This window comes from Panulirus ornatus, chromosome 5 (genome assembly GCF_036320965.1).
Source record: "Panulirus ornatus isolate Po-2019 chromosome 5, ASM3632096v1, whole genome shotgun sequence".
Classification (NCBI taxonomy): domain Eukaryota; kingdom Metazoa; phylum Arthropoda; class Malacostraca; order Decapoda; family Palinuridae; genus Panulirus; species Panulirus ornatus.
Window position 1 is genome coordinate 7,844,795 of NC_092228.1, and position 72,089 is coordinate 7,916,883.

The 72,089-nt window shown below is 39.9% G+C and overlaps 3 protein-coding genes across 4 annotated transcripts in view; 1 reads left to right on the plus strand and 2 right to left on the minus strand.

Annotated features, from left to right (window-relative positions):
* LOC139747954 (terminal nucleotidyltransferase 4B-like) overlaps nt 1-4,472 on the minus strand; it is a 44,106-nt gene extending 39,634 nt beyond the window's left edge. For both annotated transcript variants that reach the window (XR_011712487.1, XM_071660463.1), the window contains exon 1: nt 3,980-4,472. Coding sequence is in view for 1 of the 2 variants with exons in the window: in XM_071660463.1 (XP_071516564.1) it covers nt 3,980-4,317 (338 nt within the window). In the remaining variant the exon portion in view is untranslated. The remainder of the gene's footprint in view (nt 1-3,979) is intronic.
* Nucleotides 4,473-13,090: 8,618 nt separating this feature from the next.
* Nucleotides 13,091-48,962, minus strand: dmpd (F-box protein dmpd). Its single transcript, XM_071660476.1, has 8 exons — nt 48,682-48,962; nt 36,582-36,710; nt 32,806-33,123; nt 26,882-27,130; nt 25,843-26,038; nt 24,016-24,154; nt 23,133-23,289; nt 13,091-20,014 (listed from the first exon to the last, which is right to left on the minus strand). Exons 2-8 carry the CDS (start codon nt 36,696-36,698, stop codon nt 19,136-19,138), a joined length of 2,055 nt encoding a protein of 684 aa, XP_071516577.1. The 5' UTR covers nt 36,699-36,710; nt 48,682-48,962; the 3' UTR covers nt 13,091-19,135.
* Nucleotides 48,963-61,170: 12,208 nt separating this feature from the next.
* Nucleotides 61,171-72,089, plus strand: part of Vps13 (vacuolar protein sorting 13C) — a 162,948-nt gene continuing 152,029 nt past the window's right edge. The window contains exons 1-5 of the mRNA XM_071660546.1: nt 61,171-61,377; nt 68,226-68,312; nt 69,049-69,252; nt 69,938-70,031; nt 71,743-71,869. Coding sequence (XP_071516647.1) covers nt 61,281-61,377; nt 68,226-68,312; nt 69,049-69,252; nt 69,938-70,031; nt 71,743-71,869 — 609 coding nt within the window. The 5' untranslated portion in view covers nt 61,171-61,280. The remainder of the gene's footprint in view (nt 61,378-68,225; nt 68,313-69,048; nt 69,253-69,937; nt 70,032-71,742; nt 71,870-72,089) is intronic.

The window sequence follows — 72,089 nt, forward strand, 5'->3', positions numbered from 1 at the left end:
GTGTCTGGAGGGTGCAGGTTGGATTCATGTCTGTCTGGGGTGAAAGGGGTTATCAAAGACTTCTGTGGAGGTGAGGAGACTCTGTTCTAGCTGAGCCTCTGCTCCATCTGTACAATGTACCACTACACTTTACTGTTGCTACTCTGGTGTCAGGATGTTGTGATGTGACTGTAAGATTGTCTGTGGTGTGCTGGAGGAAAAGAGAGGTCCCAGACCATGTTTTCTGTGATCATTGAGATGTCATGTCAGCTAACTGGTGACCAGAGGGTAAACCACCAACATTCTGGAAAGGTTTCACACTAATTCGACGTAAGGAACTCCAGCAATATGTTTAAATCTAAAGCAGGTACTAACTCATGAAATCGACGTAAACCTTTCACCATTGCATACCTTGGGATCAAACTTGGGGTAACATGAATGATAACCAGTGCCTAGGATCATTACACTCCAACTGGCTTAAAAGTTGCCCATTCCAGACCCTGTTCTCTGTGATCAATGAGATGTCAGATAACCTGATAACAAGTGACCAAAGGGTAACCTGCAAACACTCTGGGATGAGAAGGATATTATGTTTGGAGAGAGGAACCTGTATCTAACATTATGTGAAAAAAAACTAAAGGAGCTGGGGAAGAATGGTTTGGGAATGTATTAGTTGGTAAAGTCTGGGGTTAGTTTGAGGGTGAGAGCTAAGGAAGCTGAAGCATTCCTGCTCAAGGAGGAACTGTGTAAAGGTGAGTGAGTGTAGGGAAATAAGCTCCCAAACAGATGTGAGTAAAAATGAAAGCAGAATACAAGAGGAGGGAATTTATCAGTAATTATGTACCTGAATGTAAGGGAAGGAGTAACAGAGGTGAGTGATTTGGGGAGATCAAAGTAATAATGTCAGCAATTCCACTGAGAGGAATCAGGTACTGAATGCAAGAGTGGATTATGTGGCAGTTGAGGGCATCCAGTGATGTGAATGAAAATGATGATCAGTCTAGTGGATTTATGTGCTGAAAAAGTACTTGTTACTGAGAATGCCTGGTTCAAAGAGAGGAACATAAATATGTGGGTGAGTAAAATAGATGGTAACTGAGCATTCATTACTAATGTATTAATTGACTGGCATACAATAGAAAGATTCTTGGATGTGAATGTACCGATAGGGGCAGTTGGAAGTGATGTCTGATCATTACTCGGTGGAGGAGACTGAAGGTTAGTAGAAGATTTAGGAAAAGAGGAAGTGGGTGGTGAAAGTTAGCATGCTTCAAAAAGGGGTTTGTGAGAACTGATACCAGGACATATTGAGTGTAGACTTAGTTGAATATGGCTAATCTAATCAAATCTTTCGTTATATAAAATCTGAATAACTTAAACTAGCTAGCTAGTTAAATTTCACATGCCCCATCAGTCATATTTCATAAATGGAAGCTTAAAATGGTTGCATACTGAACATGTTTTTTTTCATATTTAACAGAATAATTCTTCTAGTCATGGATAAAATACCAGTTTAGTTACATAACAACGCTAGCACTGGACATAAGGTGAGTTTATTTTACAATGGTAGTGTAATGTTTAGAAAACACAATAAAAGCTGCAGAGCATAAAATGGAGCACATCACATTTTATGGTTTTATTCTAAGTTGCCCAATGGAAAAAGCATTTGACACTTAAGCCAAGGACTGTAAGTCCTACAAGGGCTTTTGCTAATTTTATTGCTAGTGCTATACGATTGAGAATTTTACTGATGTTGGTATTTCGTGTGTCAAACGAGGCAACTAAGAAAAGGAGAAGCTGAAAACCTCCCCTCCTAAAACTATCACTTTTCAAAAACAGGAACAGATGAAAGAGCCAAGTGAGGATTCTTCCTCAAGGGATAAAGTTAGTTAATCTGTTCTTGATGCTTCCTCCTAATGCAGGAAGAGGCAAAATATGAAGAAAAAAAATATATATATATAATGATGGTAGTGAGGAATTCAGAAGCATGGGGTTAAGAGTACTGTAGGTTAAACACTCATAAAAATCAAAAGAACCTATGGAAACTTAGCCCGAACTGCCTAATGGCCAAAGTTGTGATTATGTAAGATACTTTAATAATGCTAACTTAGTACTGATTTCCTCAATCCATCCTATGATTATGAGGTGTGCTTTTCCTGTGCCATGTTAATCTCCACAGAAAACATAAAAATACAAGAAACACTAAAGAACATACAAAGGTGTTAGGGAATAAGAAAATAATGAGTTTCCACTGAAAAATTTGAGAAAGGGTAGTAGGAGTCCCATAAGTGGTCCTACTGGAAGATGGCTAGTGTCAGCATACATGCTTTACATTCATAATTTCCCTATTATCAACCATCTTTGGGTATGCTGAAGCAGAAGAGGGCTGAAGGGGAAGAATCTGACAGAATGGTTACACACCATTTTTTAAAATGAGTTTTCACACTAAACATACCAGTAAATACTTTTTTTATGATTTACATAAACCAATATTTTTTCACAATTTTCTTTTTTGTAAAGTAACTTCTGCAAGGAAAGACTTACTTGTGGGGTGGTTGGGTGGTAGTGTAAATGGTCACTTGGCATATTAGATGTTAGCACGCACCGTCATTGGTATGTCTGATATATTTGAACAAAAATACAGTAAATTTTGATAAATCTCGACTAAGAAAGTTGCATAAAATTTTAATCGGTTCTGGTCATCCTTTAAAAGCGTTACACCTACACTAACCCCATATTTTTCCTGATATTCAAGAACTCTCACAACTATCATCTAATCTATTATCATGAAATAAAAGCTCCAATTCACACTCCACAACTTTCACTCTATTCTTTTAGCAGAAAATACAATGCTAACATTGTAAAACAAAACTACTTAATACTCAAAACTGATTTTAATGCACAGCTGCACTACAAAATTACCATTCCAATATCATTTATTACAATATCTACACCATCAAGACCACTGCATACTTTTCCTTTATGGACTATCATTAGTGACGGAGTACCTTGAAGAGATTTATCACAGGATGATAAAATATTAAACTTACCAATTAATCACACAGGAACCACATACCTCACAGAATTTCAACTCAAGAAGTAACATCATTACGACCACCCCAGATGTTGTCACTTACACGTGTCCAATTAACTCTAGCAAGTGTCTGGTCACTAAACCACAAGCCCTATAGAAGTGGGTGTAATACCATATTAATGGTACAAGTGTTATGTCACTATCCACATGCTCCCCAAAATTAGCTGTGGCACTATCTAACTGTTATGTGTTCTGTCAATGCTGCAGGTGCCATGACCTGCAGAAGCCCTCCCTCAGTCACCACTCAAGGTACCATATCAGTTAAAGGTGTTAGGTGACTACCACAGGTGTCAAGTCACTGTACAAAGTCTCAAATTACCTTCACAGGTACTATATTACCGGTACGTGTTTGATTGCGAAAATGAGGTGGCTACAATTGTCATCACTAATGCAGGTGTCACATTAGCACCAAGACATCCACAGGTGTCATCACCAACACAAGTAACAAGCTAATACCACAAGCATCATGTCACTAACATTTACAAGATTACCATAGACCTTCTGATACTTCCATACGATCATAAAAGTACCATTTACCACAGGTTACCTACGGAAAAAAAAAAGAAAAAAACAACCAGGCTTCTTCCACAAACACCGAGACAATTCCACAGGTTTTTGAGGATCCAATCATGTCCACACTTGCCAGATCCCGAAAATAAACAAGTCGCCATTCCAAACACCATCATCAAATATGAAGGACCACCACTACGGGGCTCCTCGGCCATTACCTTATAAGTCAGATCACTACATCACGTCAGGTGAGTACGAGTCGTGTCAGGTGACGAGAGAAGTGGCAGAAAACTACCCACGGTGTCGGCCACTACAACTGCTGGCCTCTCGCTAGCACGGCCGTCGAGTCGTGATTAGTGGTACCTGGTCACATCTAAAAATCCCGAGGAGACTCACCCAACAACACCTAGGTCGTAAGAGGAGGTCACACGCCGCCAAGGACAACCTCCAAACTGTCCTATGAGGTTCTTATGGTTCTGATTGAGGCCGTAGGTGCTGGCCCGGTTCTCTCGTTTCCTCTTGGTTCTGTTGTAGTAACTGTTATTGGCGTTCACACTTGTATTTTTGTTAGTCCTGTCCGAGTCATCGACACTTAAGGGAATGAACTCGTGGTTCATGTTAGCATCGTTAAGATTCATGTTGTCAAGACCCTGTTGAGTTAGCCAAATTCTGGCCCACAAGTCTCTGGCGGGGCCTTGCTGTTCGGGCTGATACCAGCCTATATTGGGATCCATTCGCCTGAGGATACCGCCCTACACGCGGGAAACACCTCGCTACACCTCTGGCCACTGTGTTCACCGAGTGTAGGCATTAAACACGACATAAATCAATTGGTTCTGTACGTCCAAAACGAGACAGCAATGGTTACACATACGACAATCCCAACACTAAACTTTGGCGCACGCGCAACTATTGTCAAAAAGAAAATTCTAGCCATCTCGCATATAATCACTTTGAGTATAATTTCCAAAATAATACTTAAGAGATATATTTCTATTATTTATCAATATCGTGTTGTATTCAATCATTTTAATGATATGGGGATTAGGAGAAAATAATATAGTTTTTCGCTAGCCATTTATGAAGGGTTGCCAGATCGTCAAACGTGCACAGGGTGGGAGACGCGGCACCACTGTCAGGAAATGCGATCTCTGCATACAAGGCTGTGCTATGTACAAGTTTTGTACGTGTACAGAAGGCTATAGAATGTACATTTGTACAGGAAGCACAGTCTGTGAACGTTTAGGGGCACACCCCCGTGCGCGCATGTACATCACGTACACTGCTCGTACCTCACACTGTGTGCTTGTGGGAAGTCGTACATCACCACAGAGGTGGTGATTATGTGCAGAAATGAACTGTAACACACAGAGTGTCTGTACACCACATAGTACAAAACTTTTTCCAGTACAGCAACAGGTAGGTCGAATATATGAAGAAAAAAGAAAAATTTATATATATATATATATATAAATATATATAATAGAATAAAAAATGATATATATATATATATATATATATATATATATATATATATATATATATATATATATATTTTTCATTCATTAATCTATTTATCTGTAACGCTTTTATCGAACTCCACATGATAATGGTGTCACCATGAGCGAGATGTCACCTTCGACGAGGTTTGTAGCACCATTTGCGAAAGTGAACGAGAACACCTTCGTTGAGTCTCTCCTTGTTTCAATGGAGACGAACTTACCCTACTCCTGCGTGAAGATTAGCCTCGAATCTGCAGATGGCCCATCAAAGGAGTCCTAAGATTACGTAATGATGTATACAATCTGCGCATCTTCAGGTTTTAACCAGAGTTGATTATATATATATATATATATATATATATATATATATATATATATATATATATATATATATATATATATATATATATGTGTGTGTGTGTGTGTGTGTGTGTGTGTGTGTGTGTGTGTGACGATATAAAGCAATTCGAAGTCATTTTGAAGAGGTTGTATCACTTAATGGACAAAAATTGTACAATCTCGTAGAAATTCTCCCTTGGAAAGAGTCTATCATTTCCCTGCTACTGATTGTGGTGCAGTCATGGATCTGCAAGGACCCTGTAGAAGGAGTCCGAGGGTTACAAAATAATAGTATATATCAGATTTTATAGTGAGGGTGCCCGCTTATCACCAGCAATATTCATGCAAGAAGGGTTCATTCCTAGGGTTTTCATCACGTCGACTCTGAATTTAGGTAGACCCTAATTTACCTATGTTATAGTCGATGATAGTAAGGGTTGTAGAGAATTAGAAAACGGAACTGGGAAGTATAATTTCAGACCGAAAGCTTTAAAGAAAAAAACTTGTAAATCGCAAAGAACCAACTTCTCGCCAAGTAGGCTAACCCAACAAACCTCGCCAAACAAACCTTAGCAAACAAATCAGTCAGGAAGCCTTTCCTTCTTTCGTCTCATCAACACAATATTTGTAGGATCTCCCGAAAGCAACCTCTACCTAGAGCTTCGCCAGCCTCGAGAGAGTTACATCTTCAAACAGCGCGGGCGCAACTTGCAATTATTTCACAAGACGAAAAATAGAGAACAATGTACTTAAAATGGGTGAGTTGGAAACGTCATCATGAGACATTCGAGAAATAGTTGTTTTGTTTCTTTCTATGATTTTTCAGCATGGCGCCATTTGGATGTACCGTACCCACTGATTAATTTGCTGGAAGCCAGCGTGTTCATCTTGGATATGAGGTGTCACATACTTACAGAGCAAGAGTTCTAGACATTTACTATCAGGTTTTCTTCATAGAATTGAAATATAATATGTAATAGAAAAATGCGATATATATATATATATATATATATATATATATATATATATATATATATATATATATATATATATATATATCTTTTTTCTTTTATACTATTCGCCATTTCCCGCGTTAGCGAGGTAGCATTAAGAACAGAGGACTGGGCCTTTGAGGGAATACCCTCACCTGGCCCAATTCTCTGTTCCTTCTTTTGGAAAAAAAAAAAAAAAAAAAAAAACGAGAGGGGAGGATTTCCAGCCCCCCGCTCCCTCCCCTTTTAGTCGCCTTCTACGACACGCAGGGAATACGTGGGAAGTATTCTTAATCCCCTATCCCCAGGGATAATATATATATATATATATATATATATATATATATATATATATATATATATATATATATATATATATATATATATATATATATGTGTGTGTGTGTGTGTGTGATTACTACATGTGCGTTCTAGAGAGAGAATTCTTCACTCATGTTGCCTTGTCTTTTTTCCTTGTGTATAAGTATCATGTCTTAACTTATATGTGTGTATATAAGTTATATATGTGTATATAAGCACACATGCATCCAAATCTAAGCAATTCATCGACCAACCTCGACGGGAGAATGAACACCTGGGTCGTGTATAGGCCGATTGCCACGCCTGGGATTCGAACCCATGCTCGCCCCTACCACCAGGCGAGCCGTGGTGGCTTAACGTCAGAATCACTATTCACTTGACCACGGGGGATCGTGTTGTGTGTGTGTGTGTGCCTATCTGTACTGTACTTTACGGGGAGATAAATGTACATATGTGGGACGCCATCTGTTGACCATCTTTTCTTGTCATACAACACTACAAACCTCATAGCTCAGTTCACTCCATTCATCCATTACTCATACTTGGAGAGTACATCTTTACATCCTCTCTCACAAGTTTTATTATTCTCATGTTATGGCCTCTGGTGGGTCTATACCCGCATCATACGAAGATGTGATTACTATCTACCTTATCAAACTGGTTTGTACCAGATAAACCAGTCTTTTAAGATATATATATCATTCATTAAAACTGGCTGTGGTTATAGGTCTATATAGCTTTTTTAAAATACAATATACAGAAATGATACGAACAAAAGAATGCTAACTCTTCCTTATTAGCAACTTTGTCATGAGCCAGATGCACGGTGAAAGTGTATGTGGCCTTAGAATTATCTTGAACACCTAAAGAAGGTGTAAAAGATTTTCGGTTGGTGGATGTAGCTTACATTGACGGCCTTAATGACCCTGGCAGTTGATAGACCTAAAGCCCAACCAACCAACCAGCAGCTTGAGTAAAGCTTTTCACGTTCACACGAGCCAATGCTGTTTCAACCCGGGGGACCTTCGTTCAAAGCTGCTCACAGGGAAAGTTTAACATTCTTTTTTTAATATTTCTTTTTTTTTTTCATTTCAGAACAAATATGTATCGAAATGTAACCGTACACATTTTTATTGAATTTCATGAAATCAAAAGACTGACTAATCTGTTCAAAATTACATTCTGGAAACTGAAGAATGACGTTTTACTTTTCAAAGCTGAGCTTCCGATAAAATACATTAAAAATAAGACGTAATTTTTTTCATGCAGTAAGGAACCTGGTAACTAGATAAATGATCTTATCTAGTCATTTTTCGTTTATTCATGGAACGATCAGGGGAGCAGTGTTTTATTTTGAACCCGGAAAATAAGTGAATGAACTACGTGTATCAGACTGATGTGTTACAGAAAATATCAGTGATAAACCTTTGTATTAAAAAGTGGTAATTTGTTCTTTGGGCCTCTCTCAACTGCCGTGACCCAGTAAAGCCGTCAAACACCAATCTAAAAACCTTGATCACCTCCAAAATATTCAAGAGAATCCTCATGCCATACACGACCTCAAGATACACATGATCCTTATCATATCTGATGGTTGTTTGGGCTTTAGACCTATCTATCAACTGCTTAAGGTCATTAGGGCTATCAAAGTCAATCTATATAACCACCGATCGAAATGTCTTTATAGACGTTAGGCAAGTTATCTTTTCAGTCAACAGTTACGAGTATTTGTCCCAGGGTACAATTTGGAAGGCAAGGAAAGCTTTTGAACGGAAGATCCTAAAATATCTGTAGATGAAGTACAGGGGAAGTAGATAGTGTGCGGGCTGTCCACCTTGCGGAGAAGTCAACTCGTTATAAAGCTACTTTAACTTTAGGAATTATATGAATAGACTGCAGTCTGTAAGAAAGACTAGTCATATTTTGAAAAAAAAGTATTTAAGTCTACATTTCAATTAAAAAATAGAAAGATGGGAAATATGAAGAGTAAATTGACATTTCAGTCAAAAATAATGAAATAAACCAGTCTATGATGAAGGTCAGATAAAATTCAGACTCGAAAGAAATTGGGAATCTCCCCTTAAATGTTTGTGGCGTGGAGAAAGTTTTCCACTCGGGTTGCCTCATCTCTTAACCCTGTATACGTTTAATGCTTTAACCTTATATACACACAAAGCCACACCTCCTAGCTTAACGCCAGGTACTCATTTATGTTTTCTTACATTCATATAGTATTGCTTTACAATCTCCCAAGAAAAACAATTTATTTGCCCACATTTCTTATCACACGCCTCTCGAGACAAGGATTCATAATGAGTCTGCAGATAACAAGTCGTTACATAAGAGACAGTAATGACATGTACAGAACAATATCTTGATTACGGTGTCAATTCTAGCATAAATACATATTCCTTCCCTTAATACAAGCATGAAACTCGTTCGTCGTAACGAATTCGTTTCTGGCCACCTAATGGATTAACAAGTACTTTTAAAGACAAATTAGATGAAATGAGATGACTGGTTGGTCAGAGAATAAATCAATTACTTCCACAGACTGTTTTAACCCATTGATTCAGCGACGAGTTGTCTCTCTCCTCTCCCACCGATTCAGCAACTAGATAGATGCTTTCTCTCTCTCTCTCTCTCTTCCTCAGTCACGGAACATGGACGTGTCTCACCAGGCGATGAATTACATAAAAGTATCATATAATTACTGTTTTCTTCCTGATAGGCGACCACATCACCTGCTGACAATATCAGGTCCTGGACGTGCAGCTCGGGGTCCCTTTGCCACTTTTGATTTTGGACCCTTGATTAGCCCCTCCAGTTATCCCTACCCTTCTCGCTTCCTCAATCTCCAATATTCTCCTCCCATCAAGATTTAGTCAATTGTCCCATGTTAACTCGACTGCTGTTTGAATGTTGCCCAGTTTCTGCAAAATATGTATTTGTAGAATTGCATATAACAAGTTCTTCTCCTCTCTCTCTATACATACACACACAATTGTTCGCTGTTTCCCATGTGAGTTGTATGCAAAGAATAGATGAAGAAAAGGCCGCATTTGCCCACGTCTACTCTCTACCTGTCATGTATAATGCACCGAAAGCAGTTCCCTTTCCACAACCAAACCCCAGACCTTTCTGTAGTTTACCTTGGCTGCTTCATATGTCATTGTTCAGTCCAATGGCAGCACGTTGTCCCCTGTATACCACATTGCTCCATTTCACTCTATCCTGTGCATACCTTTCACCGTCCTGCATGTTCAAGCCTGGAACACTCAAATCTTTTTACACTGCATCCTTCCATCTTATCCTCGTTTCCTCCACTTCTGACACATACTTATCAACCTTTCCTCACTCCTTCTCCCCATATGTCCAAACAATTTCAGCACACCCTCTTCAGCTATTTCAACCACACTCTATTACATCTCTCTTACCCTGTTATCAACTACTCAATCAAGTTCCTTTACACCACATACTGTATTTCAAACATTTCCAGCACATTCACCCTTCTCCATATATTCTCATCGCATCTATACAACATCGTTGGGATGATCATACCTTCACACATCCCCCAACCCCCGACATGTAGCGACCTCTCTTTCCTCACATTATTCAGCGCTCCTTAAACCTTCGCCCCATCATCCATCGCATGTCTCACCACCACTTTCATGTGCACCCACAGGTATCTAAAACATTCCTCTCCTTCCTGGTCCCGGAGAAATCATAAATAAAAATAAACATGCTCGTATGAACATATCCACCATTAGCTGTCTTGTATAATACATTGAAACCACAGCCTGGCCCTAAAGAATATTCCATGGTTTATCTTAAATGCTTCATGTGCCCTAGTTCATCCCAAAGATGGCATGTTAGCTTCCATATACAACATAAATGAAATTCATTCGATCACATGTATGCCCATCACCCTCCTGAATGTTTAGGCCTAAGTATCCACAAGGCTTCTTCATTCTATTTCCTTCTTGGTCTCCCCTAGCCCCTGTTCCTTTCAATTTTGACAAGTAGATCCTCTTGGCCATTTTTTTAAAAGCTGTATCTTCTCCAAATGTCAACCAGTTCAGCAAATCCTGATCAGGTCACTCAATCAGACTGTGCTTATTACCTTAATTCTATCTTGCATGGTCATTCTTAACACAATCAACCCACCTGACACCATATGTAACTTTATTTTTTGAATCATTCATTTCCTCCTGCATTCAATGCCCAAGACAATCAGAGATCATTTCTGCAAGGTTTTGGTTCAACTGGCCCAGTGATTTCTGTTAAGATTACAGTGTGAAATGTTCACAGACAGACAACAAATGACGACACAAATCAAGGTGTGCTAAGAACGACATATCAAACTTAATCGTAATCTAATAATCCAGAAATTGGAAAGAGAGCATTCATATCCATATTTACATTTTACATGACTTACTAACATGCAGCATGATGGTTCATGCAAAGCTTCCTTCATGCTCAACAAGGCACCCCTTTCCATTGCCTCTCTCTCTCTCTCTCTCTCTCTCTTTCCCATGCATCAGCAACTGACAAAAAACACCTACATACATATGTTGAAATGACCCAACAAGTGCTAAACAACCCCCTCCCAACTAAACTTTAAAACAAAACCCTACCAAACATCCATAAACCTGAAACCACACTACCCAAACAAATGCAAGTAACACTTTCTCATCTGTGCTTTGGATATCACCTATCCACCAATTAACACATCTCAGGACCACTCCTGCATACAAAGACCACAATGGTGATACTGAACACCTACTGTTCAGTTGCCTTGCACTCTTCCCATAGATTCATATTCAACTTATGGTTCTGTCTACAGAATGTGGCCAGCAACCAGAGCACTGCAAGAGTTCAATAAAGTTAGAAGAAACTTCAGGGAAGTAAACACACGTACACTGCCTCATTGTCTTGACGTTTATCTTAAATTGTTTTTCCTTCTTTAAGAAAGTAAAAGACAGTAGGACTTACAGCCCCCTACCCTTGTTAATGGCCTTCAGCTGTTCACTAGAAGTGAGTAGCATTCTTTTTTCCTTTACCTGTGCCTACCACTTATTTTTCATATACATTGCACTTGTTTCTCACAGGGAAATGGCAATTGGGTATGAAAGTTATTACTTTTGGTCTTTCCCTTGACTACTCCCAGTTACCTTACAGAAGACACTTTGATTCCTTATACATCCTATCTCTACAAATCTTAATACCTCACATTCACAGACCTTTTCCTTTTCACTGCAATCTTGCCATAATTTCTTCACTGCTGTTGATTATATTCTTTAAAATGATCTTATCTATGGTAAAAGTATTGAGCTGATCAATTTATTTATTTATTCATTTTGCTTTGTCGCTGTCTCCCGCGTTAGCGAGGTAGCGCAAGGAAACAGACGAAAGAATGGCCCAACCCACCCACATACACATGTATATACATACACATCCACACACGCAAATATACATACCTATACATCTCAACGTATACATATATATATATACACACATATACATATATACATATGTACATAATTCATAGTCTGCCTTTATTCATTCCCATCACCACCTCGCCACACATGAAATAACAACCCCCTCCCCCCTCTTGTGTGCGAGGTAGTGCTAGGAAAAGACAACAAAGGCCCCATTCATTCACACTCAGTCTCTAGCTGTCATGTAATAATGCACCGAAACCACAGCTCCCTTTCCACATCCAGGCCCCACAGAACTTTCCATGGTTTACCCCAGACGCTTCACATGCCCTGGTTCAATCCATTGGTAACAAAATCAAGATTCAATAGTTTACATAAGTGAGGCTGAACCACTCCTTCCAGCAACACTGTTTCACCTAGTGGCTGATATTCTCAATTTTTCCTTCTTAAAATCTCAATTCACTCTCTTTTTTAAACTGCTTTCATTCTGGCCTCCATTTATGCATCCATGCAGAAACTATTAACATTTAAACCATGTGACCTCAGTGTCCCGTCCACCACACCCTACTTCACAGTACAATGTGACTGCTTTCTCAAGAGGTAATTGCAGGTTATATATTCAGTCTATTCATCCCTTCTGACATTTGCAGTAAAAGTAGTTTCAGCTGATGCCAAGATGCCTGGAAGAAAAGAAGTCTCAAAAATATTTTCTTGATTTACATTTAACATCAAAATTATGGCACAAGACAAGGCATAAGGGTTGTGGGGCTGTTAATCTAAAGTAAAAGGCTTTTTTTAAGCCTTCAACTTCGGTTAAGCTGAAATCATTTCCTTTACAGTGTGAGCAAAAGCTTGTATTAAAAAACATTCCACCTGAATATCAAACAATTCAAATGAACAAACACAGTGAAGTTTCAGTAACATAGTTTTATTTTGAAGTCACATTACACTGTGGGGTCACCAGCATTTGGACACATTATTGTTCTACTTAAGAAAGATTGTACTCTATAAATCATATATAATATCTGACATTAAATATACAGCCATTTCAGGCATTCACGCACTCAGTAGGTCAATGTCATCATTCTATCACACTGCATCAAAACAAAAACTTTAATGTACACACAAAAATGACACACACAGCTATGTACAAGAGCAAACAATTATGCTCTGATTTAAGCAATACAAATTCACTATCAGCATCTCTTTAAAAGAGATTCCATATCAACAGGATTCAAAGTAAAATTCTAAAGAATGAGACTAACAAACACAATATTTGGGCTAAAGCTTAACAAGAACTTTAATTCTCATTTCAAATTATGACACAAAAAAACCATGGACTAGAACATCCAAAGAAAGTACTACAATTATAAAAAAAATTCCTAAAAATAATATAAACATCGTCAGATAGCAAATGATCCTTCACGATTAAGAAGTAGTGTGTGCTCATGGCTGTATCAGTTGGAAAGTTAACCCAAGGATAACAATGATGCAGATTTGCTTGCACCTAAAGCACTAATTCTGGGACTTAGGGGTAATGTAATATGAGGTTTTTCACCTCAATAGGAAAGCCCCTTAAGAGCAATAAGTATTACTCCCGGCACCTTTTTGATAAACCATGAGGAATCCTTGAATGTGAAAGACTGGGGGGTTACACTTAAAGTTTGTACTATACCTGTTTGCTAGTTCTTGTAACTTGAGTTTCCATTCTGAGATGCAAGGCAGGTTTTCTTAGTTTTAAGAAAATATCCAAATTACTGTACATGTTATCACTAGATAAGCTTCAAAATATGCAATCCCAGTGTTAATATTTAATAATCTGTTAAGGAAATAGAAATGTGTTGGCATAGTAAAATATGTGCTTATGTGTGGTACATGATCAAGTAACCTCAACATGTGGGCACTTAACAGTAATAGTGGATAGGCAAGGAATATGGTTTTGTGCATAAAAGCATGTGATAACTAGAATAGTACTTACGCAAATGCAACTTCACATCAAATTTTCACTTCTCTTTACGTAATAGTGCTTCATGCCTCTCAGTTGAGATAACTTGATGCCTCTTATACTAAACTATGCTATAAAATTTTCAAACACATTTCATCATGGTCAATGCATTAGATTTCCCATGAGCCAAGACCACTCTTAGCATTTCTATTATAGGTATGGATAATGTGCTTCCACACAAACCAATGCCAGTAGTGTTGCATTTCAAATTACTGGTAACAGAAATGGATCAAGAAAGCCTTTTACATTAACGCTACACTTGTTTGTGAGGCCATTTCCTACTGTACATCAGCATGTACTGTGTGTTCCAGCAGCACCTCAGCAGTGTGACAGCGCTTGCCCATCTCTTACTGAGATGACTATCAGACATGGGAGCAGCCCAGCTATTATTGCCAGGTGGAGTATCTAACTTTCCATCAACCTCTTACTTTGTGCTGAGATAAATTTCATGTACAGCATTAAGCTCCACCAAGGCACCATAAACAGCCTATACTATTGTCATCTGCTAGAATAAACATGCACTTTAAATATTCTGTTCTTTTGCTATGGAACTTAAAATAGTCACACTCATTTATTCAGACCACTACAATGCTTACTCTGCATTTCAAATCACTATAAAGACTGCTGTTTCTCCCACATAAATTCCTGTGTACAAATTACCCAAAACTATACCACATACCTTGGATTATCTAAATATCAGCAAATTCTGCTTGTTTAAGGCTGTTAGCTTCACAGAACTTAACTTGGGTGGACTTCCACAGAAGTACTGTACCTCAATCTACAACTTTCAACCATGACAAAGTTGCAATGCACAGAACTCATATGAATTACTGCACCTTACCAGCATTAGCACAGTACCACAGATCCCTTTCTTGTTCAATTAAAAGTCTCTGATGACAAAAATCTGAGCAGCAGTAACACCACAACATGTTGTACACTCATACACTAACACATATCTGGAAAATCATGTAAAATGAGAGAACTATATATAATGTACTGATATAAAATAATAGCCTGTAAAAAAATGTAATACAATCAAATTAGTAATAAACTTCTAAGAAAAAGCTAACTTTTAAGTCAAAACCACTGCAAATTTTGAAGATGTTTTCTATTATATGTGGTAGCATGATCCTGTTCAAATTTCTTCAGCAGTACCAAAAGTACCAAACAGTTATATGCATGTACGCCAGAATGTGCTCTAGTGAATGAATTAATCACACATCTGATATATCTATGAATATTTGAGTTCTGCCAGTTAGAAGTATTTCTTGGAACAATCTTTCTACATTTACTCTTATCAAACATCTATACAATACTCTCATTTTCTGAGGATTTTGAAAAACAACTGTTTGAAGACAGAGAAATTACAATTGCTTCTATTGCCAATTAGTTCTAATATACTTTGGTTTGATTATTTAACTAGGAAGGTAACTGACAACTGATCCTTATAACTGCTTCCTTGCCAATGCGTCATATATATTTATTGATAAAACTATACCGATAAAAAACTGTGCCATGGTCTGTACCACCTAAAGTTTCTGGTCTTCCAGCAAAACTGCTGAATCTTCACATTTAGATGAGCGTGAAATCAATGCAAATTATGGAAGGATAACTGCAAAAATCTAACTTTGCCATTTACTATATGACACAGGTGTGGCTCTCTCTGATAGTTTGGGACTGCCTCGCATCCAAAAGTAACATGAATTCTGACTTTCCTGTTCTGGATTCTTATTACCTCTGACAGTTACTCATATACGACTGGCCAAGCACAACTCTCCTCTTGTAGGTTTTTGCTAATTCTCATATATCTATACAGTATATAGTTTCATATATTACATACACTATGTACAGGATCAATGCCTACAACTGATAAAACCTGGAGTTTTGGTTGCAGCACAAAATCACAACTACATCGGCCTCGTATCCCCACGTCTTTTTATAGTCTTTATATGAAAAATAACGAGGTAATGACCAACCTTGGGTCTCATGCATAACTGATATATGAAATACCTTGTGTTTTCCACACAAAACACACATCAGTTTTTTCTCGTCATTATCACAAATAATAACATTAATTCTTTGTGTATAATATGTGCTTATTTTACCCAATCTCGAATTTAACATAATGAGCTGTGCTTCACACAGTGAATAAGCTGAGGAGTTAATGAGAAGACATGCATCATTTAGTTTCTAAACTTTTACAACTTCAATGCTTTGTCTTCATTCAACCTAGTAACACTGTGTTGGTAGTGTAAAGTTTGTGTAGCTTGAAAGAAAGCATAATTGGTGTGGTAACACTTTGTACAATGTCAGTAACATGTGGTGCTGATAATGCTATTACAGTATGTAATGCAAACAACATTACCAGAGAAAGTGCTGTGAACAGCAGCGCTAGTGGGTAATGCTGAAAATACTGCCATACTGCTGACAGCATTATTAGTAGTTATAGTGCTTACAGCACTACCAGAATGTTGACAATACCATCCAATGGGTGTGATGTTATCAATACTAACCATGTACTGCTGCCAACATTATCTCTGTAATGTTAGAAACACTACAAGTGTGTTGCTGACAGCATTAGCAATGCAATATGCTATGTACCAAGTAATGCTGACAACACTATCCCAGTGTGTGATGCTGACAACAAAGCCCATGTAATGCTGACAAGACTACCTGTGGAATACTGACACCACTACCAGGTTGATTCTGGTATCACTAAAAGTGAAGCTCACAAAATACCTGTAAGACGCTGAAAACACTACCTATGTAATGCTGACAAAACTACTTGTATAATGCTGATATCAATACAAATGTTAAGCTTACAACATTACCAGAGTAAGATGCTGACAACATTAACAAGTGTATGATGCTGACATTAATAACATAGTGTGTCACTAACACCACCAAAGTACATGATCCTGACAATGTAATCTGTGTTGGTTACTGACAACAATACAAGTATATCATGCTGAGAACACTGATAGTGTGTTGTAATGATAGCATTACCACAATGTGGTACAGACAATACAACTATATCATGGGTATGATGCTAATGCCACTCATACAGTAAGCGATGTCAACAACTACCACATTTCGTGATACTGACACCACTAATACTGAGTATGGCATTATACCAACACTAATGCATTACACTGGGCTGACAACAGTGTTTGTGTGAGGTGCTAATGCTACAACCACAGTGGAAGGTGATGAGAAGTATCAGCATTACTTCACAATTTCAATCATCCCCTCATTAAATCATGATCTGCAATTTTAATGTTACACTGAAATTTATGTGATGCAACATTTATAGTCCTGTGTGTGTCATTATCCCATTATACACCTTTTCTGATGCCTGTAAGTCTTTGATTATGAAAAACCAATGTTATCTTAAGAAACCCATCTTTCTGCTGAAACCACATTAGCTACAGTTGCTAATCAAAATACAAAGTTGAAAAAAAAGTGGCAGTTCTATAGTTTTGTTAATGTAGTACTGTATATTGGGACCACACTGACATGATGGCTAGGATCAATCATCCTGAACTATGTTATCAGGAGCCATCTGGTTCAATGGCCACAAATAATAATTTTGGATGACTCTCAAGCCATAGTAGTGTAATGAACCAAATACACATCACAGAAAATTTCATGTTCTATATATCAATACTGGTATAAAAAACCTAGCAAAGTATTTCTTAGCAATCCTATCTTAGTCAGAAGTGATACAATAGTTATGTGCTGTCACTGTCAACCTTAAGGTCATAGTCAGGATGTATCCTCTTTTACCTGAATGACACAAGTGAAACGTCAAGACTGTCTTTCATGACTATGATTTCTCTTTTGTTATATAATGGCGATAACCTCATATCTTTGATGGAAGGTATGGGGAAAGCGATGCAAAATATTTATCATGTTAATGTAAGAGAGTTTTGAGTATGTAGACTGGCTACAAATAAGCTATAAATCAACTATATTGTGCCCAGTATGAGCCTTAACTGAGATGCTATAATATTTCCCAGGAAAAACCCTCTGCCTAGCAGACCAATTCTTCAAATCACACACCTACTCAGAGTCCAACCAAGATGCAACACAGGGTTTGAGAACTCATTTTACTTGGCATTTAGCAGATTCCTGAACCTCATCCTAAGTACTAACATAAGTTGGCCTTTGACACCCAGGTCCAGTCTACCACTAAAGGCTGTGTTATCACAAAGTCTTTAAACAAACAGCTGAGTAAATTTGTTATGTTTTTCATGCAGCTGTTACTTTTGATTAGGATATTTTTTCAGTATTAAGTCCATAGTTGAAAGAAAAGAAACATATGACTAACACAATATGAACTCAACAGATAAGAATAAAATTACAACAACATTTCTTCAATAACAATGAATTCCAAAACTACGGCAAAAACATAAAATCAATCTTATTCACTTAGTATCACTAACTAAATATTATCATGCAATGGCAGGCATAGTCATATCTCAAACGCCCTCCTGGTCATATCAATAAATTCATGCTGTCACTATGAAAAACGAAAAGGTTTGATAGTGCATACTTCCATACAAATTTTACTCAACAGACTAGCAGCCTTTCAGTCAGCCTTAAGAGGAACTTTCTAAATTTCACTAAATTGGGGATTGGGCCTCAAAGAATATAACCTCAATGACCCTATCTTGGTGACTAAAAGGGGTTCAGGCTGGACAAGAACCCAAACTTCATAAGACCAAACTCTCACTGCAGGTGCATTTAAAGTTGGGCACAAGCAGTGTGTCTGTATCTGCCTTCAACTGGTTTCTATGCACTTGTTCTACCCACTGTAGATAAAAAAAAAAAGACAGACGATGGTAACAGAGTAGGATACAATATTCTTAACTCCTTCAGAACTTCTACTGATAGTTTGTTTAACTATGTTAACCAAAATTCACATTACAGTATTATATAAAATTAGATCACTACAGAACGTCTAACTTAATTCTCTTCCTTTCCTTAACCCTGCGGCCAACAGTGTCATCACTGATATCACAGTTATCACTGTCCTCATCACTGGAACGACGTTTAAGACCACCACTTTCTGTAACTTCATCTAAGTAATGCTTATAAGAGGAGTACAACACGTCGGGATACCACCGAAGTTCTGAGTCCTGAGAAGCGACACACGCATGGAAGGCAGAGTAAGGTTGTGAAGCCGTGACAGGCGAAGATTGTTTGAGGGCAGGAGAAGCAGACAAGGTAACAGTGTCAGTTCGGGTACAAGGAACAGACAACACACATGGAGCAGTCACTGGTTGAGAAGTACTTAATGCAGGCTGAGATCCTGCTGCAGGCTGTGAGACAGACACTGAATGATTGACAACTGACGATTGATAAATAACTGGAGAGGATGTGGTCCCACTTTGGGAAGCAGCTACACTGCAAGAGGCAACTGTGGCTTGGGAAGAAGAGAGGTTTTGAGGAGGAAACTGGGATTGTGACACAGCAATTTGTGTTTTGTGGAAAGGCTCTGTTACTGGTCTAGTGTGGCTGGGAAGGTCTAAGTCAAAAACTCGCTCAAGATTCCGTACAGAACCCCCAACCGCATGCCATCTGTCACGCCCCTCATCTCGAGCAAGAAGTACACCTGGAGGACTACCCTTCTCCACACTCTCTGGGACAGCAGCTGCTGTTAGGGGAACATAAACCACAGCCTCATCTCCACCCTGCATCAAGACACCAGCCTGCAGTGGTTGGCCTGACCCTTCACCCACTGACTGGCCACAACTGTAGCACAAAAGGGGATGTGCTGGGGATTTGGATCTCCAGTATTGCAGCTCAGTTTTGCACTTGTTCAGTTCCTGAAAGTAAAGGTTAACTGTTAAAAAAAAAAACCCATAATGTTCATCATTATATGAGCAGGAAAATGAACAAATTCTTATCTGAAAGGGTACATAGAACATTTAACATCACACAAATGCCACACAATTCTGACTTTTTTCTAAACAGGAGATGACATGGTAAAGTCAAAAATATGTCCTTATCATGGCAATCTTGGATGAAAGGAAAAATAAGGAGTATGAAAAAAGAACATGGAAAACAATAACCCTTAAACAGCAGCTAACAGCAGTTGATTTATTTGAGAACAGCAGCCAACAACAATTATGTGTTAACTTTTCCCACCTCTGTTTCAATATCCAGCTGATTATACCAATAGTAGCCAACAGAGGTCTTTTCCATCAATAGGAAGGTGCGGGAAAAAATTCTGCTATCCTCAGAACCCCTACAACCAACATTTAAAGTGCATGGTCGTCCACCTGAAGGTCATGTGTACACGGTGACCCTGTGAAAAATACATAGACTACTGGATGACTTGTCGTCCACCTGAAGGTCATGTGTACACAGTGACCCTGTGGAAAATACATAGACTAGTGATTGACTTTAGTTATTATGAGAAACAACTAGGATATGTATCAGCTGACATGGAAAGTGAAGATGAATAACATGAGAAATAAGAAGAAACATGTATCTTGTAGTCATTTTAGAAAGGATTATGTAAGTAGGAAGGCAGCCTGCAAGGGAAGCATTCCCAGTGAACTCGCATTTGTGAAAGAAATTACGAAATGATTGCTACTAATTTACTCTTTTTGTAATCTAAGGGTAATGCGGGACTCTAATAAGGCATGATAAGTAATGAGCAATATTATTTCTAATGAAAACATTATCCAATATCCTCCCTGTACTAACTGCCACTTGAACTCACACTTAGCTGTAGCATGAAAGGTTCATTCTACTTAAATCCATCATGTTCATCTCCAACACTGTCCCTGAGTATGAAATCAGAGTAGTGTGTTCAGTATAATGAATATGAAAAATCCTTCAACAGCTTCCCTACACTTGTCAACCAATCTCCTTCACCCTAGTTATTAGTGAAAGGTGTATTATTTCTAAATATATTCAAGTCATTTACCTGCACCTGTGTCTGAAATTACAGTAAAGTTGGAAAAAGCTTCATCAGAAACAGAGAATCATCATGAAGTCTTCTGGTAGTAGCACGAGCAGTCAAACATATTATTCACAACCTCTGCATATACTCATTAATCATCAGAGAAAGCAAACATCAAGGTACTATTATACCTTTCTGTGTAATTTCTGTTAGTTTTGAATGTTCATTTTCCTCTTCACAGAGTAATTCCTTTTTTCATTTCCATCTTGCAGACTGTATGATGAAGTTTTTGGACCATGCCTGTCATTCAAGGGTTTATTTGAGTTCCTCAGATGTATATAGATCTGACTCTAATAGAGGAAGGGTAAAGGAAGAGGTTAAACACACACAGTAAGAATAATAGCTCTGCTATTCAAGTAAAATTGTCATAATGATCAATCTTTGTGTTGTTGATCTTCATACAGAAACTATAGAAGCCATTTGCATGCCTCATGTTCAAGCCTTAGTGGCTCAGACTAATGCAGACAACTTATGAGAGCAAATGGCAGAAACAGTAACTGTAGAACAGAGTTGGTAGATATCATGGCTATATTTCCCATTCTATTTGTGCGGGGACCAGCCATATGGGGAGTGGCCATTAAGTCACCACCTTTCCTTAAATAATGAAGCAGCAGAATTCTCTTCCTTCTTTCATCTGTCCCTCTTCCATAACATACTAAAAAAATAAGTGACCTCTGATCTGAGTGGATCTAAAAAGGGAGAGAAAGAGTTAGAGTCAGCGAATATCACAACAAAGATGTGTACTGAGATATGCATTACCCATAGTGCCTGAATTAGGACCATCAAGAAGACCATTCTTTAGATGTATATATACTGTAACAAAATCAGAGCCTCCTATCCAAAATAAAGCACCAAAGACCATTCCATGGCTTCCATTGATGGCTTCACATGCCCTGGTTCAGCCCATTGACAGCACATCAACCCATGTACCACAATGCTCTGTGATTTGTTCTATCCTATCGCCGCCTCTTACCCTGCTAAATGTTCAGACCATGATAACTCACGAGCCTCTTTTGCTACATCCCTCCATTTCCTTCTTTGGTCTTCCATTTGCTCTCTCCACTTCTTGTATGAATACCCTCTTAGTCTCTCATTGCTCATCGTCACCAAATGTCCACATCATTTCAGCATATTCTGGTCATTTTCTCAATCATACTCCACTTACTACCACACCTTTCCCTTCCCGTCATTCCTTCTGCGATCAACCTGCATCACATTTCATTGAAGCAATTCATTTCCTACATGTCCACCCTCTTTTGCATTCAGGGCCCAAGATCAAAGTCTAAACAACTCTGACAGGACTACTGTACCTTCAAATATGCCCTTCTTATGCTAAAAGACATCTGGTCTTTCTTTCCACACACGCCTCTCCAAGCCTACGACTATCAATTTGCATAGTTTCATCTCCTGATCAGTCTACCCCATGGTATCTAAAGTATTCCACTTACTACAAATTCTGAATTACTCTCAAACCATCCTGTCTCATCTTATTCCTGCACCTCATCACCTTACTTTTGTTAAGATTCACTTTTAACTTTATCCTTTCGCACCCTCTCTCCAACTCCAATGCCTGCTTCCTAAGTTTCTCACCTGCAGACAGCAAATGATTCACTTCCCAGGTACTCCAACCCAAATATGCTGCAGAAGACTTGTCCCTCTCTCTGAAACCCTTGCTTTACCTCTTTCACCATCATGTCCATAAATAACATTAATTAACCATGATGACATCACACATCTATGATGCAGACACTCTTCACCAAGAACCACCTCTTCTCTTCCCTTCCTGCTCACACATATTCCTTGCTGTCCAGGTAAAACCTCCAAGCTATATCAAATCATGTATTTAATATAAACATTACAAGAAAAATTCCAAGACCAGAAACATGACTAACACTTTAGTTATGAAAATACACGAAATTTAAGACTTGAATGTTAGAGAATAGAACAGTAATGATGTAATGAAAAAAACTAACCTGAAGTACAGTGCTGAATTTGCGTGATGATTCCTCGAACTTCTTATCATACTCATCCATGCGTGATGCATATTCCAACATCTGTTTGTGTTGGTCAGCTAACTTGCTTTTACAACCCTTTAATTCACGCTTCAGAGCAACCAATTGTGTGTTATACCTGTAAAGAATAATGCCGACATGTCAGCTCAGATAAATCCCATACAGTACACATATACAATCTATTATCTTGGGAAAAAATAAAAAAAAACATATACTGTGGAGTTGTGATTCCCACCATCCCTTAAAAAGAAAAATCTATCATCCTTAAGGCAAATGGGTTAAATGAGACTAAAATCTCCATTCCATTACCTATCTGTCTGACATCACACACTACGATGGTTGGTCAGGTGAGAACCATCATCTTCATTGACACATTCAACACTTAAACTGTTTCCACTTCAACTGTTTCCATTTAATTCCTCTAACATCATCTGAAATAATCCTTACCCTAATCAATTCTTTCCTTGTTTCTACCTAATGCAGTCAACTTTTCTTCCTTGTACCTTCAAATCTATTATTTTTCTTGAACAACCCATTGTCTGCCATGCATTACTCTTCACCCTTACTATTCTGCAAAAAATTTCATCTATGTACCTTTCTAATGATTTTTCACACCTATCCTTTTCATATTTTCATCTTTATTTATTCTATCTATATCTACATTTCAAACCTCACAACTTCAAATGACAACATGTACACTAAATGGCAGTTTGGTGTGATGTAAACAGCCAGATAGCTAAAGATATTATGGGGGTATGATCTTAAACAGTGAAGGTCACTAGGTACAAATCATTAGTCACAACAACACTAGATAACATCATTATGCTTGATCCAAAATAATCACCTCCTCATTCCTTGACGGATGCGCCTGATCCTCTTACGTAAGACCATGTTTGATGGAGGAAGAGGGTCTCGCTCAGGTAATTCATCTTCTGGCTCAGACACCTGTCCACTACCACTGGTAGATCGTACACTGCATCCTTCTGCAACCCCAAAAATCAATAGGTGTTGAATATAAATGGGGAAAAGGAATTCCTGATGGACTTCAACAAGGAGAAATCTGAAAATATTTTACAAATTGATTAACAGTGTATCAGCACCTTTGTACAAAGGCTCAATAGGGGGGTTGTAAGCAAACAATATATCGAAGATTTTGGAATTACTGCAAATGTAAAACTTGAATTCAAGGAACATATTAAAAAAGTGCATTTAAGCCAATTAATAAGTAGTATGACAATAAGAAATTTTACAAGAAAAGGTGGATTATGAAACTGTTCTACATACATAACAAAAGAATAGTATATTACTGTATTGTGTTGTCAACAGTTACAAAAATGGAAATAAACAAATAAGAAAGAATATTGAAACACTTCAAAAACAAGACAGATGGACTGGAGCACATAAACTGTCATGAAAGGCTGAAAGAGCTTAAACTATACAATCTAAAGAAAAGCGGGGAGGGATTACATTATAATACATGCTTGCCTCTCAGAACAAGGACAATGCAAAAAGAACAAAACATGAGTTGTTCCTGGGAACACACAGAAAAGATACTAAACAAAAATGTGTTAATCTCCAGTTGACAAACTTGAATGATCATACAAGGCAGTTCTGGAAAAATTATGAAATATGACTTGAGTGACTAAAGGAACAATCAAAGGGCTAGACTCACGGCTGAAGTCAGTCCCAGATGACCGGGATGAAGCTTATATCAAAGGAGTGGCAGCCAAGGGAAACAATAGTATCCAGCAAGAAAGATGCAAGATGAATGCCATGGGCTTGCCCTGCCTTCTAGCAAATTCTCACTGTAGGTATTTCCCCCTCATTTCTGACATTTTTTGACTTTCTTTGCTCATCCACTCCGTATGTCCATAACACTTAAGCACACTCTGACTGATCTCTCTATTACACTCAACTTATAACTACACTTCTTTCTTACACTGCCAATACTTACACAATCAACTACCAAGTCGTTCTCAAAAGCTCATTTCCAACAAGTCCATCCTCTTCACTTCTTTTGCATTTAGGGCCAAAGCCTCATATCCATACAATATTGTTAAGACTATCAAACATTCAAGTATACCAAATTTGGTCCAAAAAGATATTACCTGTCCTTTCCACAATCTCTTCAATGCACCCAGGGTTTTAGTTCCCTCTCTTATTTAAGCTAATCATCCACACACTTAAAAGTCGTACTTAAAGCAGAAATGTTAATAAAGATAAAATTCTTCCCATAAAGATGACAGCAGTTTTAATATATTCCATTAAACTAATCCTCAGACTTTACAAAACTATCTTAAAACAGCAGTGCTACCAATGTTTGTCAGTTAAGAATAAAGTTAACAAACAATTCAAAATGTGATGATTATGTGCATTATTCAATGACTACGTATAACTCAGCCTCTTTTAACACAAAAAGTTAATGAGTACTTGATCTTTCACTTCAGCTGCAATGTATGTATATGTCGGGGATAACAATAACATAGTGACTGCATTCATTTTCTAAGGATGAAACTAGCTGGATTGAGTTATCTGGAGATAAACATATTGTACTGAAGTGGTTTTACCTTATGTTGTTCTCTCTAGGTGTACTTGCAGATGAAAAAAGAAGAGTGTACATTCCTAAACCTAAATGAGAGTAGAAATATCAAACCATATAAACTATAAATACCAGAGAATCTTGTAGTGATGTCCAAGAACTCAGATCCAAAGTAAGTGATTTCTGGGAGGCGAGGTTCAATATGTTCCTTAAAGTACTCCATGGCCATGGTGGAAAGGTCATACAATTCATCTGTCACCTTATATGCTCGGCCTAAGTTAGGAGTCTTCTTGATGTATGATAAGATGTGATACACCTCATCTAAAATCTGTTAAAAATATATCATATGTAAAATATGACCACTTAGACCAGTATCATCAAAATACTAGCCAAAAATTATCAATTATCAACAAATGAAGGATGTCTGGACCATTCTGATGATTCACAGTACATTAGGGATACTGGGGAAGCAAAAACATCAAATATGAGATGTGATAGAAAACACACAGCGTGAATATATGAAAATTAATCAGTAGAAATTAAACTGATGTGACAAGTGAATTTTGGTGAGATGAGATCATATTTGTTAAAACTTGCTAAGCAACACGTATAATTGTGCATGTGTACTTTTGTGCCTTTTGAATACAAAATGTGGGCATGTTCCAAAACAATGGATAAATGTAATGACAACTGGACTGTAAGCCTGTTAAGTGTTTAGGTGGACATACCTCAAGGTCTTGGGAGCATTCATCCCCTCATGTGCCTAAGTGTTAAGGCTGTTGTTTTGTGCTTGTTGGGACATTACAGTGTGTACATGCTCTGTCAATGTCTATTTTGTTAGGGGAAGGGGATATGAAGTGTATGCTGTTGAAGTGTGAAGCAGAAGTAAGCATTTAATTTCTACCTGGGTGTTGGGGTTGGTCATGAATCAGTTTGGATGGTAAGAGTCTACTACTTTTGCATACCTGTTTGTTGTTTCTTGCCTGAACAAGGTAATGTCATGAAAAGACAACAGGGCCTTGGCAGAAAATACCTAGCCTGGCTCCCTCCCCACCTTTTTTTGGGGGAAAATGATAATACTGGAGTGGAATATTTCCAGCTCCCCAACTCACTATATACATTCTATCTACCCTTTCCAGAAATCAGTAAAACTCCTCCAATACTGACTTACATCTCCAGCAAAGAAGCAGCAATGTTTGCGTTCGATGTGTTTTCCAAAGGACATTTGGAGGAGTGTGAGCCGCATGTGCAACGTTTCAACAATGTCTGATTCCCGAGCTAATGGATGCTTGCGACGTGCAGATTCCCTCCGGGGCATCTGTCCTTTGATGGCCTGGAATCTCTGCAGCATTTGATTTTGAAGGCGTTGGAAAGATGCATTCAAGATGTTTGATCCAATCTGTTCAAACCTCTTACAAGTCTGCAAAAAAATGCCATAGGTGTTACCACAATTACAAACTAAATATAACAATACTATGACCTTATAATGGTGACCAATTGTTACTAGACTCTGCATGCAGTTGGCTTGCAAGCAAAAAGTCACCTTCAACAAGGGTGTATCAATGTCAATAGACTACAAGAACAATGTTGTTAAGGACCTTCTCTCTATGGGAGAGTACAATCTCTCTGCTCAAGTGGAATGTGCCTCATAAATGTAGGAACCCCATAAAAAGGGTCCTTGGAAGGTAGTATAATACTACTATGTATTCCAATATTTTTGCAATTAACTACATCTGAACAAAATTCTCTCCAGAAAAGGCAGAACAGCCTTTTTTTTAAGATTTAAATAACTGGAATTCTTAGAGTGACTGAGCTTATTGGTTATTTATCAATTCTCATCATGATAAAGATATCTAAAAACTTGAACTTTTTTTTCATATCATTCGCCATTTCCCGCATTAGCAAGGTAGCATTAAGAACAGAGGACTGGACCTTAGAGGGAATATCCTCACCTAGCCCCCTTCTCTGTCCATCTTTTGGAAAATTAAAAAAGCCCGTGAGGGGAGGATTTCCAGCCCCCCGCTCCCTTCCCTTTTAGTTGCCTTCTACGACACACCGGGAATATGTGGGAAGTATTCTTTCTCCCTTATCCCCAGGGATCTGCACAAAATATATATTTTAGCTTCCTTAAAAATAAATTTAGAAACTTTAAACAAAATTATATATTTTGGCTTTCTTTAAAGATTTCAATGGTCTATCTACTATGTCATTATCATCTAAAATGTATAACATACTTTCAATACTTCAGAATGTTGTTATGGATTTCAAGTCTGACTCTGAGACTCCTATCTTTTGGTGCATTCTATTATTATATGTCCCCTAGCAATACTGCAACTGTAGGTACCATATTGGGGCAAGTCTCCTCTTTATAAAGTAAGCAAAGGTTAAATGAGCAAGATTATTCGTATTTAATAAAGAGCTGTTGTAAAATGGCAATTCCTGGGGAAACAGGAATGCCATACTTCAACATCTTTGTTTATCCTCTGTAGTCTGTTCATATTTATTCTCAGCTTCCTCATTTCACAGATGTTCCTAATCTCCATCACCAGCTTCAGGAGTTTCTCTCCAGTGTGTGCCAACTGCAAACAATAAGTGATTCATCCCCAACCTCCAGCAAACTTCAAAGAGCCCCTCACTCTAAAACCCCTGAATTCATATACCTTACTACCCTTTCCATGATCATATAAGAAAACTGTGGTCACATCAACATATTTAACATAGATGCACCTTCACTGGGAACCACTCATATGTCTCCCTTCCTCTTCAAAAATATGCCTGAATACTCCTTGTTGTAACCACATTTTTCAGGCACTGTAATTCAGTTATAAGCACAGTGTACAACCTACAACATCCTCTATAACAAACTTAACCAATCCATGGCAAATATGGTATCATCTGAATAAATAAAGTTCACATTCCAATGTACAGCAGGATGAAAACAAACAAACAAACAATGATATGTATCATCCAATTCCAGAATTCACTAAAAAATCCTTCTCATAGCATTCAATTCATCATATACAAAAATAAGTAATATACAGTACAAAACATTATAAACTCAAATTTTCTAAGGTTCTACTTATTACATTTGAACACCATTTCCTGTGTCAGCGACTCCTTCTGTCTACCCAGTTGGATGAGATAAACTTATAATATTTGGGAAGTGAGTCAGTTGTTGTTCGCTGATGATACAGCACTGGTGGCTGATTCATGTGAGAAACTGCAGAAGCTGGTGACTGAGTTTGGTAAAGTGTGTGGAAGAAGAAAGTTAAGAGTAAATGGGAATAAGAGCAAGGTTATTAGGTACAGTAGGGGTGAGGGTCAAGTCAATTGGGAGGTGAGTTTGAATGGAGAAAAACTGGAGGAAGTGAAGTGTTTTAGATATCTGGGAGTGGATCTGGCAGCGGATGGAACCATGGAAGCGGAAGTGGATCATAGGGTGGGGGAGGGGGCGAAAATTTTGGGAGCCTTGAAAAATGTGTGGAAGTCGAGAACATTATCTCGGAAAGCAAAAATGGGTATGTTTGAAGGAATAGTGGTTCCAACAATGTTGTATGGTTGCGAGGCGTGGGCTATGGATAGAGATGTGCGCAGGAGGATGGATGTGCTGGAAATGAGATGTTTGAGGACAATGTGTGGTGTGAGGTGGTTTGATCGAGTAAGTAACGTAAGGGTAAGAGAGATGTGTGGAAATAAAAAGAGCGTGGTTGAGAGAGCAGAAGAGGGTGTTTTGAAATGGTTTGGGCACATGGAGAGAATGAGTGAGGAAAGATTGACCAAGAGGATATATGTGTCGGAGGTGGAGGGAACGAGGAGAAGAGGGAGACCAAATTGGAGGTGGAAAGATGGAGTGAAAAAGATTTTGTGTGATCGGGGCCTGAACATGCAGGAGGGTGAAAGGAGGGCAAGGAATAGAGTGAATTGGAGCCATGTGGTATACAGGGGTTGACGTGCTGGCAGTGGATTGAATCAAGGCATGTGAAGCGTCTGGGGTAAACCATGGAAAGCTGTGTAGGTATGTATATTTGCGTGTGTGGACGTGTGTATGTACATGTGTATGGGGGGGGGGGGTTGGGCCATTTCTTTCGTCTGTTTCCTTGCGCTACCTCGCAAACGCGGGAGACAGCGACAAAGTATAAAAAAAAAAAAAAAAAAAAAAAAAAAAAAAAAAAAAAAAATATATATACACAATGGTGCATCCACCATATCATTTAAACTTCACCATTATTTTTTCATACATTTGCCGTTTCCCGCATTAGCGAAGTAGCGTTAGTGAGTCATTATTTAACATAACATTAGAATGACATGGCTGTACAGGTAGTGTGTAATCATTCTTCATTCAATATGGTACATGAATTATTTACAAAAATATGAAAAACTGATAATATTCGACAAGAAAGAGTATGTGTGATTCTAGTGTACACAATGTTACAACACAATCTTTATAAACATATAAAAAGATGAGAGAGTGAGAGGTGAGAGAGTATCATTAAATTTTAGGGAGAATAAAAAGATGTTCTGGAAGGAGGTAAATAAAGTGCGTAAGACAAGGGAGCAAATGGGAACTTCAGTGAAGGGCGCAAATGGGGAGGTGATAACAAGTAGTGGTGATGTGAGAAGGAGATGGAGTGAGTATTTTGAAGGTTTGTTGAATGCGTTTGATGATAGAGTGGCAGATATAGAGTGTTTTGGTCGAGGTGGTGTGCAAAGTGAGAGGGTTAGGGAAAATGATTTGGTAAACAGAGAAGAGGTAGTAAAAGCTTTGCGGAAGATGAAAGCCAGCAAGGCAGCAGGTTTGGATGGTATTGCAGTGGAATTTATTAAAAAAGGGGGTGACTGTATTATTGACTGGTTGGTAAGGTTATTTAATGTATGTATGACTCATGGTGAGGTGCCTGAGGATTGGCAGAATGCGTGCATAGTGCCATTGTACAAAGGCAAAGGGGATAAGAGTGAGTGCTCAAATTACAGAGGTATAAGTTTGTTGAGTATTCCTGGTAAATTATATGGGAGGGTATTGATTGAGAGGGTGAAGGCATGTACAGAGCATCAGATTGGGGAAGAGCAGTGTGGTTTCAGAAGTGGTAGAGGATGTGTGGATCAGGTGTTTGCTTTGAAGAATGTATGTGAGAAATACTTAGAAAAGCAAATGGATTTGTATGTAGCATTTATGGATCTGGAGAAGGCATATGATAGAGTTGATAGAGATGCTCTGTGGAAGGTATTAAGAATATATGGTGTGGGAGGCAAGTTGTTAGAAGCAGTGAAAAGTTTTTATCGAGGATGTAAGGCATGTGTACGTGTAGGAAGAGAGGAAAGTGATTGGTTCTCAGTGAATGCAGGTTTGCGGCAGGGGTGTGTGATGTCTCCATGGTTGTTTAATTTGTTTATGGATGGGGTTGTTAGGGAGGTGAATGCAAGAGTTCTGGAAAGAGGGGCAAGTATGAAGTCTGTTGGGGATGAGAGAGCTTGGGAAGTGAGTCAGTTGTTGTTCGTTGAAGATACAGCGCTGGTGGCTGATTCATGTGAGAAACTGCAGAAGCTGGTGACTGAGTTTGGTAAAGTGTGTGAAAGAAGAAAGTTAAGAGTAAATGTGAATAAGAGCAAGGTTATTAGGTACAGTAGGGTTGAGGGTCGTCAATTGGGAGGTAAGTTTGAATGGAGAAAAACTGGAGGAAGTAAAGTGTTTTAGATATCTGGGAGTGGATCTGGCAGCGGATGGAAACATGGAAGCGGAAGTGGATCATAGGGTGGGGGAGGGGGCGAAAATCCTGGGGGCCTTGAAGAATGTGTGGAAGTCGAGAACATTATCTCGGAGAGCAAAAATGGGTATGTTTGAAGGAATAGTGGTTCCAACAATGTTGTATGGTTGCGAGGCGTGGGCTATGGATAGAGTTGTGCGCAGGAGGATGGATGTGCTGGAAATGAGATGTTTGAGGACAATGTGTGGTGTGAGGTGGTTTGATCGAGTAAGTAACGTAAGGGTGAGAGAGATGTGTGGAAATAAAAAGAGCGTGGTTGAGAGAGCAGAAGAGGGTGTTCTGAAATGGTTTGGGCACATGGAGAGAATGAGTGAGGAAAGATTGACCAAGAGGATATATGTGTCGGAGGTGGAGGGAACAAGGAGAAGTGGGAGACCAAATTGGAGGTGGAAAGATGGAGTGAAAAAGATTTTGTGTGATCAGGGCCTGAACATGCAGGAGGGTGAAAGGAGGGCAAGGAATAGAGTGAATTGGATCGATGTGGTATACCGGGGTTGACGTGCTGTCAGCGGATTGAATCAGGGCATGTGAAGTGTCTGGGGTAAACCATGGAAAGCTGTGTAGGTATGTATATTTGCGTGTGTGGATGTATGTATATACATGTGTATGGGGGTGGGTTGGGCCATTTATTTTGTCTGCTTCCTTGCGCTACCTCGCAAACGCGGGAGACCGGCAAAAAAAAAAAAAAAAAAAAAAAAAAAAAAAAAAAAAAAGAAAGAAAAAAAAAATCTCCAATTTTATATGTATCTGTTTATAAATTGGAAATGGAAGGATGAAGTGAAGAAAATTGTGAATGATTGGGCATGAACATACAGGAGCATGAAACACATAAATGGGATAGAGTGAACTAGAATGATATGGAATACAGGGGTAAACATGCTGCCAATGGACTGAATCAAGGCATGTGAGGTGGCTAGAAGAAACCTTAGAAAGGTCTGTGATTTCAGTGCACTAAACATGAAAGCTAGAGAATGGGTGTGAACAAATGTGCCCTCTCTTCATCTGTACCTCGTTAATGTGGGAAAAGACAAACAAGTATGATTAAAAGTAACATCACAAATCAGTGTTTGTAAATACAATGGTCAGTCACCACTAGCTACCATAACCTCTTTTGTGTACTTTAATGGTAATGTCTTACAAGCATGTCTCATTGGTTTGAATTATTCTGCATGATCACGATGGTGGTGACAGATTAAAGCCAACCTGATAATGAAATACTAAGGAAAAAATGTCATGGGATCTATATGAAAACTATGATGCTAATAGTAAGTAATGATAAGACAGCCTTGATCCAGCATTAAAAGATATAACCCACCTGGAGAGTTAAACTTACCAGTCGAATTTCTCCTATATTTTTGTAGGTAAGGTATGAAAACATCTTTTCAAAGATTTCATTTGGAAGGTCAAGGATGTGTATTCTAACAACTTCAAGATTCTGTGAATCTGTTAGTGCAACTGATGTTAAGGCTGACGATGAAGCAAATAGTGATAATGGTGAGACTGCTACAGGAACCAATGGCAGTGATGATGTTGAAGTTGATGGTGATAAGGATGGTGAAGAAGCTGTTGACGAGGGTACTGAAGACGTTGCTGGTAAGGCTGACGGTGAAGCTGAAGGTGACGAAGGAGATGATTTTGTCCCGATGTTCACCTGAAATGTAATGAATACGATCACAATAATTAAAGTACAGTATCGATGGTTAAAAAGGTTATATCCAATTTTGGATTTACCAACAGTCTAAGGCATCTGACAAGGCTTAAAATTAAATAATGTCAAATTCATGTTATATTGTCATTTAATAAGTTCTTGTTACAGTGTTCAGTTTTTGTTAGTAGGCATTCAAGGGCATTACCTTGAGAATTATCTTTCTTTGGTCTCTAGAAAGAGAATATAAGTGTTATTTCCCATGAAAATCTGAATGTTTTACATAACACTTTCATACCCAAAACGGAAAGTAGCGGGGGGAAAGGGGTGCTATTTCATGTGTGGCAGGGTGGTGACAGGAATGGATGAAGGCAGTATGAATATGTACATGTGTATATATGTATATGTCTGTGCATGTATATGTATGTATACACTGAAATGTACAGGTATGTATATGTGCGTGTGTGGGCGTTTATGTATATACATGTGTATGTGGGTGGATTGGAACATTTTTTCATCAGTCCCCTTGCGCTACCTCGCTAACGCGGGAGACAGAGACTAACTATAATGAATATAAATATATAATTTTATTTCCAAACAATCTCATCTGTATCCCAGCCTCTGCGTCTCAGTTAAATTTCAACTACGCAAATTAAATCTTCCCAATACTTTATTTTGTCTTTCTCCTTAAAATTTACTAAAAAATTTTCACCTTAGACTAGAGCCCAGTGGCACACACTTATTTCATTTTCATCCAATAACCATCCAAGTCAATCTTTCAGCCCCCAAAATTCAATGCATTTTCTTTCCTCCTAAATCAGTGCCCAAGGAAACACCATTATGAAAGCAGTTACAAAATTCAAATAACCAGTTTTGAATCAAATGCAGTTAGTAATCAGGCTGGCAAGACATCAAAACTAAGTAGATGCTTACATGACAATACTGTGATGTATTAGGGTACAGTATTTACCTACAAATCTCCCATGGCCTTTACTGAAACCATTTTACATTTCTAATCATATTCATAAAGAAATCTGAGTTTTCAGCTAAACATATTATCACTATGTACTACAATCAATACTTTTTCTAACAATCTTCTGCTAGAAATCTCAATATACTGTATATTTTCAACAGTATTTACATCAAATTATGATTTTCTACATGCAAAAGAACACCTAATCAATAATCATGCATAAATGTCTGTGTTACTTAATTCCATAAGTGCTTTAATGAAGGTAAAGCTCAAATGAAAATATGTTTAAACAGAAATTTCCTATTTGTTTGAGCATAGACACAGTTGATATTCTTACCCACCTACATGTAGTTAGTATTCTGAGCAGCAGCCATTTATGCTACCTTCAGATCTCTCTGACTCAAAAACTTAATCAGCCAGATAAATAGCTTTCAATTCCCGTCAAAATTAGTGGCAGTTTAGCCAGGTACCTGGAATAACACTTCAGTACATAACCCAAACAATCCTACTTTCTCAACAGTTCTCTGATACCTTCTATATGTGCTCTCTCATGTAATGTTTTTTGAAGATAGTGATCTCTTTTCTTAGGAAGAATTTCATCCAGTAATTATATTAGTAAAATCTGACACTACCTTGACAACACTCTCCTAAAAATAACCTTGTCCATGAATGTTTTTTGATAAATAACAAAAGTTCATCATACATTGGTATATTTTTCACATTTACTTAAAGCACACAAATCTAAATATAGTAAATCCTCGACTTAACAGACTAAGGGGGGAAGGGGTGTCCGTTAATGCTGAAAGTCCGATAAATCGAATGTTACCTATTTGAGGTGTAGTTGAAGAAGGAAAGTTTTTAGTGAAAAAGAAAAGAGGCATTTGAGCGGTACTTACAAGGAAGAGTGCATATGATTGGGATATGCATAAGAGAAAGTGGCAGGAGAACAAGAGGAAGGTGCAGAGGTTGAGGAAGAGGGCAAATGAGAGTTAAATCTGGTCTGTTAAATCTGAAATCCGTTATATTGGGGTTTAATAAATCAAGGATTTACAGTATCTGGATCATGACAGATGAATCACGTTTATTATTGTAATAACTGAATTTCCTGGTCAAGACAAACCAATTCAACAGTCATGAGAACATGAAGGATCTCATACATATCCTACTGAACATACTCATATTGACTCTCTTTGTCACAAATGCAGGATTTTGCAGAGATGACCAATAAAGGTGATTTGTTAAACATTCCTTTCCAATTGATCTCAGTGTGGCTTAAACAAAGGGCTACACAAGTGACTCTTTGAAGAGGCCTCCTTCTATAGCCTAGAAACTGCTCTCTCTATTTCCCATACCACTATCCATAAATATTTTCACACTCCACAGCTCCACCCTTTCCTCAATCACACATTTATTGTATTGACTCTTACACACTCCATCATCTAACATGAAGTGCCCACCTGACTCATCCCTCCCATGGACTTCAATAATCAAAATAGTTACAAGGGTGAAATATGTTTCTTTTTAAGATATGGGAGATATAAAACTTGTAAGGAGGACGCCTGAAGTTTAAAAATATCATATTACTAAAATTTGGGTGTATTACACTTGACCGCTAGAGAATGGATGTGAGCGAATGAGCTCTTTTCTTTGCCTGTTCCTGGTACTATCACACTGATGCAGAAAATGGAACAGGTATGGAAAAAAATTATTTCAATAAAAACCTATTCTGTGATACTTTCCTAATTTTCATGAAAATGGCTAGTTTTTGTGGCCAAACCTGAAGAACATACTTAAGTGTATATTTAACATGCAAAACTGTGCACTTAATACTGCATCTCAATGTTCCGTAGGGTAATTCTAAGTAGCACCAACACACTTCCCAGTTAATTACCTCTTCACAAGTGATACTAATGTTTTACATTACACAGCATTCCTCATAGACACAATTCGTATTTTAAAGAAGAGGCAGCCACCCTCCTCCACTTTGTTACCTCCATGGAAAGCCACAATGCTTATCAAATCAGCTTGTTACACAAGCAGCTACGATTAGTGATACCATGCAATTATTACCTTCAAACAAAGCCAAAATGGAGTCCAGCTCCAATGGCATTCCCATGGTTTTGCCCAGATATACTACAACATAAACTAGACTATGTGAAGGAAATAAAACCCAGAACTTCAACTTTCACAGTTATCCATTTCAATTCCTTTGGTTCTACAGCTACATAATGCAGAAAATAGAGAAGACTTTCTGCAAAGCATTTTGAATAGGAAATATCCTTCCTTTTGTCTCTTTATGCTATCCAACTGCAACATTACAAGCAGCATATTCTTTATGCATGAGAGAGATATCAATGTCGAAAAAATGATATGAACTATTCAAAGTATTGCTTTGGAGTCAAGTATATAGGATAAACTCTCTTCCAGTAACTAGATTTTCTCTTTTCTTTGCTGAGTAAGAATGTGCACAAAAATAAAAGGAAATACTTACAGGCAAGCGTTTATTAGGTGCATGATGTAAGGAGGAGAGAATGGCTGCTGGATCACTGTAGCTGTGGTCACGCAGTGGACACACCTCACCAAAATGTGACAAACGTGTTAACACCATCCTAAACTTTGCCTGAAAATACCAAATTCTCAAATAGAAAAAAAAATACTTACTGTATTAGCACCAAATCAACTTGTTACATAATTTATAAACTGGGTAACAAAAGATTACACTGCAATGAATTTTCAGTACATACCATTAAAGGGTGAATACCACAAATTTTGTTTGAATTTCCACTTAATCCTGTCAGTGAACCCTTAAATAGGGTGACGAAAAAAAATTGCACATATTTTTTGCATAAACAAGTGTTCAATTGTCGTTTCCCATTATAAAATGTTAAAAATACATGTACAGGAAGAGAATACATACAAAAAGTGAGCTATCACAACTAACGTCTGTGGTACAGTGCTGAATTTAAGGCATAGAGCACCCAGCAAGGATTAGCACAAGGAACAAGGAGGCGGTGGAGGAAGGAGGAGAAGAGCCCCCTTACACACATTCAGCAATGATTCACCACTATTCATGAAAAAAGAACAAGTAAACGAAAAGCACACAAGGCCATATCTTTGTGTGTTTTAGCTGCTACCTCTCTAACATGAGAAATGGTACACATATGTGAAGAAAAGAAAAAAGTACTGAATATATGGAAAGAGATAAACTATTATACATGACCATGAGATAGCCTTAATGATAATTCATAACACTCCCAGCAGAGGTTATGGGGTGGGTTACAGCAGTTGTGGTAAGGGAGTGGAGAACCAGAGACCCATATTCACAAAATGACATTCATCTCTATTCATGGGTACAATTCATATATAAACAATTATTTACATATATATTTACCCTTCAAAATTACTTCAAGAAAGTAGCAGTCTCTCTAATAAGCACCTATAGTGACAAAGAGACACTTAGCGGCCATACAAATGAGAGATGGAAATGAAATGTTTGAGGACAATATGTGGTGTGAGGTGGTTTGATTAAGTAATGAAAGGGTAAGAGAAATGTATGGAAATAAAAAGAGTATGGCTGAGAGAGCAGAAGAGGGTGTGTTGAAGTGGTTGGGAATATGGAGAGAATGAGAGAGGAAAGATTGACAAAGTATGTGTTAGAGGTGGAGGGATCAAAGAGAAGCAGGAGACCAAATTGGAGGTGGAAGGATGGAGTGAAAAAGATTCTGAGCGATCAGGGCTTGAACATACAGGAGGGTGAGAGGCGTGCAAGGAATCAAGTGTACTGGAACGATGTGGTATACTGGGTTATGTGCTGTCAATGGTCTGAACTAAGGCATATGAAAGGTCTGTGGGGCCAGGATATGGAACTGTGGTTTCAGTGCATTACACATGACAGCTAGAGGCTGAGTGTGAAGGAATGAGGCCTTTTTTGTCGGTTTTCCTGGCGCAACCACGCTGAAGCAAAGGGTAGCAATTGCTGTTTCCTGTGGGGCAGGGTAGCACTAGGAATGGATGAAGGTAAGCAAGTATGAATATGTAAATGTGTATTTATGTATATGTCTGTGTATGTATGTATGTACATGTGTATATATTGTCATGTATATGTATATGTGTGTGTATGGGCATTTATGTATATATATGTGTTTATGAGTGGATGGGCCATTCTTTGTCTGTTTCCTGGCACTACTTTGCTGACGTGGGAAACAAGAAGTATAATACATATTTCTTTCCCATACATATTCGCCATTTCCAGCATTAGTGAGGTAGCGTTAAGAACAGAGGACTGAGCCCTAGAGGGAACATCTTCACTTGGCCTCTTCTCTGTTCCTTCTTTTGGAAGAAGTAAAACGGAAGGGGAGGATTTCTAGCTACCGCTCCCTCCCCTTTTAGTCGCCTTCTATGAACACAGAGAATACATGGGAAGTATTCTTTCTCCCTTATTCCCAGGGATATGAGAGAGAGAGAGAGAGAGAGAGAGAGAGAGAGAGAGAGAGAGGGGAGAGAGAGAGAGAGAGAGAGAGAGAGAGAGAGAGAGAGAGAGAGAGAGAGAGAGAGAGAGAGAGAGAGAGAGAGAGAGAGAGACCAGAATGGATGAAGGCAGCAAGCATGAATATGTACATGTGTATATATGTATGTCTGTGTATGTATATGTATGTATACATTGAAATGTATAGGTATGTATATGTGCGTGTGTGGGCATGTATGTATATACATGTGTATGTGGGTGGGTTGGGCCATTCTTTCGAGTGTTTCCTTGCACTACCTCGCTAACACGGGAGACAGCAACAAAGTATAATGAGAGAGAGAGAGAGAGAGAGAGAGCCAATCATATTCAGAAAGTTTATCTTATACTGTACAGTTCAAAGGGTGGGACATTAACCCATCTCCCCATTGTCCCTTACATTCCTAAAAAGACATCAATCATTTCCCTGTTCCTGTGTGGAAAATAGCCTGGTAGCACTAGGAGTCCTAAAGGAAAAGTCCTGTGTTATAAAATGATAAAAAATAATGTAAGGTACCAGACTCCAACTCCTGTTACGCTACAAGTGAAAAGTCACTTTCAGCAAGGCTGTATCATCGCTAATGGGGAAAAAAATTTCATTTAGGATCTGAAATTTACCTGGAAATTACTTCTAAAGTCTTCTCCCACAACCCTGATTAAGTCCAGGCAGCTGATTTGGGTCATTGGTTGACCAAGCTCTTGAAGGCTGTGGCATGCAGCCCCACGTAACCGCCTCACCCTGTCTGGCCCAGTTCACTAGCATATACTTATCTAGGGCATTCTTAGATTTTTCTGCTCCACATCCCATTGTGACTCTGATGGCTGCAAGCCTTGTACTGAATAGTCTTACGACCTAACATTGACAATGCTCTCTTGTGCATATTGCACTTTTGGATTTTAGGAACATTTAGGCAGGAGCATTAGGGAGTAGTAGAAGTGAATAGGAGCATTAGACAGTAGTAGTCAGTAGGAACATTGGGTAGAAGCCTCAGCAAATACTGCACTAGAGTTGCCCTCTGCCAACGGCCTGTAAAGGATGAGGCCCAAAAGACTAAGAAGCGGCACTGGAATTCACTAGCAATGGAGACTATTGCAATGGCCACCCTCTTGTGAGCATTTCAGTTGGAACAGGCATCACAGACATAGTTATATAAATAGATTGATTTTAGTGACTATCTTACAGCATCTTCCATGCCTGTTGTATTGTCCTATATGGGACCTGTTTTCCAATGAAGCCTGTGAACCATGCTTTCCAGGACTTTCCAAGAGCAAATAAAGACATACATCTCCCACCTGTACTCCAAGGGGGAAAGCCTCTGACTTCCCACATTTTGAGCAGTTCAGATAATGTACAAGACTGCATCAAAGCAGAATATGAAAGATCATTGCTCACTACTTAACTCTACAATTTTGTATGCCCTGAAAGGTTTTTAGCATTCAACAATATTCTCTTTGTGAGTGTATTAGTGCCTTGAAGTACATAATCACTGATTTTGTCTCTTGTCTTGAAGTTCCACAAGATCCAGCTTAACACCTTTCAGGGAGAGGGAACTGAGGCCTTGTGTTCACTGAATGTAAGGTCATCAGGAATTATTACTCCCAGGCTTTCACACTGTATATTACCAATGTGATAGTGTTTGTCTCTGTTTGTATTCAGTCCTATTTTCACTCAATCTTTATTCAGAGTTGTAACTTTTCTCCACTGAAAAACATGGTTCCTTCAATGACCTTGCTTAAGGCTGTTTATGTCGGTATGTAGTTTTCCAGTGTCTTCCACTGGAGAGACGTTCTAACTCACTCTTAGCATCTCCAAAGAATGATATTCAAAAATGACATATCAGCGTAAATGTCATGTACAAGAACGATGAACAAAAGGGACAATAGTATGGTTCCTTTAGGAACGTAGCTTTTTACCAGAGAGGCACCAGTAAAGCCTGATTTTTTTTTATGAGTTGGCATGGGCAGATGAGGCCCTAATAAAGGCCATCCCATTAATGATTATGTGTATATGTATAAGCATGTATATGTGCGTGTATGGGCGTTTATGTATAGGGGATAGGGGAGAAAGAATACTTCCCACGTATTCCCTGCGTGTCGTAGAAGGCGACTAAAAGGGGAGGGAGCAGGTGGCTGGAAATCCTCCCCTCTCATTTTTTTTTTGATTTTCCAAAAGAAGGAACAGAAAAGGGGTCCAGATGAGGATATTCCCTCTAAGGCCCAGTCCTCTGTTCTTAACGCTACCTCGCTAATGCGGGAAATGGCGAATAGTACGAAAAAAAAAAAAAAAAAAAAAAAAAAAAATATATATATATATATATATATATATATATATATATATATATATATATATATATGGTAAGGTTATTTAATGTATGTATGACTCATGGTGAGGTGCCTGAGGATTGGCAGAATGCGTGCATAGTGCCACTGTACAAAGGCAAAGGGGATAAGAGTGAGTGCTCAAATTACAGAGGTATAAGTTTGTTGAGTATTCCTGGTAAATTATATGGGAGGGTATTGATTGAGAGGGTGATGGCATGTACAGAGCATCAGATTGGGGAAGAGCAGTGTGGTTTCAGAAGTGGTAGAGGATGTGTGGATCAGGTGTTTGCTTTGAAGAATGTATGTGAGAAATACTTAGAAAAGCAAATGGATTTGTATGTAGCATTTATGGATCTGGAGAAGGCATATGATAGAGTTGATAGAGATGCTCTGTGGAAGGTATTAAGAATATATGGTGTGGGAGGCAAGTTGTTAGAAGCAGTGAAAAGTTTTTATCGAGGATGTAAGGCATGTGTACGTGTAGGAAGAGAGGAAAGTGATTGGTTCCCAGTGAATGTAGGTTTGCGGCAGGGGTGTGTGATGTCTCCATGGTTGTTTAATTTGTTTATGGATGGGGTTGTTAGGGAGGTGAATGCAAGAGTTTTGGAAAGAGGGGCAAGTATGAAGTCTGTTGAGGATGAGAGAGCTTGGGAAGTGAGTCAGTTGTTGTTCGCTGATGATACAGCGCTGGTGGCTGATTCATGTGAGAAACTGCAGAAGCTGGTGACTGAGTTTGGTAAAGTGTGTGAAAGAAGAAAGTTAAGAGTAAATGTGAATAAGAGCAAGGTTATTAGGTACAGTAGGGTTGAGGGTCAAGTCAATTGGGAGGTAAGTTTGAATGGAGAAAAACTGGAGGAAGTAAAGTGTTTTAGATATCTGGGAGTGGATCTGGCAGTGGATGGAACCATGGAAGCGGAAGTGAATCATAGGGTGGGGGAGGGGGCGAAAATTCTGGGAGCCTTGAAGAATGTTTGGAAGTCGAGAACATTATCTTGGATAGCAAAAATGGGTATGTTTGAAAGAATAGTGGTTCCAACAATGTTGTATGGTTGCGAGGCGTGGGCTATGGATAGAGTTGTGCGCAGGAGGGTGGATGTGCTGGAAATGAGATGTTTGAGGACAATATGTGGTGTGAGGTGGTTTGATTGAGTGAGTAATGTAAGGGTGAGAGAGATGTGTGGAAATAAAAAAGAGTGTGGTTGAGAGAGCAGAAGAGGGTGTTTTGAAATGGTTTGGTCACATGGAGAGAATGAGTGGGGAAAGATTGACCAAGAAGGAACAGAGGGGGGCCAGGTGAGGATATTCCACAAAGGCCCAGTCCTCTGTTCTGAACGCTACCTCGCTAACACGGGAAATGGCGAATAGTTTAAAAGAAAGAAAGAAGAAATATATATATATATATATATATATATATGTTGTCGCTGTCTCCCACGTTTGCGAGGTAGTGCAAGGAAACAGACGAAAGAAAATGGCCCAACCCACCCCCATACACATGTATATACATACACGTCCACACACGCAAATATACATACCTATGCATCTCAATGTACACATATATATACACACACAGACATACACATATATACACATGTACATAATTCATACTGTCTGCCTCTCTTTATTCCCATCGCCACCTCGCCACACATGGAATAACGTACCCCTACCCCCTCATGTGTGCGAGGTAGCGCTAGGAAAAGACAACAAAGACCCAATTCGTTCACACTCAGTCTCTAGCTGTCATGTAATAATGCCCAAAACCACAGCTCCCTTTCCACATCCAGGCCCCACACAACTTTCCATGGTTTACCCCAGACGCTTCACATGCCCTGATTCAATCCATTGACAGCACATCGACCCCGGTATACCACATCGATCCAATTCACTCTACTCCTCACCCGCCTTTCACCCTCCTGCATGTTCAGGCCCCGATCACACAAAATCTTTTTCACTCCATCTTTCCACCTCCAATTTGGTCTCCCACTTCACCTCGTTCCCTTCACCTCCGACACATATATCCTCTTGGTCAATCTTTCCTCACTCATTCTCTCCATGTGCCCAAACCATTTCAAAACACCCTCTTCTGCTCTCTCAACCACGCTCTTTTTATTTCCACACATCTCTCTTACTCTTACATTACTTACTCGATCAAACCACCTCACACCACATATTGTCCTCAAACATCTCATTTCCAGCACATCCACCCTCCTGCACACAACTCTATCCATAGCCCACGCCTCACAACCATACAACATTGTTGGAACCACTATTCCTTCAAACATACCCATTTTTGCTTTCCAAGATAATGTTCTCGACTTCCAAACATTCTTCAAGGCTCCCAGGATTTTCGTCCCCTCCCCAACCCTATGATTCACTTCTGCTTCCATGGTTCCATCCGCTGCCAGATCCACTACCAGATATCTAAAACACTTTACTTCCTCCACTTTTTCTCCATTCAAACTTACCTCCCAATTGACTTGACCCTCAACCCTACTGTACCTAATAACCTTGCTCTTATTCACATTTACTCTTAACTTTCTTCTTTCACACACTTTACCAAACTCAGTCACCAGTTTCTGCAGTTTCTCACATGAATCAGCCACCAGTGCTGTATCATCAGCGAACAACAACTGACTCACTTCCCAAGCTCTCTCATCCACAACAGACTTCATACTTGCCCCTCTTTCCAAAACTCTTGCATTCACCTCCCTAACAACCCCATCCATAAACAAATTAAACAACCATGGAGACATCACACACCCCTGCCACAAACCTACATTCACTGAGAACCAATCACTTTCCTCTCTTCCTACACGTACACATGCCTTACATCCTCGATAAAAACTTTTCACTGCTTCTAACAACTTGCCTCCCACACCATATATTCTTAATACCTTCCACAGAGCATCTCTATCAACTCTATCATATGCCTTCTCCAGATCCATAAATGCTACCTACATCCCTGGGGATAGGGGAGAAAGAATACTTCCCACGTATTCCCTGCGTGTCGTAGAAGGCGACTAAAAGGGGAGGGAGCGGGGGGCTGGAAATCCTCCCCTCTCGTTTTTTTTTAATTTTCCAAAAGAGGGAACAGAGAATTGGGCCAGGTGAGGGTATTCCCTCAAAGGCCCAGTCCTCTGTTCTTAACGCTACCTCGCAAATGCGGGAAATGGCGAGTAGTTTGAAAGAAAATATATATATATATATATATATATATATATATATATATATATATATATATATATATATATATATATATATATATATATATTTTTATTATTTTTTTTTTATTATACTTTGTCGCTGTCTCCCGCGTTTGCGAGGTAGCGCAAGGAAACAGACGAAAGAAATGGCCCAACCCCCCCCCATACACATGTATATACATACGTCCACACACGCAAATATACATACCTACACAGCCTTCCGCGGTTTACCCCAGACGCTTCACATGCCCTGCTTCAATCCACTGACAGCATGTCAACCCCGGTATACCACATCGCTCCAACTTACTCTATTCCTTGCCCTCCTTTCACCCTCCTGCATGTTCAGGCCCCGATCACACAAAATCTTTTTCACTCCATCTTTCCACCTCCAATTTGGTCTCCCTCTTCTCCTTGTTCCCTCCACCTCCGACACATATATCCTCTTGGTCAATCTTTCCTCACTCATCCTCTCCATGTGCCCAAACCACTTCAAAACACCCTCTTCTGCTCTCTCAACCACGCTCTTTTTATTTCCACACATCTCTCTTACCCTTACGTTACTCACTCGATCAAACCACCTCACACCACACATTGTCCTCAAACATCTCATTTCCAGCACATCCATCCTCCTGCGCACAACTCTATCCATAGCCCACGCCTCGCAACCATACAACATTGTTGGAACCACTATTCCTTCAAACATACCCATTTTGCTTTCCGAGATAATGTTCTCGACTTCCACACATTCTTCAAGGCCCCCAGGATTTTCGCCCCCTCCCCCACCCTATGATCCACTTCCGCTTCCATGGTTCCATCCGCTGCCAGATCCACTCCCAGATATCTAAAACACTTCACTTCCTCCAGTTTTTCTCCATTCAAACTCACCTCCCAATTGACTTGACCCTCAACCCTACTGTACCTAATAACCTTGCTCTTATTCACATTTACTCTTAACTTTCTTCTTCCACACACTTTTCCAAACTCAGTCACCAGCTTCTGCAGTTTCTCACATGAATCAGCCACCAGCGCTGTATCATCAGCGAACAACTGACTCACTTCCCAGTGAATGTAGGTTTGCGGCAGGGGTGTGTGATGTCTCCATGGTTGTTTAATTTGTTTATGGATGGGGTTGTTAGGGAGGTGAATGCAAGAGTTTTGGAAAGAGGGGCAAGTATGAAGTCTGTTGGGGATGAGAGAGCTTGGGAAGTGAGTCAGTTGTTGTTCGCTGATGATACAGCGCTGGTGGCTGATTCATGTGAGAAACTGCAGAAGCTGGTGACTGAGTTTGGTAAAGTGTGTGAAAGAAGAAAGTTAAGAGTAAATGTGAATAAGAGCAAGGTTATTAGGTACAGTAGGGTTGAGGGTCAAGTCAATTGGGAGGTGAGTTTGAATGGAGAAAAACTGGAGGAAGTGAAGTGTTTTAGATATCTGGGAGTGGATCTGGCAGCGGATGGAACCATGGAAGCGGAAGTGGATCATAGGGTGGGGGAGGGGGCGAAAATTCTGGGGGCCTTGAAGAATGTGTGGAAGTCGAGAACATTATCTCGGAAAGCAAAAATGGGTATGTTTGAAGGAATAGTGGTTCCAACAATGTTGTATGGTTGCGAGGCGTGGGCTATAGATAGAGTTGTGCGCAGGAGGATGGATGTGCTGGAAATGAGATGTTTGAGGACAATGTGTGGTGTGAGGTGGTTTGATCGAGTGAGTAACGTAAGGGTAAGAGAGATGTGTGGAAATAAAAAGAGCGTGGTTGAGAGAGCAGAAGAGGGTGTTTTGAAGTGGTTTGGGCACATGGAGAGAATGAGTGAGGAAAGATTGACCTAGAGGATATATGTGTCGGAGGTGGAGGGAACGAGGAGAAGTGGGAGACCAAATTGGAGGTGGAAAGATGGAGTGAAAAAGATTTTGTGTGATCGGGGCCTGAACATGCAGGAGGGTGAAAGGAGGGCAAGGAATAGAGTGAATTGGATCGATGTGGTATACCGGGGTTGACGTGCTGTCAGTGGATTGAATCAGGGCATGTGAAGCGTCTGGGGTAAACCATGGAAAGCTGTGTAGGTATGTATATTTGCGTGTGTGGACGTATGTATATACATGTGTATGGGGGTGGGTTGGGCCATTTCTTTCGTCTGTTTCCTTGCGCTACCTCACAAACGCAGAAAAAAAAATATATATATATATATATATTTGTGTGTGTGTGTGTGTGTGTGTACGTATACTTGTTTGCCTTCATCCATTCTGGCACTACCCCACCAACAAAAAAACAGCATTGCTACCCCCTGCTTCAGCGAGGCAGCACCAGAAAAAGGCAAAAAAATGCCACATTCGCTCATAGTCTCTAGCCTGAGCCAGATACCGATTTATTTACCAACCCCTTGAGGTGGATGAACAGGTGGGTTGACTGTGGACTGACTGCTGTAACTAGGATTCGAACCTATAAGCTCAACCCTGAGCAGCCCGTGAATGCATCATGGTAAGATACGCTAACAGCTACACGATGTTTTGTAATGTACTGTTTAAAAAGTTGTACAATACATCTATCTTCCACCATGGTCACACTTACCAAAGGGTTTTGCAGACTCTGTACTGTACTATATCACATCAGCATTTTGTTTGTTCATAAGTGCCTCTACAATTCTACCACAGAGGCACAGTATTCCTGCCCTGAAACCATGCTGTCCCAGCTTAATGTTGATTATTCCACACTCATTCAACTTACATTGTAAGACACTAAAAATTTTAATAATGTGCAACGTCGGTACTGATGGCTGGGAGCATTTTGGGATTGTTTTGCTTCCTCCTTTGTGCAGCAAGGGAAGTGGGAATCAGTTTCAAACTCTTGGGGATGATGCTAGTCTAAACATTTTGTTCAAAGGATACTCAAAGTGAGTACTTGGGTTACAAGTACTGGAAGATTTAGGCTGCGGTATAAATTCAGCATACAGCATGAACATTAAATAACAAGCAAATCATTACAGTCTCATCAGCATGACAACTGATGAATCTCTGTGAGCTGTACATAAGGACACCCTTCACTAACACACTGTGATTAACTCTTGTTACCAGCTGCTATAATAAATAGCAGGTGGAGTTTCCTTAGGCAACCAGCTCGGTACAACAGCTAACCCAGTAAAGCAGCCAAACCCAATATGGCTGACCAACCAATACACTCAAAACATCTTTCAGTCAATAATCATGACTGAAGACCAGCCAGCATGTAACAGTTAATATGTTCAAACAGCAAGTATATCAACCAATACAGTAAACTTGTGTGTAGTAGACCACTAGGTGCTATAAGACCAGCTCACACCAAACATTAAGTCTGTAAATAAGCCAAATATCATATCTTATCAGACCCTGCATTCATAACACTTTCAGTATGGAGGATCATAAATCATACAGGTCAAAGTGATCAGTCAGTAAGTGTGGTCAACAGGAGCCTTGGTATGCTATTACCTATCTGTGCAATGTGGTGAGGGAGTTTTACGTTACTGAGGCCCCACTGAATTTAAAGGATGTAACACTAAATGTCTAACATTCTGATTAAATCAACACTGTCTTGCATCATGTCACAATGAAATAATCAGATCTCAAAATCCCAGCACTTCAAATGTTTAAAGTAATATGATTGTGCTGATACTCTGCCCAGATTAATCCAAGTGCTACACCAGCCAGCACTGGTGACCAAGTAAGTAGATCTACCACCAAGGTACAGATCAACCAGACCAATACATCAACTAGCCAGTAGGCACACAGCAACCTTTCTCATGTAGTCAGTATCAGTAACCAGTCAATATGGTCCATCTTCCTCTCAAGATGACCCGTTAGAATGGATACCTGACTGGTTTGGTCGAATACCTGTAAAAGTTAAAGATAGGTCATGCTGGCTGAGGAGCCCGCATGGTCAACCAACTATTACATGAGGCATCCAGAGGGATAAACTAAGCAAATGGGGCACTCAGCCTGTATAAATAACTTGCCAATACGGTACACTATTAATGAAAGGGCCAATCTCAAGTCACCATCTGGCAGCCAAACCACTAATACTTTTAGGCAGATTAACACCCTTACTCAAGCAAATGTTCCACTTTGATAAAATGCAAATGCAAGAAAAATGTATGCTTCTATTCTTTGACTTGAGAGGTAACGTATGATGTGAAGGGTAGAGCATCGGATGACCATAACACCTTGTAATGTGCTTGTCATTTCAGCAACATCCATGCAATCACTGTACTAACTAACGTACTTCCCTTTACTGCCCTCGGGCCACACTAAACCGACACTGCTCGGAGGTTCCGATGAGAAACATGCTTTGATGATCCAGGGCAACAGGAGAGTGGTGATACAATTAATTGATAACCAGAAAATGATACATGATCGCGAAAATAATATTCCGCAGACGGCAGCAGTGGCTTGGGGGCGGCTAGTTGACCTTGGCCGTCGGGTTAGTACCCAATTTCTGTAAGAATTATGGGACTTACGGACTTATAACTAATCATCTTATCTCAGTAGCCATTCACAAATGCTATGGATAAGGAATGACTGCCCGATTCCTCAAAAAACCTTACCTTTAACGACAAAATGGGAGACGACCCCGCTCAATGTCCGACGCACAACGGCTGGCGGCGGCGGCGACACATCCACAATAAACCCTTAAAATATACTTTCTCGTGCTATCTACAGCCTTGCTACTCCGATAAGGTATAGAGTATAGTCTATTGCATCTTCATGGTTAACTCTCGACTGCCTAGGGTCTCTTAATTTGGAGTGCGAGTGGGAAATATGAATCAGATTTTGCGTGAGGCAGTGAACAAAGCAGAGTTCCTCCCTGGTGTAGCTTTCTTCCCTTAGCGGACACACTCAGAGCTCCCCTCCCCTCCCCCCCTAGCTATAGACGACACAACGGCTCACCCAACCACGCAAATCCCCTTCATAAACTCAACAAAGGGTCACTATAACTATCAGGATCCCATTACTCAAGTACTTTACCATCTTATTCTAACACTCTATTTTGATTTATTTTCGAGTGGATTGTTCTTGGTGAGCCTAGGCACTCTTTGAGTCAGTCCACATACATGTTAATTAATTTAGTATCCATAAACCTGAGTAAAAGCATTTTGCTCTTTTGCATTTCTAATGATGGCCACAAATATAACAGTTTGATGCTTCTTTATCCATCACTTGTGTTATAGTAAGCAAAACATACGTTTCAAGGATTGGATTTCATGGTTGACAGTAAAAACTTTCAATGTGAAATTCTTTCATGTTCCTCGGTATAAATGACGTACAAATCTTACTAATGAAGTATATGTTACAGTTGTGAAGAGGAATATCTAATCTATATTAATTCTACATCTACATCGCGATCGAAATGATATGAATTACAGAATTTGGTAGATTTTAACCCCAAATATTCCTGAAAGTTTGGCTGACGTGAAGGTCCCGTCTCGCACAACCCCATGAAAATGTTTTCTCAAAGAAACTAGAGACGTGTATAACATCCTTCGTGAACTATATTGCAATAACTGTGAACACTCGTGTTTAAAACAACAAACTTATATTATGTACCTCTTACGCATCATTTCGACAAGTATGTGACGTACAAATATGATATCCAGAGTTAATTGTGTCTCCTGTGGAAAGATTACCGGAAAACTGACGATAAAAAAGGATATGGGAACATAGAAACAGAATAAAAGTGAAGCACAATACTTCATATGATTATCTTTCTAATGAAAATGCATCGATTGCGGGCACTAGTCCACTCAACAAGCTTGGGTGTAAAATCAAGTTGCCCCACAACTCGAGCACTAACGCCTGCCTGAGAGGCGAAAATTCCGGGCCGGGATTCCAAAGAAGGGTAAAGCTTTCCATAACCGCGATGATGGACAGAAACAGACACATACCAGCCTTTATCTTTGAGCAACCGATGCTCTTGACAATCTCTCTCTCTGGGACGCGGTAGCGGCATGTGGAAAGCTTGTGGCGCAACAATGGAATAATCCCGGAGTTGAGAAAGAACTTTCCCTAAGGCCCTGAAATATTCAGCTCGTATCATTGTTAACTCAGAGGAATGATTACCCAGCAGCTGCATATATGGTGTTGCCTCCTGAGACCCTGTCTTTCGTTTCCTGTGGATAACAGAACATGTCTGTGACTGTTCTTTGGCTTTGTCCACAGCTGGTTCATGTACATGACGCCTTATGATTGTGGGAATATACCTACAGTATTAGTCCAAGAGCAAATGACGCTGAGAAAAATTTTGGATTTAATAAGAATAACACGGTTTAAATAAATGAATAATAATATCTGATATTTCTTCTCTTGTATACAGTACTTTGTGGGAAGACCAAGTAGATGTTGACTCGGATAAGGTGAGGCCGACCAGTTGGTATGTGTGTGGACTTACTTCACCCACTGAGTACAAAGGGACGACCCCTGGTCAATATGGTCAAGTCACAACAAGTCATATCATCACACCTACAGGCCGTACCGTGATGCTTGAGGTTAAAAACTCCCTCTGCTCTGTGAACTGATCTGTTAGACTACGACAGAGCCCCATGTTTTATAGAGCAAGTAAATAGATATCACGACTACTGAACAGCTATAAAAGTCGGTGTAAAAAAAAAAGCTCATGAACACTAAATAGAGTTCATGAACAATGAATAAACCTCATGATTACCTTGTGGTTCACAAGCTATCAAAATGATGTCAAAAAACGCCACGACCTTTGTAATAAAACACTACCGAATATAACCAGTATAAAATCATGACCAGTGAACACACATTATGAGAGTGAACAAATTCTAAGACTACAGAACAAACGTAATGGCTACTCCACAATTACCATAACCGATGAAAAAAACATGAACAAACATAACAGCACCTACATAAACATCACGAAACTGAACAACCAAGATGATAAACATCGTGAAATTGAACAAACACCATGACCGTCCAAAAAATACTATAGCCACTAAACAATATTCTCGCTACTGAAGCACAATGGACCTTGAACAAACATCATGACCAGTGAAGAAACACTATGGCCACTGAATAAATATTATGGCCACAGAAGAAATACCATGACCACTGAACACCATAGACACTGAAGAACCATTGTGACCAGTGAAAGAACATTAAGACCATTGAGCAAACATCGTGGCCACAGAACAAACATCATGACAGAACAAATATCATGACCACAGAACAAACATCATGACAGAACAAATATCATGACCACTTGACAAACATTATGACCACTTGATAAACATCATGGCCACTTGTTAAACATCATGACCACTGAACAAACACCATTACCATTTAATAAACATACAATGACCAATGAGTAAACATTACAATAGCTGTACAAACACTAATGAGCAGACATTGTATCAAGTGAGCAATCCCTGAACAAACACCATGACCGCTGAGTAAAAATCGACCCTTGAACAATCACATGAACACTGAATAAATTCCATTGCCACTGAAAAAACCATGACCCCATGACCCATGGCTACTGAAGAAGTCTTATGAACACAGAAAATGTCATGATCCCAGAACAAATATCATAACTACTGAACAAATTCTAGGACCACTGAATAAATACTATGATAAATGAACAAATATTATGACCACTGAACAAACTCTAAGGCTACTGAACAAATACCATGACCACTGAACAAACTCTAAGGCCACTGAAGAAATACCATGATTACTGAACAAATACCATGACCACTTAAAAGGATACCACTGAACAATCTCCATGGCCGCTGAACAATCACTGAACAAAAATCATAATTGAACCAATACCATGACCACTGAACAATTTCATTGACCACTAAAAAAAAATCATGGTCACTGACCACAATTACATATGAGTTTCAGAATTGTGTTCTTGTGGGCTAACTAACTGTTCCAGTGGATGGTGGCGGATGAAACAATCTCTGAGCGCCACTGACAAAATCCTCCCGAGTCTGCTCTCTCTGTCCAGCCACATTTCAACGTACCACCTTACACATCCAAAATTCACATATAGAACAGCAGATCATGAAGAAGCTGTATCAAAACTAATGTTTCTTTTTCTTCTTTCTCTTTTTTTTAAAGTAATATGAAACTCTAGATACAGACCGACGAAGCGGTAACGTGAAGTGTTATAGTGATAATAAACAATGGTGAAGTGAGAGAGGCGGCAGCCCAGAGTTAACCGTTACTCTCGGAGGCTCAGAGTCGGACATGTCAGGGTGCCATGTAGAGTGAGAATGTACATGTGGTCTTGGGCTTCTATCATCTTTTAACGCCTGAAGAAGATGTTAAGGGATCTTATCTTTTTTTTTTTTTTCCCTGGTTGGGAGACGAAGCATGAAGTTGGGCGCCCTTATTGACCTTGGCGGCGGTAGGCCTAAGGTCCAAAACCCGGACGTTCCTGGATCGAGAACCAAAAGATGGTTGGTGATGGTGGAGGAGGATGTAGTGGTGTAGTGCGTAGTAATGTGCCATTATGGTACTACACCAGCATGATGGAAGCAGTGGTATGATACATGGTATTAAACCACTGGAGGCAGTGGTATGGTACATGGTATTAAACCACTAGAGGCAGTGGTTAGGTCAATAGTTCTAAACCAGCATGATTTTGGAGGTAGTGGTATGGTTCGTGGTATTACACTAGCATGATTTTGGAGATAGTTGTGTGGTACATGGCATTACACCAGCATAACATTGGGGGTAGTGGTACTATACATGGTCCTAAACCTGCTTAGTATTGGAAGCAGTGGTATCGTATCATTACAGCAGTGGTGTGATGAAGTACCATCATGGTAGTGGAGGTGATAGTATGGTGCTACATCATGGTAGTGGAAGAGGCTGCGGTATGATAGCACCATCATGGTAATGGAGGTCACATTGTTAGTGTGTTATGGTAGTGATGGATGTAATAGCACCATCATGGTAATGGAGGTTACATTATTAGTGTGTTATGGTAGTGATGGATGTAATAGCACCATCATGGTAATGGAGGTTACATTATTAGTGTGTTATGGTAGTGATGGAGGCATTGACTATACCATAATGGAAGTAGAGGTATGGACTACCATGGGCTTAGATGCAGGGGTATATTATATTGTGGTTGATATTGAACCATCTTGATAATGGAATGGTGCTGTCATGGTAGTGAAAGATGTAAGGGTATGGCATCATTATGGTAGTAAAGAATGTAAGGGTATGGTACTATCATGGTGGTGTGTAAAACGGTGATAACATCATGGTAGTGAATGTATGGGTATGGTACAATCATGGAAATGAATGTATGGTTACTGGTACCATCATGGAAATGAAGAATGAGTATGGTACCATCATGGTAGTGAAAGAATGTATTGGTATGGCACCATCAAGGTAATGAGGAATGCATGGACATGGTCCCATCGTGGCTGTGAAGAACGCATGGATTTTACATCATATGGTAGTGAAGGATGTAAGTGCATGGTACCATCATGGTGGTAATGGATAAGTGGTATAGTACTGTACATGGTGTTCACAGAGGTATGAACATATTTACATAAGATCTAAGCAAGTAAATGTCAGAACTGTTTACGAGAGCATTAGTGAAGAAGGAAACACAAGAACACCTCTAAACCAGAAATGAACACGTCACCACTAGAAGGGAAAACCAGAAACAAACACGTCAACATCTGAAGTGAACACCAGTAACACCAAAAGTGAACACTTGTAACGTCAGAAGTGAACACGCGGGCACCTAAAGTGAACACTGGCAACACCAGAAGCGAACATATGAACACCATTTTTCAAAGACGTAAACATGTTAATTAGTAAACATTACAAGTGAATATGTGAAATCATAAACCAAGACGTAAACATCATAAGTGAACACGCACATGTGTGCAGCGAATACGTAAACGTCAGAAATAAACAGGCAAACATCTCATGCTCCGAGGCTAGGCGGGTTGTTCATGCCTCATGGCGGCCTGTCCTCTCAGGGCAGCCAGGATTTCAGCAAGGCTTCCCTCAGAAGATTGGTTCCCATCTCCTCCTTGCGATGGTAAGACTTGAGCGTCTTGCTCTACATGACGAAAGCCACCTGATCCCTTCATGTTTCCATTCCAGGGAAGACTGGAAATAATAAAGGCGGTAAACTATATCCACAACCCAAGCTTGGCACTTACCACCTCAGTCAGCGGGTCCAGAATAAAACCTTATTTATGACTTCCTCTATGAATCAGCTTGTCAAGCTTATTCCCAGCTCTTGCGTGTCTTCTCAGGGGCTGGCCGGAAACGGACGCACCGGGGATGGAGTCAATTTTCTTACCAAACACGGCCGGACGAAGACCCGCTGATATTTTCTGTGGACGTTGTTGCTGAACCGTTATCTTTATAATGAATTCGTCAGTTCCATATTAGATAATGTCATTCCATCCATCTTCTCGTAAACAGTAAAATCACGATTCTGAGAAATTTAGACAATAGGATATTCATGAACGTTAAAAAGATAGGCAGATCTTATTTCTAAATATGTTTTGATTCATGCTGTATATGCAATTCCATAAACAGATTTAGACAATCATTCCTTTCGAAAACTGTTCTTGATATTTTTTTTTCCCTAAGTAAGAGATCTGACCCCAACATTATTTTGTTGCTCTGGATATGAAATGTGTCAGAAAATGAAAGTGTGGCGACACTGCCATGGGTATTTCTCTTCTCTTTATCGAGGGAGGAGACTCAGTAATGTTTGTCTCTTCTTTTCTTTGTCAATCCAGGTGATAACTCCTTCACACGTATGTACTTGATACCACACCAGTTCAATTCTTTCTTTCCAGTTATTCGCATCAGAGAAAACAATACTTTTGACGCTATATTTTATGGACAACTATCTTAATTTTATTGACCAGAATTTTTTTTTCAGGTCAGTCTTTAACCATGGGTGGTTCAGGTGCACAACTCAGAAGGGTCCAGCTTTGGTTCGAGTAAGAATCTAATCATCCATAATATTTCATAATCAAGTAATAAGTTTCCTAATTATATGATATTATAGAAACTGTAAAATTCCCTGTACGTAACTATTACCAACATTTTTCTGTTTCTCTCGGCATAATAGTCAGATAATGAAAGTATGACCACATCATGTACATAATGAACCGACGGTCTTAGTGTTACAGAAATGGGTGGTGTCCAGACAGCAGACGAGAAAGAGTTACATGTACGTAACTCATGACTTGTTTCAGATGGGTGCATGAGTGGGTTGGTATGGGGTGAGGGGGGTAATAGTACATGTCGATTCATTTTGTTGCATATACATTTTCAAAACACAGCACTGACAAGGCATATACACAGTGAAGTGACCCGACAAGCTCTCAACAATTGCCCCTTCTAATCCAGATTTAAACATAAAACCCTTATGAAACGACACTCCCCCAGGCATGTACGAGTTGCTCATTTTCGTCTGCGATATAAAGATCCCTTGTACCTACAACACTGCAAGTATCAAGATGCAACATCCACTGTGGACACCTTAACTGCTCTGTGTTCGGCTTATTGAAAGGCAGGAAGTTAAAAGTAAGAAATGTCATTAGCCTCACTCCCTCACTCATGTCATTAGAAACTCACTCTCAGGTGTTGGATGATAACATCAGTCACAGGTCGGCTCACTTGCCCACTATTGTCATTACATTATTTGATAATAACCTCACAGTCACTTCTGACTGACTTAGGTAAGAGCTCAGAGCCACTTTTGACCCTAACCAGAGTAATTCTGCCATCTCCTTGTCTGTAAGCCAATCACCGATCGTGCATCGACCTCCTCTCGTCTCTTTTGCCAGTCTACAGGCCACACGTAAAATACCACGTCACAGGCATCACCCAGCCCTAGTACAGTTCCTGGCTCAGGAACTATAAGGTCCGAGTGCCACGTCTTCGGCCTTTTGCTGCACAAAGCACAAACGATATCCACCCGACTGCTCATGACTGCGGCATGCAACATCAATCCCTCCTACAGAAGCTCTATGAGATCTGGTAGTCACGTAACCTTGTTGTTTGGTCATTATGACAACAGAAAGGTTGCTGGTCGTCATCCTGATATACAAACGTGACCCAACAGGTCCATGATAGATTAACGCCTCTGTGTTCTACCTGGACACATGGGTGTGGTGTAGCACTGTGTCCTGCCTGGACACATGGGGGTAGTGTAGTGCCCTGGTGACCTGTTTGGACAACATGGGGGTAATGTAGTGGCCTTTTCAGGACACATGGGTTAGCGTGGCGGCTCTGCGTACAACATGAAATAATGGAGCAGATTAGCAATATCCCAAGTACTGCATGACGGAGAATACTGTGCACTTACTGCACAGTGGAAAGTACTGCGTAGGTACCGAGCGTAAGCAATTACAGAGAAGCGACTGAGTCACTTGCTGAGGCTGTGGGGAAAATCATATGATAATGACTGAGACTCTAAGTGAGGTGTGGGATGGTGAGGTGTTGACCAACCTCCCTTTTGAGGAACGTGTGAGGCATTCTGAGTCTAGAGCTGAGGGGTACTAGAGTCCGGAACGAGGGGTACCTGGTGTGGCAGAGCTTGGGGTCAGGGGTAACTGGAGTTCCAGAGTTCGAGTCAGGGGTACCTAGTGTCAGAGCTCAGGTCAGGGGTACCTGATACGCCAGAGCTCGGGTCAGGGATACCTGATGTGTCAGAAGTCAGGTTAGGGGTACCTGGTGTGCCAGAGCTCGGGTCAGGGGTACCTGATGTGTCAGAACTCAGGTGAGGGGTACCTGATACGCCAGAGCTCGGGTCAGGGGTACCTCGTGCCAGAGGTTGGGTCAGGGGTACCTGGTGTGCCAGAGCTCGGGTCAGGGGTACCTGGTGTGCCAGAGCTCGGATCAGGGGTACCTGATGTGTCAGAACTCAGGTTAGGGGTACCTGATGTGTCAGAGCTCGGGTCAGGGGTACCTGGTGTGCCAGAGCTCGGATCAGGGGTACCTGATGTGTCAGAACTCAGGTTAGGGGTACCTGATGTGTCAGAGTTCGAGTCAGGGGTACCTAGTGTCAGAGCTCAGGTCAGGGGTACCTGATACGCCAGAGGTCGGGTCAGGGATACCTGACGTGTCAGAGGTCGGGTCAGGGGTACCTGGTGTGCCAGAGATCGGGTCAGGGGTACCTGATGTGCCAGAGCTCGGGTCAGGGGTACCTGATGTGTCAGAGGGTACCTGGTGTATCAGAGCTCGGGGTCAGGGGTACCTGATGTGTCAGACCTCAGGTCAGGGGTACCTGGTGTGCCAGAGCTCAGGTCAGAGGTACTTGGTGTATCAGAGCAGAGGATGAGGGTTACTTGGTATACCACATCCCTGGTCGAGGGATATGTGGTGTATCAGTGTTGGAGGTTAGGGGTAAATGGTGTGCCAAAGCCCTTGGCCGGCGTGCGAGAGGACAGCGTGAAAAGTGGGGTGTGCTACGGGACGGCACAAGGGAGGATTGGCCAAGTGACTATGCGAGGAGGATTAACCAAGTGACTATGCAGGAATCTTTTGTGGAGACAGATATCACACACCCATCCGTTCTAACAGTCAATGCATGCGACTAAATGTGGATACAGAGGACACAAGACAATGGTGATCACTATTTGCATATCACGGAGAGAAACTGGGGTATATGACATCTTTATATGTACGAACGAATAATTGCTATTTTCGTTGACCGAGTCATATTTCACTGTCATTTCACAACCAAACTTTTCTGCACGTAGAGAGCAATGTGTGTCTGTGTGTGGTAACACTGTCGACCACATTAACGAAAGCAAGAGCATCATACATCTGGTACATTCTTGCTGCTAACGTTGTCTATCTCATTGGCTAAAGCAAGAGCATCATACATCTGGCTCTGCTTTGCCATTAGGGAGCGGGGTCAGATTTTTTTTTTCTTTTTTGTTTATGGGAGGGGTTGCAGAGTGGCCACTAATTTTTGCTATAATAACCATCTGTCATTTTCTTATAAAATGGAATTTTGTTGTGCTGAAGGGTTTATTTCCCTTCATGACCATCAACTTTAAAAAAAGAAAATCATCATCGATTACCAGGTTTAAACTGATGCAGACCTTTCAGCCAAGAGTCATGGGATGGAACTGAGAAAATAAATCGTGACGTTTGTAATAGCTTTTTACTTTTGTTTTTTTAAGTGGAACACAGTCTTGCTTAAATTACCGAACGTGTCTTATTTCCTTTACATCAAGATATGATTGAGGGTGACAGGTATGTCCATAAAACACAGCTAATTCAACAATGCTATAATGATGTGTACAAGGGCGTGAAGCTACTGAGTAGGTGCTACTGCTAAATGAGCAGGGAGAGAGGTGAGGCAAGCTTCCAGAGGTGCTGCTTTCGGAGGAAGGTGTGTCGGGGTCTTGGGGTTGTGCTGCAGGAGGATAGAGCCGTTGATCAGGTTCTGTGGTTCTGTTGCGGGAGAGAGGAAGCTTTGTTTAAGGACGTGCTTCAGCTACAGAAGGGAGGTGTTACTGAGGTCCCATGGTGCTGGTGCGGGAGAGAGGAGGCGTTGCTTAAGTCCTGAAGTGGTGCTGCAGAAGGGAGAAAGCGTTGCTGAGGTCCCAGAGTTGTACTATAAGTGGGAGTTGTCAAGGTCTCGTTGTTGTGTTGAAGGGAAAAGGCGTTGCTCGCGTCTAATGTTGTTACCAGCAGGAGAAATAATGCGTTGTGTAAGACGAAGAAGGCGTTGCAGAGGTCCCGCAGTGCTCCTACGGGAGATATGAGTTACCGAGTGGCCGAGCGATGGTTCAAGGCGTTTCCAGGCGTACAGGTATGCGCCGTGTGCTGTCAGTAAAGGAATTCGAAGAACTATGTACGAGACTCTTGCGTCTATGGTCTATGCACGCTGCACATACCCAAGGCTGCACAAGACACCGGTGTCACTCACGTTATCTACGGTGTGACCAATGGTAAACATTGACGTAGCCGCCAACTGATGAAGCCTAAAGTAAACTATACGGGCAAGACGGGAATTTACAGTGACGCAGGAAATGCGTCGCTGGTCAGCAAGCACTGTAGTTGTCTCGGATGTTCTTCGCTAGGTGTTTAGACATGGCGCTCGAAATTTCTTCCTCTAGAGCTTATTTATCTTTTTTTTTTATAATCACAAATGCAATTCCATCAGCGAGATAATTGCTTTAGCATGGCAGGTGTACCTAGCAGCAACAGCGCTGGGCCAGGAGGACTGCAGGACCCCAGGTGTGTCCTGTTGCTTCTCGGGATGGGAAGTACGTCCTTGTCAGTTACAGATTCCTGCCTCACAATTGACAGTGTTACATTGTTTTGTATGTCAACACTCTAACAGTTGCACGGTTCACATTTACTAATATTCCTCTTTCACAACCCAGCAGGAACATCTTCACAGATTATACAGAATCCAGGGTCAGGTTGAGAGGAAGAATGTGACGACTTTCTATATGTCTCCTTCTTGGTTGGTGCTGGAGTCACTCCTTGATATAAATGTTTCCACTTCTGCTTGACCTAAACCGATTTCATTGCCATTTCCCTCCCCTTGTGATGGTCATTCAAGTGAATAAGGACTTTCGCATGTTTCATCCATATCTAACTGATGGTCGCATAACACTGGTGTACGGAATGGTTTTCCACTTGATTAAGAGTTCGGCAAAGGCCGGAAGAAAATGGAAAGCCAATGTATTTAGTCAATGACGCTAGGAATCGATAGACCCAGGACCAAAATTACCCTCATTTCTCTGAATTATATATTATTTCCAGCAAGTATGATTAAACCCTTGTTAACTTGCTTCAAAAGTCGATACACTTCAGAGAAGTTGTTATGCCTCGAAATCGAAGTCTGGTTATGAAATGCCCATGCCTTCTATACAAGATTACTTTAGAATATCCTAAATTCTCTTTTATTGTTCTTGAGTCTGTTACACTCCTTTCTTATCTGTCTAAAAAAAAAAAATCCACTGGATCTTATATTTATTCGAATGAGCGTCTGGCATCTGGACTCATGTCGATAATGCTAATGTTCTTAAAATAAATGTAAGAACCTAGTCTTGAAAGATAAGATAAACTAAATGAGTATATTGTACTTCTAAGATATTGCCGGGTTCATAATATATCTTTTATAACACTCAAATAAATGTTGCTATGAATAAAAATTATGTCATTTCCTGCATTCTTTTGCATGTGGCAAGGGCTTGCAGGATGGAACCCTCCTCGTCTCCAGACGCTGTACCTGTCCATTTCTTGGCGCATTACACCTAAAATTCATACTATCTTTGATACGGTTACGGTATACATGAAGGATCAGCCTCTCTACGCGTTTCTTTATCTGTATCAAACATAAAACACTTAAATCAGCTTTGCCTGACTTATAGTTGGAATCATTCACCCAGGGATGGTGGGGGCTGGGACCCCGGTGTGGCGACCCCGCCCTTTCTCTGCCTTTGGGAAAGCTTCTTCAGCTCTGTCAATATCGGCCCTGACAAATACTGACTCGGTCAAAGTTTTGAAATAAAAAACTGGGCTCATTTCAACTGATTTTTTCTTTGCTTATCATTAATGGATACTCTGTAAAGTAGGATGAACAACTCCACGGATCTTTACTTTTTTGGGTTCATACTCATTTTGGCAGGGGTGGCTGGGTTTTAGACTGGTCGCGCCATCATTGCTAGATTAACCTGTTCAACTTTCTTTTCTTCTCATGTCATGGAATATGGCAAACATAGCTTTTTAGAAAAACAATTCTGTATGCAGACGACACTAAATTAGTCAACCATATCTCTTTAAAATCCTGTAAAGAACGATGTCATGTATCTGCAGAGCTCTGTGGTTCTGTTGCCAGGTGTGGAAATAATTCCTTTTATTTACGTATCTAAAATTAAAGGCCATGTTTATCGAATAGCATAAAGGCAAAGGACTCATAACATTTTATTGATAATGTAAAAATATCTCAGTTCAACACTTGACATGCACAAAAAAAAAGTTTACATTGTATTGCGTCATGTGGAAGGGAAGAAGCAGCAATGGCAACTGTGGGCGGCGCCATAAACAGTCAGTGTAGGTTGAGAGATCAGTTAGGTAGGATCTATAATCGGTCGCAGGGAAATCTAACCACTTGCCGACGATGATTTACTGTTGTACTTGAAAAATCCATGTCAAGATGTTCGAGGGCATAGTGTCAGAGTTGCTAAACAGAGTCCTGGGGACCTACATTGAAAATCTTGATGGATCTAAACTCAAGCTGAGCATCTGGGGAGGTGAGTGAGCTGGCAGGTAACTTATCAGTCAATGTGCAACAAGAGGAACAGACATTTTTATTTCAGTCTTCATACATTATATACTTGTCAGGTGAAATTTATTGCACATAGAAAAGTATATGTGTTCGGGGTAATGATTGGCAAACACGGATACGGAATCAGCTGCAAGTGAAACGATTTTTCAAGTTGAGTGGTGCAAGGACACGAGGTTTAAGAAGTGTATTATGTTATGAATGGGTTGGATCAGTGATTCTCAAACGTGACCAGTGTGATTTGCAGCCCACAGATGTAGCTGCTTGGTCTTATGTTTACATATGGCAGGCACACCAACTTAGCTAGAAAATCGAACTTTAATACAGCAGACATTTATGGATATGATGTGTGATGGTTGTTGTTGTGTGTTGTGTGCTCTTAAAGACGTCCCTTATTCCCCAAGAGAAGATAAAGTTTTTGAAATGATCAGAAATACACGGAGAGCTGGAACTGAGGTGCTAACATAAAGAACGTGATTGCGGAAGGGTTGGTAGGCTGCAAACCACCTTCCAGACCCTATCATACCCACGTGATTCTTGCTCACATCCCTCTGTTGCCTCCCACATCCCAACATGCTCTCGCTCCCACACCAACTCGTGCGAACGCTCGTGCACACTGACATGTGTATGCTAATTTATATTCCCTCTCCTTACCTACACATCTTCATACGTATACTCGCGGTATTGATTATATATATATATATATATATATATATATTTTTTTTTTTTTTTTTTTTTTTTTTTTATACTTTGTCGCTGTCTCCCGCGTTTGCGAGGTAGCGCGAGGAAACAGACGAAAGAAATGGCCCAACCCCCATACACACGTACATACACACGTCCACACACGCAAATATACATACCTACACAGCTTTCCATGGTTTACCCCAGACGCTTCACATGCCTTGATTCAATCCACTGACAGCACGTCAACCCCTGTATACCACATCGCTCCAATTCACTCTATTCCTTGCCCTCCTTTCACCCTCCTGCATGTTCAGGCCCCGATCACACAAAATCTTTTTCACTCCATCTTTCCACCTCCAATTTGGTCTCCCTCTTCTCCTCGTTCCCTCCACCTCCGACACATATATCCTCTTGGTCAATCTTTCCTCACTCATTCTCTCCATGTGCCCAAACCATTTCAAAACACCCTCTTCTGCTCTCTCAACCACGCTCTTTTTATTTCCACACATCTCTCTTACCCTTACGTTACTTACTCGATCAAACCACCTCACACCACACATTGTCCTCAAACATCTCATTTCCAGCACATCCATCCTCCTGCGCACAACTCTATCCATAGCCCACGCCTCGCAACCATACAACATTGTTGGAACCACTATTCCTTCAAACATACCCATTTTTGCTTTCCGAGATAATGTTCTCGACTTCCACACATTTTTCAAGGCTCCCAAAATTTTCGCCCCCTCCCCCACCCTATGATCCACTTCCGCTTCCATGGTTCCATCCGCTGACAGATCCACTCCCAGATATCTAAAACACTTCACTTCCTCCAGTTTTTCTCCATTCAAACTCACCTCCCAATTGACTTGACCCTCAACCCTACTGTACCTAATAACCTTGCTCTTATTCACATTTACTCTTAACTTTCTTCTTCCACACACTTTACCACACACCCTGGGGATAGGGGATTAAGAAATACTTCCCACGTATTCCCTGCGTGTCGTAGAAGGCGACTAAAGGGGAGGGAGCGGGGGACTGGAAATCCTCCCCTCTCGTTTTTTTTTTAAATTTTCCAAAAGAAGGAACAGAGGGGGCCAGGTGAAGATATTCCAAAAAAGGCCCAGTCCTCTGTTCTTAGCGCTACCTCGCTAACGCGGGAAATGGCGAATAGTTTAAAAAAAAAAATATATATATATATATATATATATATATATATATGTTTTTGTCCCCATGCACATGCATGCATACACTGAATAGGCAACTGACATCTTTATTTGTAAACATGACTTTGCATTGCCTTGTAATTATTTCCCTGCCAGTAAATTGTTGTCTTGTATGTCATGTATGACTTGCTACCTTCAGTCCAGGGTCAGGCAGTGCTGCTGCTCATTTCAGTCTCCTTTGAACATCGTTTTCAGGCTTAGTAATGTTTACTCCTTTCTTTGAACATCGGTTTTGTCTGGTTCAGTAGTGTTTACTTTCATATCGTTTTCATGACAGTAATTTACTAACCTCATTGATAACATGCCGTTATCTTCCTTCTGTTATTTCTGTCATATCTGCAGGCATGAGATTTATTTTCCGTGGTGTCTCAGTGTATTTTACTCCATCTTTCGTAAGTACTTATCGCCACGTCATTGTTTATCATTATTGACAGAATGACATTCATTGTATGTTCATTTGTTATGTAGACAGATATTGTCTGGCTTTCTCCTCATCTTGCTGCTGAGTTCGTATCAGTGTCTGCCACTCGCTATCCATCACCTCTTCCACTGTACATCTCTCTGTTAGGGTGTCATTGGCGTGCGGTATCTAACTGACGGCTTGTTGTCATTGTTTGACAATTGCTTACCGTCTTGAACCATTAATTCTTTTATTGCTTCCCTTGATGTCTTAGTGTCTTGGTCGTCTTTTCCTCTTGGTGGGTCGATTCCAACTTTCCAAGTGTGTCACTTTTGTGGTGTTCCATATTTCATCTTTTTATCGCTGCCTAGATGAGGTGTGATTTCGGTTTATATAGGCCTGGATCAGGGACTGATTAAAGGTGAATTAAAGCTGTTGGGACTTGGATGAGGGTCAGGTTAGATCACGTACACTCAGATTGGGAATCTCAAATTGGGAATACAGTCACTTCAGGGATGGAATGATTTGACTTGGGAATGGTTTCAGGCTTCTGTGACGATAGAGAGGAGTCACAGTAGGATTGAATGACGGCCATTAAATGAGTGAATTATGGACACGAGAAGGGTGGCCTAGTGCCAACCCAGGATCAATGTTGGTCCTGCATTGCACCAACCGTACCCCGGCTGACTTGCTGGGTTCTAAGTCTGAACTCGACACACAACCACTGCGCACATTTACCCAAACCTATACCCACTACATGTACGTGCAGTCATTGAAACAGGTGCACACTAACAGGAAGACGCGCACGGGCATACTATACGCCTATACTGACATTAGCTGATGTAAGCGATATTAATGTAAAGTAACTCAGGACTCTTTGTTGGAAAGAGTCCTTAGTGTTACCTAGGACCTCGTTGTAAAGGTTCCTACAACCCAATGTTGTGCTGCTTCCAGCAGCATGGAATTGTGAACTTTGAAGTGAGAAGTCTTCGACAAGGCTTCACTCCCAATGATACCACCTCGTCAAAAGTGATATTTTTTCATTCTTGTTCAGCCTTTCCCACTCTGACATACATTGCACCGAAACCGGAGCTTTCTGTCGGCTGAGCCACACAGACCTTTACGTGGTTATCCCTGAGCGCTTTATGTAACGCGGTTCAGCCCACTGATAGCGTTGCCCCTCGTATGCCGCCGTTCCATTTCGTTCTTTTTAATGCAAACTCAAACTCTCCTGCATTTTCTGGCAAAGCTCCGATTACTCAGAACATCTTTTACTCCACTTTTTCATCTCTTCTTCAGTTTCCCTCTTTTTATTCCCTCCACTTCTCATAGCTTCTCAGTCAGTCTCTCTTCACTCATCCTCTCCATATGTCCAGACTGTTGCAGAACACCCTCTTCATCTCTCTTAAGCATGCTCTTCTTTACTACCGCACCACTCCCTTACCACATTTCCTCGATCTTCACTCATCACCCTACATAAGCATTTATCTCCATTACAACCATTCTCTTCCGTGAATAAGTTCCTCTTTCGCTACTTTTTAGTCGATATATAAAGACTGCCCCACAATCTGACTGATAGGTGAAATATAAGATGGAAGAAAAAAAGAAAAGCATATAGAATGCATAAGCTGGCGTGCTCTTAAAAATTTTACGGGGGCGCAAATGCTGCTCGATCTTGAAGGGAAGTATTTCCCAAGTTTATTTCGTAAGCAAATCTGTGATGTTGCTTTCAGCCACTACTGATAGATCAAGAGTGTCGAAACCTTTGATGATTTTAATTACCTTTGTTAAAGAAGCTCAGCTTCATTGTTAGGGTGAGTTTGGTTGCTTGAACGACTTACTCTAACTGAAAATCTCTTGGTAATTTCATACAGCTTTTTCACTGACCTTTAATCAACTAGGGCGATCAAAACTGAGTATTTGGCTAAGTTGGGGACGCACCAGTGAATAAAAATTGTGAAGAATAGTTTCTTGACTTGTTTCTCTTGCTATACCAATTGAATCTAATTTTTTTTTTTTTATACTTCGTACTCTTGCGTTTTTGTACTTCACGTGAGATTATTACACTCACATTCTGACTCATAACACTTCAAACTTTGCTTTTTCATTTCGTATTCATAGCTTATGAGGAGAACTTTGCACTTATCGATAACAAGTTTCATTCGCCACCTGGGAGCCTAATCAATGTGGCGTCAGCTTGCACCTGTAGACATTTGGGTTCAGCTGCAGTTTTTTTACTTCTTATTTAAGTAAAGTCTACGAATATTGATACAACATAGCCCATATCAGTACCTTTGTATATCAGAAAGAGAATTGGTGCCTCGATTGATATTTTCGTAACATTTATTACGTCTTAACCATTCCCAGGCATGACCGGTATTCACTATTTGTTTTAGGGCCTGGCAACCTTCTGACCACTTTTATATAATATTGTATATACCAGGTGAACCTTAGCCAGTAATCTTTGATGGGTGACATTACCGAATGCCTTACTTTCATCTTACATAATAATCATATCGAAAGAAATCAAACAGATTGATGAGAAATGAACGTTTACGCGCAAACCGTTCTGCGGTTCGCATACAATGGTTGAACTGAATGATAGTTCCTCTATGCTTTTCAGTTGTCTTGAGACTTACTGGGCGATAATTTTTGGATAGGGACTTGCTACATTTTATGAAAGTAGGGACTTTTAGCATGTGACAAACTTGAAAGGTCAATCGAGGGCTTGAAATTAACTTGTGGTGTATTCTAGAGGGGTTCAGTGGGTCCTTACACTCCCTTATTCAAAAGAGACACGTTGACCTTCCTATTTATAATTTCTAGTGTTAAGAAATTTGCCTAATGTCTCTGGCCAGGTGCACTGTATCGACATATTCTATCCTGTTATATTTTATATGTTTAGTACGTGAGAACATCATTGTGACACGTTTCTAACAAATACACATGCACATTATATTAGGGAAATCCTTGGACTAAGTTTGGCCCCTGACGATCCCTTCGCGGCATTCGAATAAAACGGTATTCATGACGGCCTTCAAAGAGTAACGTGAGAGCACATTTTTACTTACCTGTATGAGAAGTAGAGCACTGGTTCAGTCATGTACAACAGCACCACACTTGGAAGAATCAAACTTCCATGACGGTCAGCGGGCAAGTGATTGTCATCTGGGGCGACGGTTGGTCAGTGTTTCCGGAAACACGTGTACACGTCATAGGTGGAGTTCGAAATGTGAATTATTTTCGTAATTTTATCCATAAGTCGTAACCCCCTTATCTTTCCTCTTTGCGAAGATTAGTATTATTATTTAGAGTAAAACATGTCTGCCCAATTAGATTTTCATCATCCATTACCGGGGAACACTGGAAATGTTGCACATTTTGATATTGGGAACTGCTGGGGGGTCGTTGCATATTCCAAAGACCCTTGGCATACCCCTGGGGACTTGAGTACCGCTGAACAGGGTGAAAACTACTGGCTAATAAGCAGCGTAATACACATAATACACAGAATACACATAGTACACATCTTGTAATGCGAAAAGAAAAAACGTATATGCTCGACACGCGCGCCAACACATTCGCTGTTCAAACATGTGTGCATCATATACTACATATGTGTGATTACATATTTGTTCAGTATGTTTGTGTTTGTATGTTTATGTGTATATGTGATGTGAGTACCGAATTATCCATTACGGGGAGGACTCACTTTTAAATTTGCGGATATGCATTCCGTCTCATTTCCATTTTATTGCTAATGCTCCTCCTAAGGTTAAGATCATGGCTTTGGCATTAACCTCGGGTAAAAGAATAAGCTAGATCTGGATAACATTTTTTATAAGACTTACACCAATTCTGGCTCTCTCCGTATCTACCATTCTTTCATTCAGGTTATTCCATTCGTCCTCCACTTGTATACTATAAATAGGATAAAGCTAATGCAGGTAATGTTATGGAAACCACAGCAGACATAGATAGAGATAAAGACTGCATGCAAACCTTAATTCTTAGACAGATGATGCGGATCATTTCCCTGTCACTTTTGCTTATGTATGACTTCATTTCATTTTCAACCCATGTTGCAAGCTCTCTGTCAAACAGTTACTGAACAGATTCGATTAGTCATTAATAACCAAGTTTCCTGTTTTCATACAGGGACTTTCACAAACTGTTAACAGTTGCTCCATTGCTATCCATTATATCTGTCTCTTTTTGAGGAAGTTTTTGCTCATTGAGATGGATAAAGAGTTGTTCCCAATTTCTGTTACTATATATATTATTGAGTTCTGTGTAATGTCCACAATTACATTTTTCTTTAAGTTAGGTTTTACTGACATGACATTACTTGCTTGTACTGTACATATCCAGACTTGATATTACATCATCTAAGTTACCATAGCATGACCTAACTGGAATTTGTCCTGGTCTATTTTTATGTGATGTGGGTTGACCTATTCTTATATAACGTAATGTGATGTAAGAGTAATACTATGTAATATATTGCAGGTGATGTTGAGTTACGTGAGCTGGAGGTGAAACAGAGTGCCCTTGATGAACTCAACCTTCCTGTTCGACCAGTTTTCGGCCACATTGGTGAGTAAGCTGGTTAGAAGCTGAGCTCCAGGGCCTACTGATTTACCTGTAATGCATCATGACACTAGTAATGCCAATGTTACCTCTATCAGACCATAGTGCATGAAGGTCATATGGTTACAAAGGTAGTTTGGCAATGCTGAGAAACCAGTTGGGTACAGAAGTCATCAGATGGTGGTGAACCAGTTGGGCACATTGGCCATCAGGTGGTGTTGAAGGACCAATAGGATACATTGTTTATAAGGTGGTGTTGTGGGGCCTGCTGGGTACATTCGTCATCTGGTGATGTTGAAGGACCAGCTAGCTAGTGTCATCCCCAGGTATTTTAAGGGACTAGCTGGGCACATTGATTATAAGGTGACATTAAGGGATCAGGTGGGTACAGTGGTTGTCAGATGGTGTTGAAGGACCAGCTGGGTAGATAGTGGTGAGGGGCTTAGAGGGGTATAGTGATTATCAGGTGTTGAGGGACCAGCTGGGTGAATTGGTTTTCTGATGGATACAGTTGTAATCAGATGATGTTTAATGACCAGCTGATGGTATTAAACATTCAGTACTTATGTATGTAAGTGAGATGTGTGACTTGTGGAAGATGGGGTGTGGACGTATGAGAAAATTAAGGCATATGAAATGGTATGTTTAGGAAAAGAATGAGAAATTTGGAGGACCACCAGAGAAAGCAACAGTTAATGGGCATAACATTATATGATACTGATAAAAATCTTTTGATTTGCAGGTCGTTTAACACTGAAGATTCCATGGGCGAACTTGTACAAAGATCAGTGGATGGTAGTAGTGGAAAGGGTTTTGGTCATTGCAGTACCCAATACATCCATACAGTATGATGCTGAGCGTGAGGAAAACCTGCAGCATGAAAGCAAGATGGCAGCACTCCAGCGAACAGAGGATGCAAAGTTGAAGCTCCGTCAAAAGGAGAAGGGTAAGGACTTTGATGGAAAGATCTGAGAGGAGAAAATATTTACACTTTGCAGTCATGGGTACCTGCCCTCTTCCAAGTATGGCTAGGAAAACAGAAAGTGGAATCTAGAATTTTGTCATAATAGTCTCAAAGATATAAGTATACTTTTTAACAGTTAGGAAACATTGAAAAATAAAGATGAGCACAAGATATGAAAAGGTTAAGAATGTCAAATTTAAAACAAAAGGTGGGTCCCATTTAAACTGGGCAGTTTTATGAAAGTTGTGCTTTGAATAGATCTATGAAAGCCATGCATTATTCAGAATGCATTAAAAGATAACAGCATGCAAATTATTGCTAAATTCAATTGAACCATTTTTAGTGTTGTCTCTCAGTAAGTATCAGTAAGTTTGATGCCTAGAAGTGTTGGCTATTACGTTAGATGTCATGAATTCTGTACTACAAGTCGTATTCCTTATGCCTCTCTTAAGTAAAAACTATATTAGCCTTTGTACTAAACTAGGTTTTGAAGTCTTCTTTACACTGTAAATTGTTGATAAATCTGTCATGCCCTGCTGACCTAACTTGTAATTAATTAAGAATGTTTCTTGCATCAGGCAATCTTTCTGCTTTAATTTTCATATAGTTGAAAGAAAATTAAACTGAAACTTCTTTTTATGTCTTACCTTACTTTACATTCATCCAGGTAACCAGTCTAAATCTCAGGACAGCTTTCAGGAGAAGCTGTTTGCTCAGGTCATTCGCAACATTCAAGTAACAATCTGCGATATCCATATCAGGTGAGGCAGTTCATCATCCTAGGTAGCATTTGGTGGGCAGCCATTGACCAGGGAGGTATTGCTGGTACTACCTACTACCTGCCTGGGTATTGGGGGGTTAATAATGGCTGTGTAGTTTGCCAGCACTCCATTTGCTCCTCTGGCCTAGGTTGCACTCTTTTGTTTTCTGCTTAACCCACATGGGGGCTGTTGGCATTCAGTACAAAAATGTACAACTTCTCCATCTTACACATAAGACTTGACATACGAAATTCACAATTTGTTCATCATAACTAGTTTTTCCTGTAATAATGTTATGCGCTAGCTGTGTCTCTTTACAGAATCTTGTCAAAAGTAAGCACAGTACACATACACTCTCTTATTGTAAGCTAGAGGGAAAACAGGTAATGATGAGCCACTGTAAAAGGGAAGTATTTGTTGAGAGCATCCCAACCACAGATATGGTAAACCTAGTATCATACAGACCACCAAACACCAAACCAAAAGATCTCATAGAAGTATTGATGAAAATTGACTCCATAAGTGAGGAATTGAAGAAACCAGATCAAACAGTTATGTAGCGTGATACTTTTAACTTCCATTTTATTTAGTGATGGGAAAGAGGTAGATGACAGATGTTGGTAGAGATACAAGGAAAAGAGTAATGGATCAGCAAATGAAAGTGAATGGTAAAGGTGAATAGATTTATGTGACGGGAAAGAGGGGGTAGATAGTGGATGTTGTTACAAATGCAAGGAAAAGAGCAGATGAAAGTGAATGGTCAAAGGCGAATAAATTTGTATGAATGCGTGATCCTTGTAAAGGTCAGTTACATACTGACAAGAGGAAATGATATGATTGATGTGAACTGTACAAATGACATGACCATGTTTTCAAATCCAAAAGTGAATGATACATTCCTTTTAAATTACAACATCATAGAAATTCCTGCAGTATGTGAATGGGATACAGTAGCCAAGAAAAGCATGAATATCCATAATGTCAAATCAGACTGGAAAGTGATCACTGAATGAGATTTTCAAAAGCAATAACCTAGTTGTATCAAACTTGAAAGTAGACTATGTGAAGATAAGACAGATAAGTAGTGGGCTGATTCCAAGCAGATGGGAGGATAGTACAAAGTGCAAGATACCAAATGAGACAAAACAGTAGATGAATTGAAGAGCATGGAACAAGAAGAAAAGGTTAACAGTGAGAGAGGCAAGAATGAAACAATTTGACAAGAAAATAGAGAACATAGATGTGGAAATAATGATATCCCCAATAAGGGAACAGAGAATGAATGAAAAGTTATACAGAACATTGAAAGGAACGTAAAGTTACTATTCTCATATATAAACAAAACAAAAAACGAGATCAGTGATTAAACCCTTTCAGGTGGGATAAAAGTATGAAAATGACCCCAAGAATTCTCTAATACTCTTGTTTTAAGAATACTTTCTCTGTTCTGTCCATGTGCCCCCAACTCTTTCCATCTGCACCCATCCAAGCTCTATGCCTGTAATATATATGTCAGTTCACGTTCTTTTAATTAATGCAGACACACATTTCATATAGTATCCTTTTATACCACATTCTCAACACTGTGATGAAGTTAGTAATAAGGTAAGTTCATGCATTTATTTTGTAAAGTGTTTCAGTTTAACCAGTATTAGAAAATACATATCGTAATTCTAGGGGAATTTAATGAAGCAAGAGACCCTGATTTCAGATATGAGGACTCTGTGAGCTGCGTTGGCTCTGCTTTTGCTGCTGGTGTAACCCTACATGACCTTTCCATGAAGAGCACGGATTCTAGTTGGAAACCTTGCTTAGACACAGATAAACTGATTTACAAGGTAAGTTATCCTTAAGAATTTTTCAGTTAATGAACATAACTTGATTTTAAAGCAGGGTAGAAACACTACTTGCCAGTTAGTCCATCATGTAAAGAGAACAGATGTAATTCATGCCTGTCAGTTTTGTCCTTAAGAACTCATATAGTCTGTTGCTTCATAATAAGAATGTTTGCAATATTTGCCCTGTTATCCCAGGGGATAGGTGAGAAAGAATATTCCC

Bases quoted from the DNA above. Each gene is read 5' to 3' on its own strand.
- dmpd (XM_071660476.1), bottom strand. From the start codon at position 36,698: ATGGTGTTAACACGTTTGTCACATTTTGGTGAGGTGTGTCCACTGCGT. The intron at 27,131-32,805 runs GTAAGTTTAACT...ATTTTTTTGCAG, and splicing joins ATATAGGAGAAATTCGACTG to ACTTGTAAGAGGTTTGAACA. The intron at 23,290-24,015 runs GTGATTATTTTG...TATTCTTTACAG, and splicing joins ATCCGTCAAGGAATGAGGAG to GTATAACACACAATTGGTTG.